Here is a 72,089-nt window from a genome sequence, read left to right as displayed (position 1 = left end):
TCTGAAGAGCAACAAAAGTGGGTCACAAAGATGTTGGGTTATGACTTTGAAATCATCTACAAAAAAGGGAAGCAAAATGTGGTGGCAGATGCACTCTCAAGAAAGGATGAGGATGTGGAAGCATTGTTGTGTGCCATTTCTATTATCCAACCAGATTGGATAAATGAAGCAAAGGAGGAATGGAAGAATGACGAAGAAGTGTGGGCACTTATTCGAAAGCTACAACAAGATTCCAGTACTTCTGATACATTTAGCTGGCAAAATGATTCGTTATGGTACAAAGATCGCTTATACCTCTGTAAGAATTCCCAGCTAAAACAAAAGATTCTTATGGAATTGCACACTTCTCCCTTAGGAGGGCACTCAGGATTTTTAAAAACTTACCACAGGGTTAAGAAGGAATTTTTTTGGGATGGCCTTAAATCAGATATTCAAAAGTTTGTGGCAGAATGTTTGGTTTGCCAACAAAATAAAGTTGAAACAATTAAGACACCAGGTCTATTACAACCTTTATCCATTCCAAGCCAACGTTGGGAGGAGGTTTCAATGGATTTTATCACAGGTTTACCCAAGTCTGAGGGAAAGAGTGTCATCATGGTGGTAGTTGACAGACTTACCAAGTATGCACACTTTTGTGCATTATCACATCCATTTAAAGCCAGTACAGTTTCTACTGCATTTATGGAAACAGTTCAAAAGCTACATGGAAACCCAAAGATTATTGTAAGTGACAGAGATCCCATTTTCACTGGAAATTTTTTGACAGAATTATTTTCTTGTCTTGGTACTCAGTTAGCTCATAGCTCATCTTATCATCCTCAATCTGATGGGCAAACTGAGATAGTAAACAAATGTTTGGAAGGATATCTTCGTTGCTTTGTATCTGATAAACAGACACAATGGGTCAAATGGTTGCCTCTGGCTGAATGGTGGTATAACACTTCCTTCCATACAGCAACAAAAATGACCCCATTTATGGCACTTTATGGGTATCAACCACCATCAATCACATCATATTTAAGAGAAAATTCTAAGGTTCAGGCAGTGGAACATCACATCGAACATCAACAACAAGTCCTCCAACTCTTAAAGGATAACCTCGTGTTGGCACAAAATAGAATGAAACAACAGGCAGATCAACATCGCAGTGAAAGAAGTTTTGATGTAGGTGATTGGGTATTCCTACGGCTACAACCATATAAGCAAATGTCCCTAAAGCAAGCTAAGAAGGATAATAAATTATCACCAAAGTATTATGGTCCGTACAAGGTGTTGGAAAAGATTGGTACTATGGCATACAAATTGGAGCTTCCTGCAGCTTCTCGATTGCACCCAGTTTTCCATGTTTCATGTTTAAAGAAGGTTATAGGCGACAAGCTCCCAGTTCAAACAATATTGCCAGAACTTGACGAGGAAGGAAAAATTATATTGGAACCGGAAGCAGTCACAGAAACAAGAACTCGACAGCTACGAAATCGATCAATTTCAGAGTATCTTATCAAGTGGAAGAACTTATCCGCTGAAGATTCCACATGGGAGGATGAGAATTTTATGCAAAAGTATCCAGAACTGCTCAAGCGTTGAGGACAACACTTTTTTGAAGGAGAGGGGCATGTTGGGTCCCTATAATACTAGTGATTACCCCATTACTATTGTAGTTATACCCCTTATTTATATTTTTGTGCCCCTATTACCCCCATATTGTTATTTTTGTGCCCCATAGAATCCCTCTATTGTTATTTTTGTGGCTTTATATTATTATTTTTAGGTCGGCTGGATTATATTGTGACTCCTTAGATTCCTATATATAGAAAGGAGGTTTTGTCATTTGTATCATCCAAGAATTGTTCATTTATGTAATGTAAAGGAGGTTGCCCCCTCGAAGAGGCTGAATTCTAAGGCATTGATCTTTCTTTTCTATCTTTTATTGAGCTGGTTTCATAACATTGTGTCCCAATATGGACAATTGTGGTCTAAAACCTTCTAATTTGAGATATCAGACAAAGTTTTATGGGATCCAAAAAATATTAATTATTCTTAACCCCTTGGAGCTAGTATAAACTCAAATTCCTTTCCAAAAATTTAAAAAATACTTGAAATTGATTCTATATACATATATTATGACACTGATAAAGTGACTTTCCACCTAATTTGAGATGACACTTCTTCAACCTCATTACTAATGGAAAATGGACTAGCCATATGGCGAATATACATAAGACTCCCGAAGGTTCAAATTGGTAGATCTAATTAAGAGTTGGAGTCAAACATAACCCCTAGTTTGTTATGAATTTATGTTATAACTAGGCCAATAGGAGAAGAAGGGATTTCGTTCTACTTAAGCACATTTTGTTCTATAATAGAGAAAAGTAACTAGGATTCGATAGAAAGAGAGAAGAAGAGAGGAGGGTTTTTATTATGTATCATGTCATGGGACATATGTCTCATGTAACTCCATATAGAGTTCCTTCTCCTTTGTATTTTCATTATTTCCATTCTAAACAAAAGAGAGCATAGAAACCCCACCTTCCAGCTAGCTCTTCTCCTAGAAGGGTTTCCCAAAGAACGTATTGGTGTTCAGTTTGATTTGTAGGTGCTTATATTTAACTATTATCTATTTTACGTGTTTTATCTATTACATGCATAAACAACCAAATCATAAATAGAAAATTTATCATCTTAATGAATTAACCCTTCATAGTATAGGGTTCCCTTTATTTTAATAGATTTCTTAAGACAAATTGTCTAGTGAAATATCCATGGTAGTTTACATATCATACTGGTATCATATCATGTTTCCTTGGGTATTTATGGCAAGTTGCTGGGGATACAAGAAATGATTGTGCAAGAACCTGTAAAATACCAAACATGGCCAATGAATATGTTTATAATAACCCTATGTTATGCAACCAGCTCACACAAGATAGAAAAGATAGATCAACGACTTCAAAATCAGCCTCTTCGAGGAGGCAACCTCCTTTACATTACACAAACCAACAATTCTTCAATGATACAAATGCCAATACCTCCTTTCTATATGTAGGAGTCTTAGTGGTCCCAATATAATCAGAGCCTACATAACAATAATATTGTAGGGGCACAACAATAACAATAGCGGGCTTCTATGGGTTACAATAATAACAACATGGGGACTACATTGGCACAAAAATACCATAAGGGGGTTGCACTAATAACAATAAGGGGATACACTAGTAGTATAGGGACCTAACATGCCCCTCTCCTTCAAAAAATGTTGTCCTCAACGCTTGAGAAGTTCTCGATGCTTTTGTATAATTAAATTAGATCAAAGCTTCCACCTTTATAGCTAGATGGAGTTCTTAAAACATCATTTTCTTTTCTATTATTTGAACCTGCATTAACTTATGGATAAATCACCCTAAAGCTATGTAAAGAAGAATATGACCTCAGTTTGTTGGATTATATATGTGTCGATCTTTTAAATAAGTAGTAGTGTATTTAACTCTCTTATGTTATCATCAATTTAGAGAAAATCATGAAAGGCTCTTAAAAGATAAATGATGCATTATTTTCATTGAACTAAATGAAAACAATCCAAATTCTCATAAGACAAGGGAATTCAATAATTCCTTCCTTTAAATATATATAAAACAAGAGACCTAACTAATTAATAAGTCACTTGCATACATTATCTCTTATTTCGCATAAAATATCCTTTCAATTTAAGAAAAGAAATAAAATTACCTATAAGTACGACCAATTTCTTTACGAATTTTAACTTCAAAGTCTTTATAACAACTTCAAAGTCTAGGGGAATCATACCCGTTGAATTTTATTCCATTTCTTTCCATTTCCCCATTTGGATTCGAACACATTGGAGGCCTTGTTTCACTCATTTGGCCTCTTTAAATAAATAAGTTATTCCAAGTATTTTGACTTCTTTCATTCAAATATCAAGCTCGAAAAAATTAGATAAGATTCTCCTACTAATTTCAAGGGAGTTTATAGATGATTATGACAAAAGATATGGAATGGTCATGTGTGGAAAACTAGAATTTTCTGACACTAATGGTTGATATTAGGTTTTTTATCCTTCACCTCACTCTATTGCACTTCGACACACATTGTCTTGAGTTGTGTTCCTCCACTTACTCAATACGAAATATATGAATAATATTCATTAGGTGAAGTTTGGTTAGTGAGGCAAGCCTACGAAAAATCCCTCATGTTTAATCTCACATTGGATTGAGCTTGTCCTAAACATATCCAATTTAGCTTCATCGCTGCAATAATTAATTATTAATAGGTATAGTAAACTCCTAGATCCACATAGGACTAGCATGTTGGGAATCTTCGAGGCAGACTAGGCTCATGGGGGCTTGTAAACCTATAACTAATGAAATCCACTTGTTTTGATGCATAAAACAGAAATTTCATTCATATCAATCAAAGAAATATTTTTTAGTCAACCATCGGAGGGGCACATGTTTGTTAGTTTTATGGTAGGGTTTCATTGTTCACCATGGAAGGAGTATGAGAAGTATATGAATGATCCATATTATATATTTATATTATTTTCCATCCATCTTGATGACTTTAGGGTGAACTGTTTTTAGGAAGTAGCTTATAATGCAATTTTTACGATTGTGTCCCAATATGGAGAATTGTGGGCTAAAACCTTCTAATTTGAGATATCAGACAAAGTTTTATGGGATCCAAAAAATATTAATTATTCTGAACCCCTTGGAGCTAGTATAAACTCAAATTCCTTTCCAAAAATTTAAAAAATACTTGAAATTGATTCTATATGCATATATTATGACACTAATAAAGTGACTTTCCACCTAATTTGAGATGACACTTCTTCAAACTCATTACTAATGGAAAATGGACTAGCCATATGGCGAATATACATAAGACTCCCGAAGGTTCAAATTGGTAGATCTAATTAAGAGTTGAAGTCAAACATAACCCCTAGTTTGTTATGAATTTATGTTATAACTAGGCCAATAGGAGAAGAAGGGATTTCATTCTACTTAAGCACATTTTGTTCTATAATAGAGAAAAGTAACTACGATTCGATAGAAAGAGAGAAGAAGAGAGGAGGGTTTGTATTATGTATCATGTCATGGGACATATGTCTCATGTAACTCCATATAGAGTTCCTTCTCCTTTGTATTTTCATTATTTCCATTCTAAACAAAAGAGAGCATAGAAACCCCACCTTCCAGCTAGCTCTTCTCCTAGAAGGGTTTCCCAAAGAACGTATTGGTGTTCAGTTTGATAGGTAGGTGCTTATATTTCACTATTATCTATTTTACGTGTTTTATCTATTACATGCATAAACAACCAAATCATTAATAGAAAATTTATCATCTTAATGAATTAACCCTTAATAGTATAGGGTTCCCTTTATTTTAATAGATTTCTTATGAAAAATTGTCTAGTGAAATATCCATGGTAGTTTACATATCATACTAGTATCATATCATGTTTCCTTGGGTATTTATGGCAAGTTGCAGGGGATACAAGAAATGATTGTGTAAGAACCCGTAAAACACCAAACATGGCCAATGAATATGTTTATAATAACCCTATGTTATGCAACCAGCTCACACAATATAGAAAAGATAGATCAACAACTTCAAAATCAGCCTCTTCGAGGAGGAAACCTCCTTTACATTACACAAACCAAAAATTCTTCAATGATACAAATGCCAATACCTCCTTTCTATATATAGGAGTCTTAGTGGTCCCAATATAATCAGAGCCTACATAAAATTGATATTGTAAGGGCACAACAATAACAATAGTGGGCTTCTATGGGTTACAATAATAACAACATGGGGACTACATTGGCACAAAAATACCATAAGGGGGTTGCACTAATAACAATAAGGGGATACACTAGTAGTATAGGGACCTAACATGCCCCTCTCCTTCAAAAAATGTTGTCCTCGATGCTTGAGATGTTTTGGATGCTTTTGTATAATTAAATTAGATCAAAGCTTCCACCTTTATAGCTAGATGGAGTTCTTAAAACATCATTTTCTTTTCTGTTATTTGAACCTGCATTAACTTATGGAGAAATCACCCTAAAGCTATGAAAACAAGCAGATGACCTTAGTTTGTAGGATTAGATATGTGTAGATCTTTTAAATAAGTAGTAGAGTATTAAACTCTCTTGTTTTATCATCAATTTAGAGAAAATCATAAAGGGCTCTTAAAAGGTAAATGATGCATTATTTTCTTTGAACTAAATGAAAACAATGCAAATTCTCATAAGACAAGTGAATACAATAATTCCTTCCTTTAAATTTAGAGAAAACAAGAGACCTAACTAATTAATAAGCCACTTCCATACATTATCTCTTATTTGACATAGAATATCCTTTCAATTTAAGAAAAGCAATAAAATTACCTATAAGTACAACCAATTTCTTTATGAATTTTAACTTCAAAGTCTTGATAACAACTTCAAAGTCTAGGGGAATCATATCCCTTGAATTTTATTCCATTTCTTTCCATTTCCCCATTTGGATTCGAACACATTGGAGGCCTCGTTTCACTCATTTGGCCTCTTTAAATAAATAATTTATTCCAAGTATTTTTACTTCTTTCATTCAAATATCAAGCTTTAAAAAATTAGATAAGATTCTCCTACTAATTTCAAGGGAGTGTATAGATGATTATGACAAAAGATATGGAATGGTCATGTGTGGAAAACTAGAATTTTCTGACTTTAATGGTTGATATTAGGTTTTTTATCCTTCACCTCACTCTATTGCACTTCGACACACATTGTCTTGAGTTGTTTTCCTCCACTTACTCAATACGAACTATATGAAAAATATTCATTAGGTGAAGTTTGGTTAGTGAGGCAAGCCTACGAAAAAATCCCTCATGTTTGATCTCATATTGGATTGAGCTTGTCCCAAACATATCTAATTTAGCTTCATCGCTGCAATAATTAATTATTAATAGGTATAGTCAACTCCTAGATCCACATAGGAATAGCATGTTGGGAATCTTCGAGGCAGACTAGGCTCATGGGGGCTTGTAAACCTATAACTAATGAAATCCACTTTTTTTTATGCATAAAACGAAAATTTCATTCGTATCAATCATAGAAATATTTTTTATTCAACCATCGAAGGGGCACATCTTTGTTAGCTTTATGGTAGGGTTTCATTGTTCACCATGGGAGGAGTATGAGAAGTATATGAATGATCCATATTATATATTTATATTATTTTCCATCCATCTTGATGACTTTAGGGTGAACTGTTTTTAGGAAGTAGCTTATAATGCAATTTTTACCATTGTGTCCCAATATGGAGAATTGTGGTCCAAAACCTTCTAATTTAAGATATCAGACAAAGTTTTATGGGATCCAAAAAATATTAATTATTCTGAACCCCTTGGAGCTAGTATAAACTCAAATTCCTTTCCAAAAATTTAAAAAATACTTGAAATTGATTCTATATACATATATTATGACACTAATAAAGTGACTTTCCACCTACTTTGAGATGACACCACTTCAACCTCATTACTAATGGAAAATGGACTAGCCATATGGCGAATATACATAAGACTCCCGAAGGTTCAAATTGGTAGCTATAATTAAGAGTTGGAGTCAAACATAACCCCTAGTTTGTTATCAAGTTGTGTTATAACTAGGCCAGTAGGAGAAGAAGGGATTCCATTCTACTTGAGTACATTTTGTTCTATAATAGAGAAAAGTAACTAAGATTCGATAGAAAGAGAGAAGAAGAGAGGAGGGTTTGTATTATGTAGCATGTCATGAGACATATGTCTCATGTAACTCCATATAGAGTTCCTTCTCCTTTGTATTTTCATTATTTCCATTCTAAACAAAAGAGAGCATAGCAACCCCACCTTCCAGCTAGCTCTTCTCCTAGAAGGGTTTCCAAAAGAATGTATTGGTGTTCATTTTGATTGGTAGGTGCTTATATTTCACTATTATCTATTTTACTTGTTTTACCTATTACATGCATAAACAACAAAATCATTAATAGAAAATTTACATCTTAATGAATTAACCCTTCATAGTATAGGGTTTTTCTTTATTTTAATAGATTTCTTATGACAAATTGTCTAGTGAAATATCCATGGTAGTTTACATATCATACTGGTATCATATCATGTTTCCTTGGGTATTTATGGCAAGTTGCAGGGGATACAAGAAATGATTGTGCAAGAACCCGTAAAACACCAAACGTGGCCAATGAATATGTTTATAATAACCCTATGTTATGAAACCAGCTCACACAATATAGAAAAGATAGATCAACGACTTCAAAATCAGCCTCTTTGAGGAGGCAACCTCCTTTACATTACACAAACCAACAATTCTTCAATGATACAAATGCCAATACCTCCTTTCTATATATAGGAGTCTTAGTGGTCCCAATATAATCAGAGCCTACATAACAATAATATTGTAGGTGCACAACAATAACAATAGTGGGCTCCTATGGGTTACAATAATAACAACATGGGGACTACATTGGCACAAAAATACCATAAGGGGTTTGCACTAATAACAATAAGGTGATACACTAGTAGTATAAGGACCTAACATGCCCCTCTCCTTAAAAAAGTGTTGTCCTCAACGCGTGAGTAGTTCTGGATGCTTTTGTATAAAATTCTCGTCCTCCCATGTTGAATCTTCAGCGGGTAAGTTCTTCCACTTGATGAGATACTCTGAAATTGATCAATTTGGTAGCTGTGTCAGTTTCTTGTTTCTGTGACTCCTTCAGGTTTAAATATGATTTTTCCTTCCTCATCAAGTCCTGACAATATTGTTTGAACTAGGACCTTAACACTTATAAACTTCTTTAAGCATGAAACGTGGAAAATTGGGGGCACTTGGGATAATGCAGGAAGCTCTAATTTGTATGCCATAGTAACAATATTTTGCAAGACTTTATAAGGACCATGGTACTTTGGTGATAATTTGTTATCCTTCTTAGCTTGCTTGAGGGACATTTGTTTGTATGGTTGTAGTCGTAAAAATAACCAGTCACCTATGTCAAAAGTTCTTTTACTGCGATGTTGATCGTCGTGTTGTTTGATTCGTTTCTGCGCGAAAGTGAGGTTATCCTTTTTCTCCTTGATATGTCCTTCTATTTTGACAGTTTGAGGAGTGGTAATTCCTCACAATGAATTACAAGATATCGTCGGATATGCCTTCGACTAACCGTGACACCAAGTGACCACTAGCATGGCGGTTAGACCAACCCACTACTCCAGCTATCATGCCAGTGGTCACTTGGCGACACAAATGGGTGAAGACATCAACCTTGTGCACACAAAGCTATCTTTGTGGGCTGTATCATTGCACTTGCATGGTCCCAAGGCCAATGGGCCATGCCACTGCTCCAATCACCATGCAAGTGACCACTTGGCGCCATTAGTAAGTAGGGGCATCAACACCTTGTGTGTGGGCGGAGTCGATGCCACGACTTAGCTACAATGATAAGGGGCAATCGACATGGTGGCTTGAGCAACCCACCACTCGAGCCATTATGCTAGAGACCCCTTAGCGTCGTGGCTAGGTCGGGGGTCAATTTTGGAATCAATTCCCACCTCCATTGTGTGGGCAGGCTTGATTTATGAAATCAACCCCCTACCCCAATTTTCATTTTTAGGATTTTTTTTTCTTTTCAAGTTTTTTTCTTAAATCTTTTTTTTAATGTTCTTTAATTTTAATATTAACTTTTTTATTTAATTTTTTATAAGTTTATTTTTATTATTATTTTTTTTAAAATTTATATTTTAATGTATTTTATAATTATTTCTCTTATTTTAGTTTTTAAATATATATTTTGTTTATTATGTACATCTAATGAATTAAATTTTCTCTCATAAGAAAAGATTGATGGGTTTTCCCCATTTGGGGTTTTGCCCTCGTCATTTGCCAAAAACATTGGTGTCCCGTGTCTAGTTATTTATTGTGTTCTCTATTGATCTATTGAATAAGTTAATGGTTGAAAATTTTCATTTATAAATACTTAATGATTGGAATGCTTTAAATTGTGTCAATAGAAGTAGTTATGAGTTTGAAAAATTGAACTAGTCTTGATTGCACTATAAAATCAACACTATTGAGTGTGACAACCTTATGAAGGTAGCCTTTAATAGAGATATAGGATCCATTAAACCGTGTTTCTTGGTTGAAGGTACAAAGGGTGGTATGAGGTATTGATGCTTCTAAATGATGCTTTTGAAAATAGTGCATCCTTTGCATTATCTTGATTTTTTAGGGGTATCCATAAAATAATTTATAAAAATTATTGAGATAAATCTCGTGGAATTGTGAGTAAAATATGCATAAAGAAGGTGGGGAACCACTTCTCTTCCTCTTGAAAGTAGGTTTTCATATCCTTGTAAATACCATTATTAACAAACTCTATCAATTGACAAATATACCTCATATCAAAATAAATGAAATCATCCACTACGAAAATACATACTTTTGGAACATAAGGAATATCTCCAGATGTGCAGTGGAAAAAATGAATTAGAACTAAAACCTGGTGAAAAACCCAAGGAAATATTTATCTAAATAAACGTTTTGAACTCTACAAAATAGATGGCCTAAAAATTTCGCATCATGGTCACAAAAAGTGTGTGGTTGCACTAGCAAATATTCATAGGTATGTTGATAAATGTAGAGAAAAATTCGGTTTTTGTGATGCCACTAGCAAATATTTTTTAAGTATGTTGACAATTCTAGAGAAAATGTCAAGAAAGAAAATGATGAGCCAAAAAATAAATTTGCCAATAAATTCTCTGTATGAAATACTTGAAGTGGGGTCTCCAATCGAACCCTAAAAAATGTGAAGAATGTGAAACCCTAGATTTGCAAAGATTAGGGAAGTGTATCTAGTCAATAATCCTTAGATCCTTTGTAAATAAAGGAGATAAAAGTCATGGATCCACAATTACAACAATGATGCCATTAGCCAAAACTCTTGTATTTGTTGTTTAAAAAATCACAAAATAATTCAATGGGAAAATAAAATGTAGGGCACTTCGGTATCATATAGAAGAACCCTTTTTTTATTTGTTCTATCATGGCAAATTGATTTCTAGTTTCTTTTAATGGACACAAATAATTTTTGAATGTGTGATAGGTAAGAAAATTTAAACATGGAAAAGAGAAAATTGCATTTCTACAACAAACCCTAGGGAAAAATTACCTTAGGCTGGTACTAAAATTACCCTATTACACTACATTATATGAGTAGAGGAATAGATTTTTAGGAGGGCTATAATAGATAGAAAATATGGAGGCTAATGCACCACCAAAGCATATCACACCATCAAGTAGATGGAGCAATCACTCAGAAAAGTATTCAAACAGAATATTATTAATTTTAGGCGCTGTTAGTGGTTCGCTTGTCATGGTTTTCTCATGTTTGTTTGCAACTACGATAAGATTGAAGTCTTCCATATTTAGAAGGTGATACGAAGGTGTTCAAGAAAAGGAATGTAGACTTACCATTGCATTGGCTTGCGAGCACATTTTGGACCCTATTATTTCAAACCCTTAAACCCGCGTTCCAGTTTCCTTAGGGAGCCATCTACACTCACATAAGAGAATTTGAATCTTTAATAAGAGAATACCTCTAGCTTCACTTCTAGTTATCCCTTTGTTTTCATTTCCCTCGTACGATGATTCATGTTGAACCCTTACTAATGGATTTGGGTGTAACTTGTGTCACTCCCACTCATCGACCTTGGGTTGCTCATTGGATTTGGAATGTTGTATCAGCTTTGGGGTTCTTGGCTCTGGAATGCTATATCGTCTTTGGGTTGCTCACAAGCTTTGCAATGCTATATCATATTTGGGCTTCTATGCTCTAGAATGTTATATCAGCTCTAGGTTGCTTGCATGCTCTAGAATGTTATATTGACTTTGGAATTAAATATTGGCTCTGGACTTCTCGCATGATCTGGAATGCTATATTGGATTTGGGTTGCTTAACTCTCGAATGTTATATCGGATCTGGGCTGCTCAGCTCTGGAATGTTATATCAGGCATGGGTTCTTCCATATACTATATATATATATATATATATATATATATATATATATATATATATATATATATATATATATATATGGGACTTGTTGATGGTGTTAGAACTCTGCTAACATAAGGGGGTCTCTGTAATGATGTCTCAATTATACCTGACACCATGTCTGATAGGAGCCCCATCTGGGCGATAGGCCCGACTGCCATTGTAATGATCTTAAAGAATTGCCTTGGTCGAAATAAATCAACATAAGAGAACATCCACATAACTTTCAAGAGAAGCAAGTAAGTTAGCTTTGTGAAACATACAATTGCAATGTGTATGAAGTAATTTCATATACGGGAAGAAAAAGAGTGAGCCTTTAGAATAAAAGTAATAGTGCCATCCCAATAAATACACAAATAAATATAGAAAGAATTGTTAGTTAATCTACAAAATATCTTGCCAAGTAACAACGATCATAAAAAAAACAAGACACACGTTTTAATTAAGATATATACCAAATCCTACGAAATAGTTCATTTTCTTTAGTACATATGAACGCAAACATACATAAAAAAACATGAAATAATAGTCTCACAATATTCATATATATATATATATATATATATATATATATATATATAGGGACCTGTTGATGGTGTTAGAACTCTGCTAACATAAGGGGGTCTCTGTAATGATGTCTCAATTATACTTGACACCATGTCTGATAGGAGCCCCATTCGGGAGATAGGCCCGACTGCCATTGTAATGATCTTAAAGAATTTCCTTGGTTGAAATAAATCAACATAAGAGAACATACACATAACTTTCAAGAGAAGCAAGTAAGTTAGCTTTGTGAAACATACAATTGCAATGTGTATGAAGTAATTACATATACGGGAAGAGAAAGAGTGAGCCTTTAGAATAAAAGTAATAGTGCCATCCTAATAAATACACACATACATATAGAAAGAATTGTTAGTTAATATGCAAAATATCCTGCCAAGTAACAACGATCATAAAAAGAAACAAGACACACGTTTTAATTAAGATATATACCAAATCCTACGAAATAGTTCATTTTCTTTAGTACATATGAACACAAACATACATAACAAAAGATGAAATAATAGTCTCACAATATTCACATTACATGCATGAAATTACATTAGGCTCTGATAGCTTGAAAATATTATGTGAAAGTGCCAAGATACATAATTAAAATGATACATCACTAGCCCCAATAGTGGAACATGAAGCCACCACTTGCTCCTCCGAAGAATGATCTTCTCTCTTATGCCAATATTGAGAAGCCAAGGCTAAAATTCCCTTTTCATCTTGAGCTTCCTATATGACTTTTGAGCTCCTCTACGACCTTTGGACTTCCTAGTGACTATTCATATTCCATGTGTGACCCTTGGGCTTCCACATATTTTACATTTTCTATTTTTTGAAATTAAAATATTACATTCCACCTAAATTGTGGCAAAACAAGTGTTTATGTTCATTCTTTAGAAAATCACAATTTGACGATTGTGACAGGAGGTTCCATTGTAATGTATCAACAACAAGCTCCATCCTCTATTGTTATGTCTTCAAATATTTATGATAATTCTAGAATGTACTTCATATTCACCCTCCAAAAGGTTTTAATATAGTATTGGAACCTTCTATGTCATCATGGTTTGTGATCTATTTTTTATAGTTCATAATTCCTTTATCTCCTGCACGATGGTATCTTTATGTCTCACCTACACAAGAGTCTTCTTGAAACCTCTTATTGATGAACTCATTAACTATCATATTCCATGATAAGATGCTATGATAATAGGCTCTAGTTCAATAATACCTGAAAATGGAATTCACTCATGGCAAGACAAACGCAGTCCCAAAATCACCTATTCTATCTTGATTTCTCATGCAAGATGCCCACTTTGATGGCACAATGTGATAGTATTGGGTGATGATCTTTCTTGGGCACATGGCATAGGTTCAGGAGACAAGAGGTGAGGGTATGGTAATTTGAATTGCACAGTGCACTAGGTAAAGAGAGAAGAATAAGCTTGTTGATCTGGATTTAAACAGGAATGCAACAAATTACAGATTTAACCATAAATACAAAGATGTATTAGAAATAACAATTCATTTTATTAATATCAAATACTGAAAAATGCTTACAAACAAAATGGAAATAAGACTAGCTCGAGCGATGGTAGCTTATCTTTGAGAAGAGATGTGGAAACTACATGCCTCTGAACTGTGTGACAATGAGGCTCCAAGGCCTATTTATCATTGAGAAATAATGGAAAACCCTAAAATTCAAAAACCCTAACCCTAGGAGATGAAGCGCCAAACTATGGGCCCCGTTTGGGTAAATTGGTACATCAACTTCCAGGGGTCATAAATTTGGTAGACGATCTTTGTTTGACACGCACAATACCTCGTTAGAAAGATCTATCCGAGAACTATAAATTTTGAGCGAGCAACATCGGTCCATGGCACATGTTTCTCTTGGTTTTCCCAAAAAAAGGTTGTTTAGGGCCTCAAAACGGCTCCGGAAGTTCACGACCCGAAAAACTACCAAAAATAGTAAATTGTGCTACAAATAAGGAAACTAAAAAATTGTAAGAAACAATGGTGGGGGTCCATGTGGAATAGGCAGGTGGCCATTAATATCAACCTAGATCATTCCTCCCCCCTTAGGAAGCAATGGTCCCCATTGCGTTGAGTTCCTTCATGATATAAGGAAACTTCTACTTAACTTGGTCCCTGGTGAGCCACTTGCCCTAGTGAAGGAGTTGGCCTGCTTTGACAACTCGATATTGTTTGATCCTTTGTTTTCGGGTTTTCTTGATCTGTGTATCCATGATCCTATTATTTGTGGCTTGTTCCATGCAATCTTGATTTAACTCTGTAGGTGTGAGTTGTTCTACATTGTCTGATGTGTCTAGCAATGGTGGGAAGTATGGTCGAAGGCGGTCCACATTGAACACTAGGTGCAGGCGAAGGAATGGGGGAATGCTGAGCTCAAATGCATTTTCTTCCACAACCTTGGTAATGGTGTAAGGACCATATCGAATTGGTCTAAGTTTCTGATAGACTCTGGTAAGGTGTTCCTTTTGAAAATGCAACCAGACTTTGTCGCCCACCTAAAACTTATGTGGCACCCAATGTTGATCATGTCGTTGCTTGTACTTGGCATTTGATTTCTCCAGAATGTCGTGGACCTGCTGGTGGATATGTTGGATGTTGTCAATGAAGTTGTTTGCCTTATCTGTTTCGGACTAGACATGAGCCAAATCTGTCGAAGTAGCTGTAAATGGCATGGCCACATCAATGGGACATAGTGGCTAGAATCCCAAGCCCACCTGAAAAGTGTTATGGCCAGTCGAGTTGTGGAGAGCCTAGTTATAATTGTGATGTACATAGGGTAGGCTCTCATCTCATGTGCGTGGATACTTTGAGTTGTACATGGGAAGAATGTGTACGATCATCCAGTTGAGGACCTCTCTCTGGCCATCAGTTTGGGGATGTAAAGTTATGGACATAGTGAGCTTAGAGTCCAGCATTGACCAAAGACTGGACCAAAATGTGCTGAGGAACCTATTGTCTTGATCTGAGATGATAGATTGTGGGATCCCGAAGTGTACACACACTCGTTCGAGGAAGAGTTTAGCAGTGGCTTCCATTGTGATATTCTTCTTGCAGGCCACCATAATGGCCATCTTCGATAATTTGTCGACAACCATAAAACACAGTCGTTTCCATGCTTAGTAGAAGGAAGTCACGACATGTAATCCATGGAAATGGATTCCCAAAGTCGACTAGTGGTAGGAAATGGAGTATAGAGGCCTTGATTCTTGATTGTCGGTTTGGCAGTGGTGCAGGTAATGTAGGATCTGATGTACTTCCCGACATCCTGTCGAAGATTCGGCCAATAGAAATACTTCTGTTGTACTGCCACCATTTTCTCGACCTCAAAATGCCCGGGGGCCCAACTGCAGTGTGCTTTCCAAATCATCTTGGCATGCTCACTTGAAGGAACACAAAGGTGTCCCATGTGGCATAATAGGTCATCTTGGAGGTGAAAATCTGGAACTTACTAACCCTCCAAGAGTGTCTCATATGTGTGGCTAAATTCTCGACCGCTTTTGTAGAGAAGTAACCAATCAGAAGTCTTGTGCACAAAAGAGTTGAGCACGGTGGTTAATGCCATGATCGTTGGTCGGTTGAGGCCATCTGAAACATTAATTGTGCTGCCCTACTTATACTTGATATTCAAATCGAATTGTTGCAGGTATGTGGACCACTTCTGATGGCCATCATTCTACAATTCCCTTGCATCTATATGATCGTTTCCTTCCCCAAAATGCAATGCCTCCATTGTCGGCAGACCTGCACAATGGAATACATCTCTTCGTCATAAGTGGGATACTTCTGGACTATGTCTGAAAGTGTCTCACTGTGATATTCCACTGGATGCCCCTGTTGAGTAAGGACTGCCCCAATAGCATAATCAGAGGCATCTGTCTTGATCTCAATTGGATGTTGCAAGTCTGGTAATGTGAACACTGGTGCAGAGCAGAGGCGATGTTTCAACTCTTTAAATCCCTTTTGTTGAGATTCAGACCAAAATAATTTTTCTTTCGCTCCTCCCTTGGTGACTTGACTCAAGGGCCAAGTGATATGAGAGAATCCCAACACGAACTTGCGGTAGAAATTAGCAAGACCCATAAAGCTGCAGAGCTCTGTTAGAGTAGTTGGAGCTAGCCAATCCTAAATGACTTGGATATTGGCTGGATCCACATGCACGCCCCATTCATCAATAATGTATCCTAGATACTGAACCTGGGTCATGCCAAAAGTGCATTTCTCAAAATTGGCACATAGCTTGTGTTGCCGCAGTGTTTGGAGAACCTGTCGAATGTGCTGGAGGTGCTCTTCCCAACTCTGGCTAAAGATCAGGATGTCATCCAAGTATACTACTACAAATGAGTTGGTTAATGGCCGCAAGATGTCATCCATCAGCCTCATGAAGGTTGCAGGAGCATTCTTCAAACCGAAAGGCATAACCGACCATTCGAAAAAGACCTCCTTGGCTTTGAAGGTAGTCTTCCACACATCGGAGGGCTCAATTGGTACTTGGTGATATCCTGATTTCAAGTCGATCTTGCTGAAATATTTTCCCCCCTTCAGTTGGCCCAGAAGGTCATCAATTCGTGGGATCTGGTACCTATTCTAGACAGTGATCTTGTTTAGTGCCCGATAGTCAATACAGAGTCTCCAAGTCCCATCCTTCTTCTGTACCAACACGATCGGGCTCCCACAGGGTGATGAAATTGGTCGCACGTCACCTTTCTGTAGCAGCTCCTGAATCTGCCTCTTAATTTCGTTGTTCTCCATAACGAATCACTGATAGATTGGTCCATTCGACAGCGGCGCACCTGTGGTCAGATCAATGGAATGCTTGACCTGATAGTGCAGAGGCACCCCTGCAAGGGAGGTGAAGATGTCCTCATACTCCTTGACGACCTTGTCCATTTGTTGTTGTCGTGCGGAGGGGTTCTGTCTGGAGGTCGTGGCCACTATCTTTTGCTTTCCCTCAGGGCATATCATCAAGAAAACAAATTTCCCGATTTTGGAAATGAGCTTACTACATTGTTTTGCAGTAACCAAAGAGATGGCAGTAGGTGGTGCAACCTCCGGTATCCTATACAACATATTTCTAGAAGTAACAATAACAACACGAGCCTTGACTCATACAGAGCATGCCGCTTCCATAAGTATGGTTGGCCTAATAATACATCACAAACATCGAGGGGAGCAACGTCACATAATACCTCATCCGTGAAGGGATTGATGCTATATGGAAGGTGACACTACTCGCTCACGCGAAGATCCTGTCCTTGGTGAAGCCACCTGATGGTGTACGGTTATGGATGTGTTGTGGTCGGTAAGTCCAGCAACTTCAAGACCTCTGTCGAGATGAGGTTCTTTTGGCTCCCACTATCGACAATGAACTGTAGTGGGGAACTCTTTACCCACATCTAGGAGTGGAAGAGGCCCTCCTTATCCTTTGGATCTTCGAGTTCCTCCTTCTGGTTCTTTGTGGTGGCAATGGTGGCGTTGGGCTCTACATCAATAATCTTCTTCCCTTTTTCATTCACCTTGTTAGGTTCTGACTCAGAGTCAGAACATCCATTTCATTCTAAAGCCTTTAGCTCGACCACCAATGATTGCTTGACCCGACACTTACTTTTGTTGTGAGTGGAGCTCTTATGGAACTCACACCACTTTCCCATGCCCTTCTTCGGCTTCATGATGTTGTTCTTTGCTTGAGTAGTTCTGGATGATTTTGTATAAAATTCTCGTCCTCCCATGTGGAATCTTCAGCGGGTAAGTTCTTCCACTTGATGAGATACTCTGAAATTGATCGATTTAGTAGCTGTCAGTTTCTTATTTCTGTGATTGCTTCAGGTTTAAATATGATTTTTCCTTCCTCGTCAAGTTCTAATAATATTGTTTGAACTAGGACCTTAACACCTATAAATATTTAAGCATGAAACATGGAAAATTGGGGGCACTCGGGAGGATGCAAGAAGCTCCAATTTGTATGCCATAGTAACAATATTTTGCAACACTTTATAAGGACCATAGTACTTTGGTGATAATTTATTATCCTTCTTAGCTTGCTTGAGGGACATTTGTTTGTATGGTTGTAGTCGTAAAAATAACCAGTCGCCTATGTCAAAACTTCTTTTGCTTTGAAATGATGCTTTTGAAAATAGTGCAACCTTTGCATTATCTTGATTTTTTAGGGTCATCCATAAAATAATTTATAAAAATTATTGAGATAAATCTCATGGAATTGTGAGTAAAATATGCATAAAGAAGGTGGGGAACCACTTGTCTTCCTCTTGAAAGTAGGTTTCAATATCCTTGTAAATACCATTATTAACAAACTCTATCAATTGACAAATATACCTCATATCAAAATAAATGAAATCATCCACTGCAAAAATAAATACTTCTGGAACATAAGGATATGAACATTTCGTTGCACTTGCATGGTCACAAGGCCAATGGGCCATGCCACTGCTCCAATCACCATGCAAGTGACCACTTGGCACCATTGGTAAGCGGGGGAATTAACCCCTAGTGTGTGGGCGGAGTCGATTGCATGACTCAGCTACAATGTTAAGGGGCCACCGACATGGTGGCTCGAGCAACACACCACTCGAGATATTATGCTAGTGACCCCTTAGCATCATGGCTAGGTTGGGGGTCAATTTTGGAATCGACTACAACCTCCATTATGTGGGTGGGCTTGATTTATGAAATCAACCCCCTACCCCAATTTTTATTTCTAGGATTGTTTTTCTTATTTTAATTTTTAAATATATATTTTGTTTCTTTTGTACATGTAATGAATTAAATTTTCTCTCATCAGAAAAGATTGATGGGTTTTCCCCATTTGGGGTTTTTCCCTCGTCATTTGCCTAAAACTTTGGTGTCCCATGTCTCATTGTTTGTTGTGTTCCCTATTGCTCTATTCAATAAGTTAATGGTTGAAAATTTTGATTTATAAATACTTAATGATTGGAATGCTTTAAATTGTGTCAATGGAAGTAGTTATGAGTTTGAAAAATTGAACTAGTCTTGATTGCACTAGAAAATCAACACTATTGAGTGTGACAACCTTATGAAGGTAGCCTTTAATAGAGGTATAGGATCCACTAAACCATGTTTCTTGGTTGAAGGTACAAAGGGTGGTATGAGGTATTGATGCTTTGAAATGATGCTTTTGAAAATAGTCCATCCTTTGCATTATCTTGATTTTTTACGGTCATCCATAAAATAATTTATAAAAATTATTGAGATAAATCTTGTGGAATTGTGAGTAAAATATGCATAAAGAAGGTGGGGAACCACTTGTCCTCCTCTCGAAAGTAGGTTTTCGTATCCTTGTAAATACCATTATTAACAAACCCTATTAGTTGAAAAATATACCTCATATCACAATAAATGAAATCATCCATTACAAAAATGCATACTTTTGGAACATAAGGAATATCTCCAAATGTGCATTGTCAAAAATGAATTAGAACTAAGACTTGGTGAAATATTTGTCTAAATAAACGTTTTGAACTCTAGAAAATAGATGGCCTAAAAATTTGGCTTCATGGTCGCAAAAAGTGGGTGGTTGCACTAGAAAATATTCATAGGTATGTTGATAAATGTAGAGAAAAATTCAGTTTTGTGATGCCACTAGCAAATATTCTTTAAGTATGTTGAGAATTCCAGAGAAAATGTGAGGAAAGAAAATGATGAGCCAAAAATTATAGTTGCCAATAAATTCTCTGTATGGAATGCTTGAAGTGGGATCTCCAATCAAAACCTAAAAAATGTGAAGAATGTGAAACCATAGATTTGCAACGATTAGGGAAGTGTATCTAGTCAATAATCCTTAGATCCTTTGTAAATAAAGGAGATCAAAGCCATGGATCCACAATTACAACAATGATGCCATTAACCAAAATTCTCGTATTTGTTGTTGAGAAAATCACAAAATAATTCAATGCGAAAATAAAATGTAGGGCACTTCAGTATCATATAGAAGATCCCTTTTTCTATTGGTTCTATGATGGCATTTTGATTTCTAGTTTCTTTTAATGGACACAAATAATTGTTGAATGTGTGATAGGTAAGAACATTTAAACAAGGAAAAGAGAAAATTACATTTCTACAACAAACCCTAGGGGAGAATTACCCTAGGTTGGTATTGAAATTACCCTATTACACTACATTATATGAGTAGAGGAATATAATTTTAGGAGGGATATAATAATTAGATAATATGGAGGCTAATGCACCACCAAATCATATCACACCATCAAGTAGATGGAGCAATCACTCAGAAAAGTATTCAAACAAAATATTTTTAATTTTAGGCGTTGTTAGTGGTTCACTTTTCATTGTTTTCTTATGTTTGTTTGAAACTATGATAAGATTGAAATCTTCCATATTTAGAAGGTGATACGGAGGTGTTCAAGAAAAGGAATGTAGACTTACCATTGCATTGGCTTGCGAGCACATTTTGGACCGTGTTATTTCAAACCCTTAAACCCGCGTTCCAGTTTCCATAGGGAGCCATCTACACTCACATAAGAGAATTTGAATCTTTAATAAGAGAATACCTCTAGATTCACTTCTAGTTCTCCCTTTGTTTTCATTTCCCTCGTTCGACAATTCATGTTGAACCCTTACTAATGGATTTGGGTTTAACTTGTGTCACTCCCACTCCTCGACTTTGGGTTGCTCATGGGCTTTGGAATGTTATATCAGCTTTGGGGTTCTTGGCTCTAGAATGTTATATCATCTTCGGGTTGCTCACAAGCTTTGAAATGCTATATCATATTTGGGTTTCTATTCTCTAGAATGTTATATCAGCTCTAGGTTGTTTCCGTGCTCTAGCATGTTATATTAACTTTCGAATTATATATCGGCTCTGGACTGCTCGCATGATCTAGAATGCTATATTGGATTTGGGTTGCTTAACTCTCGAATGTTATATTAGATATGGGTTTCTCAACTCTAGAATGTTATATCAGGCCTGGGTCTTTCATATACTAAAAATATTTATATATGTATATATATATATATATATATATATATATATATATATATATATATATATATATATATATATATATATATATATATATATATATATATATATATGTATGTATGTATATATATACATATATATATATATATATATATATATATATATATATATATATATATATATAGATATGTATATGTATGTATATATATAGATATATATATATATATATATATATATAGATATATATATATATATATATATCTATATATATATAGATATATATATATATATGTATGTATACATATATACATACATATATACATACATATATATATATATATATCTATATATATATATATATATATATATATATATCTATATATATATATATATATATATATATATATATACCTATTGATGGTGTTAGAACTCTGCTAACACAAGGGGGTTTCTGTAATGATGTCTCAGTTATACCTCACACCATGTCTGAGAGGAGCCCCATATGGGAGATAGGCCCGACTACCATTGTAATGATCTTAAATAATTGCCTTGGTCGAAATCAATCAATATAAGAGAACATACACATAACTTTCGAGAGAAGAAAGTAAGTTAGCTTTGTGAAACATACAATTGCAATGTTTATGAAGTAATTTCACATACGGGAAGAGAAAGAGTGAGCCTTTAGAATTAAAGTAATAGTACCATCCTAATAAATACACACATACATATAGAAAGAATTGTTAGTTAATCTGCAAAATATATTTCCAAGTAACAACGATCATAAAAAGAAGCAAGACACACATTTCAATTAAGATATATACCAAATCCAACGAAATAGTTCATTTTCTTTAGTACATATGAACACAAACATACATAAAAAAAACATGAAATAATAGTCTCACAATATTCACGTTACATGCATGAAATTACATTAGGCTTCGATAGCTTCAAAATATTATGTGAAAGTGCCAAGATACATAATTACAATGATACATCACTAGCCCCAATAGTGGAACATGAAGCCACCACTTGCTCCTCCGAAGAATGATCTTCTCTCTTATGCCAATATTGAGAAGCCAAGGCTAAAATTCCCATTTCTTGATTTATGAGGGTTTATTTATATCAAAGAAGATGACCTTTCACCTCCCATGTGACCTTTGAGCTTCGTCATGACTCTTGATCTTCCTATATGACTTTTGAGCTCCTTTATGACCTTTGGACTTCCTAGTGACTATTCATATTCCATGTGTAACCCTTGGGCTTCCACATATTTTACATTTTCTATTTTTTGAAATTAAAATATTACATTCCACCTAAATTGTGGCAAAACACCTATTTATGTTCATTCTTTTGAAAATCACAATTTGACGATTGTGACAGGAGGTTCCATTATAATGTATCAACAACAGGCTCCATCCTCTATTGTCATGTCTTCAAATATTTATGATAATTCTAGAATGTACTTCATCTTCACCCTCCAAAAGGTTTTAATATAGTATTGGAACCTTCTATGTCATCATGGTTTGTGATCTATCTTTCGTAGTTCATAATTCCTTTATCTCCTACATGATCGTATCTTTATGTCTCACCTTCACAAGAGTCTTCTTGAAACCTCTTATTAATGAACTCATTGACTATCATCTTCCATGATAAGATGCTATGATAATATGCTCTAGTTCAATAATACCTGAAAATGAAATTCACTCATCGCAAGACAAACGCAGTCCCAAAATCACCTATTCTATCTTGATTTCTCATGCAAGATGCCCACTTTGATTGGACAATGTGCTAGTATTGAGTGATGATATTTCTTGGGCACATGGCATAGGTACATGATACAAGAGGTGAGCGTATGGGAATTTGAATTGCACAGTGCACTAGGGAAAGAGAGAAGAATAAGCTTGTTGATCCAGATTTAAACAGGAACGTAACAAATTACATATATAACCATAAATACAAAGATGTAGTAGAAATAACAATTCATTTTATTAATATCAAATACTAAAATATGCTTACAAACAAAATGAAAATAAGACTAGCTCGGGCGATGGTAGCTTATCTATGAGAAAAGATGTGGCAGATACATACCTCTTAATTGTATTACAATGAGGCTCCAAGGCCTATTTATCATTGAGAAATAATGGAAAACCCTAAACATCCAAAAACCTAACCCTAGGAGATGAAGTCCCAAACTATGGGCCCCGTTTGGGTAAATTAGTACATCAACTTCGAGGGGTCATAACTTTGGCATACGATCTTCATTTGACATGCACAATACCTCGTTCGAAAGATCTATCTGAGGACTACAACTTTTGAGTGAGAGACATCGGTCGATAATCCATGATGCTCCTGGTTTTCCCAAAAAATGTCGTTTAGGGCCTCAAAACGCCTCTGGAAGTTCACGACCCGAAAAACTGCCAAAAATAGTAAATTGTGCTACAAATAAGGAAACTGAAAACTTGAAAGAAACAATGGTGGGGGTCCAAGTGGAATAGGTAGGTGGCCATCAATATCAACCTGGATCATTCCATCCCCCTTACGAAGCAATGGTCCCCATTGCGTTGAGTTCCTCCATGAGATGAGGAAACTTCTATTGAACTTGGTCCCTAGTAAGCCACTTGCCCTGGTGAAGGAGTTGGCCTGCTTTGACAACTTGATATAGTCTGATCCTTTGTTTTCAGGTGTTCTTGATCTGTGTGTCCATGATCCTATCAGTTGTGGCTTGTTCCATGCAATATTGAATTAACTTGTAGGGGTGATTTGTTCTAAAATGTTTGATGTGTCTAGTAATGGTGGGAAGTATAGTTGAAGGCGGTCCACATCGAACACTGGGTGCAGTCCAAGGAATGGGGGAATGCTGAGCTCAAGTGCATTGTCTTCCACAACCTTGGTAATGGTGTAAGGACCATATCGGATTGGTCTGGGTTTCCGATAGACTTCGGTAAGGTGTTCCTTTTGAAAATGCAACCAGACATTGTCACCCAACTAAAACTTGTGTGGTACCCAATGTTGATCATGTCGCTGCTTGTACTTGGCATTTGATTTCTCCAAAATGTCATGGACTTGCTGGTAGATATCTTGGATGTTTTCAATGAAGTTCTTTGCCTTATCGGTTTCGTACTGGACAGGAGCCAAATTTGTCGGATTAGCTACAAATGGCATGGCCACATCAATGGGACATAGTGGCTGGAATCCCAAGCCCACCTGAAAAGTGTTGTGGCCAGTCGAGCTGTGGAGAGCCCGGTTATAGTTGTGATGTACACAGGGTAGGCTCTCATCTCATGTGCGTGGATGCTTTGAGTTGTACATGCGCAGAATGTGTACAATCATCCTGTTGAGGACCTCTGTCTGGCCATCAGTTTGGGGATGGAAAGTTGTGGATTTAGTGAGCTTGGAGTCTAGCATCGGCCAGAGACTAGACTAAAATGTACTGAGGAACCTATTGTCCTGATCTGAGATGATAGATTGTGGGATCCTGAAGTGTACCCACATTCATTCAAAGAAGAGTTTAGCAGTGGCTTCCATTGTGATATTCTTCTTGCAGGCCGCCATAATGGCCATCTTCGAGAATTTGTCGACAACCACAAAAACACAGTCGTTTCCATGCTTAGTAGAAGGAAGGCCCGACATGTAATCCATGGATATGGATTCGCAAGGTTGACTAGGGGTAGGCAGGGGAGTATAGAGGCATTGCTTCTTGATTGTCGTTTGGGAGTGGCGCAAGCAATGCAGGATCTAACATACTTCCCGACATCCTGTCGAAGATTCGGCCAATAGAAATACTTCTGCGGTACTGCCACCATTTTCTCGAACCGGAAATGCCTAGTGGCCCAACTGTAGTGTGCTTCCCAAATCATATTGGCATGCTCGCTTGAAGGAACACAAAGGTGTCCCAGGTGGAATAATAGGGCATCTTGGAGGTGAAAATCTGGAACTTGCTAACCCTCCAAGAGCGTCTCGTATGTGTGGCCAAATTTTGGGTCACTTTTGTAGAGAAGTGACCAATAAAAAGTCTCGTGCACAAAAGAGTTGAGAATGGTGGTTAATGCCAAAATCGTTGGTCGGTTGAGGCAATTTACAACATTATTGTTGTTTCCCTCCTTATACTCGATATTCAATTCTGCAAATATTCACTGCAAATCCAACCGTTTGTCCATGTATCGCGAGTCTTCCCTCCAAAAGGACCAAAAATTCCCTCCTTCCCTTTATTTGTATAAGGAGAAAAAATTCCCTCCCTCCCTCTATCAAATGTTAACATTACATTTATTATTTCTATTGTTCGCCACACAGCATCAAACATTTCTACTCTTTTGCTCACCACACAAAATGTCGGCACATCAAATTACATTTCGCATCTTGGCACATCAAACATTTCGCCACCTAGCACCAGCATTCGTTGGTGGGTACAATTAACAATTGCTTAAACCATCCCAGAAATTGGTACCCTGTGGACACATGGCATAGATTCCATAAAAAATCGCTATATAACGATGAACTCCACACCATCTCCATCTCCATCTCCTCATAGTTTTTGTGTAGTATTATCCTATTTGCCTTCACCTTCACCTTCAAGCATAAGAATGACTTTAGTTGTGCAATGTGCCACCCTGAGTAGCCGCTGCGAGCTTGAGAACATGTTCCACAAGTTCGACACCAACGGTGACAGAAAAATATCCAAGTCAAAATTGAGTGCCTTGATTACGAAGGTGGAGATTGAAGGGGTGATGAAGGAGGTGGACTACAACAAAGATGACTTCATCAACTTGGATGAGTTCGTGGAGGCCAATTCCAATAACCTCAATGCCGCCCGTCTCATGCGAGACTCTGCTTCAGCTAAAGGACGTGTTCCGCAAGACGACGACGGCAAAATATCGAAATCCGAACTAAGCGCCATCCTCAAGTGCGACGCAATGGAGGAGGAGATTGATGGGGTGATGAAGGACGTGGACTCTAACAAAGACTACTTCATTAGCTTCGACGAGTTCATGGCCGCCAATGCCAACGACCTCAATGTCACCCATCTCATGCGAGACCTAGCTTCAGCTAATTGATGCCCACGATGCCACCTCTAATTAATAAATAAATAATCACTATCACCTCACCTCTCAGCGCTTAACTCTATCATTATATGAGGGATTAATGCATGTACTCTTTCTTTCTCCTATCCTACTTAGTTTTAAATATTTGAAATAACTACATACTCTTGTTGTCTTCATGGGATTCACTATCCCTAATCTCTTTTTACATACTTACCATGTTTTTGTTATTGTTTGAGAAAAAATTATTTAAAATAACTACACACTGATTTATCTTTTTCTTTTTACTTAAGTTGTTGTTGTTTGAGAAAAAATCATTTAAAATAACTACACACTAATCTATTTTCCAAAAAATCATTTAAAATAGTTACACACTCATCTATCTTACTTACTTACTTACATTGTTGTTTGACAAAAGAAAAAATTAAAACTTCATATTCTTTTGTGTTACTCAAACCAACATGATTAGCTGATGAGGAATCACCCTAAAACAATGAAAACAAGCAAGTTGACCTTAGCTCGTATGATTATATATTTGTAGATTTTTAAAGAAGTAGTACCTTATTAAACTCTCTTGTTTTATCACCAATTTAGCTAAAATCATGCTAAAAGGTAAGTCATGCATTATTTTCTTCTAAAATTTAATTAGTGTATAATTAAAAGTGAATATATCAAAAGAAAACTACATATCTTCATTTTCATTTAGTTTTACTATATTTTATCGAAAATATATATATATATATATATATATATATATATATATATATATATATATATATATATATATATATACAAACAAACAAGCAGGGTTCATTTATTCTTGGAAATAAAATCAGCAACATAAATGTTGTTGATTGATTATCTTTACCTAAGCCAAAAGTAAGACAACATTTGTATTGTTGGTTTCATCTTCTACCATTTAATAATGGATAATTTTTAATTTGCCTTGGATTGGAAAAAAAAGATATAGCATCTTTGCGTACAAATACATGGTTGGAAAAAAGCCATTATAACGAATTTGGTTTATTGATAAAATTTTAACAAAAATATTTAAAATTTGATTGCATTACTTTTGAAATTTATTTTAAATATACTAATATCTTGCATTTATGTGTAGGGCTCATCCAAGTTAATAAATGAGTGCCTAAGTCAAGAGCTAGATTAAGCATCTATTGAATCTAATACAAACCCTTGTTACAAAACTCATATAGTCACTTGATGAAAGACTTAAAGACTTAATTAAGCACATGAAAATTACCTTCATCAAGGGTTTGTGCAAATCATTTTCACCCACCTCCCTTACCAAAAAGTGCATCATGGATTGATGGATTCACCAATCTAAATTCATCTACTATAATAAGTATTGCTATTTTTTTCCATGCCTATATAGTAACATTTAAGACTAAATTTTCTTGATTCAAATAAGAGATATGTTCCCAAAAATCAAGTACTAGATCGAAATAAAAGAGGTGATGGGAGTGATGCAACCGACGTGAAGTTTTGGACAAAGGAAATACCATCTATTATTACCCATATCCATATCAACTAAACTAGGCCAATATATGTTTATCACTCTACATGATTATAAGATGATTGGATTGAAGGTGAATCATGGTTGAATCCAATAGAGGCTCTGTCATCCATTTCATAAAGAGGAGATTCCCTTTTAATATAAGCCATTATCCTTATGAAAATATGAGAAATTTTTATTGGAACAAAGATCACACTAACAGGGGGTGAATCAATGTGAGAGAAATTTAACCATTTCACAACTTTTCATCATTGAACAATTAAGTATATTTTATTGGTATTTGACATGAGGGTTGGAAATGCACTCTAAAAGAAAGTTGTAAATTTGACTTCAAGTGGGCTTAGATTTTATTTTTCAAGTTTGGAAAAGAGGCTTAAATTTGCATGCCCACACCAATCCCAATAAGATGAAATTGAATTCCCAATATTGCATGTGAGTTGGGCAATTGATTGGAAAGAACAATAAATTACTCTTCAATAAATATGAAATTTCATCCATGAATATATAGAAAAGGGTTAAAAATGTTGGCCCAATACCATAGATTATCAATACCACATGCCCAAAAAACCATAATTCACTTCATATGGCACTTGTTCCTATGCCATATCTTTTAATTATTCGGTTTAATTCAAAGGGAAAAAAGTTGCATAACTTCCTTGGAGATAAATTCCAACCTTTGATTTTTGTATACTAATATGAATATTCTATAATATTCTGGGTAGGTTAAATCTCTACCATCCTCCTAATAATTATTGATAATTAAAATAAAATCCTAAAAACCCTATTCCAAAATAGACAAGTCTATCCACTTAATTATTGCATAAAAAACAAAATGGGTTCCCATTAACCATTTATGTGCAAGGAAGGAAGTGTCAGTTTTATTGAGTTTACAAAGAGATAACTTACCACAAGATTTTAATGTGATCATTCATGACAATTCAAAATAAAGTTTCTTTTTAAAATAACATAAAATAAATACAACCTTAAATGGAATATGGTGTTTAATTTCGCTAATGAAATGTAAGACCAATAATACTTCAAACTATCATACTATGAAATCTTCAAACTATGTTAAAAAAAACAAAAACAAAAAGGGCTTAATGTAGTAACTCAATATCTATGGCTTAATAATGGTTTCTTTTTATATAGGGCTTATCATGCCCCTCCCCTTCCAAAAAGTGTTTCTTCAATATTTGACTATATGTGGTTGTTTCTGCATGAATAACCCATCTTCCCATGTCACTTCCTCCATTGGTAGGTTCTTCCATTTGATGAGGTAGTTAATAATTACTCGATTTCTCATCTAATTAGAACTTGTTTCAAATATTGTTTATGGTTCTAATGTTACTTTCCCTTCTTCACTAATCTCTGGTACAATATTTTTCACTGGGTGCTTATCATTTTTTTCCTTCTTTAAGCACGAAACATGGAAGACTAGATGTACATGTGAAGATGGAGGAACCTCTTTTTGATAAGCCATACTTCTAATCCTTTGTAAAACCTTATAGGACCCATAATACCTTGGAGATAATTTATTTTCTTTCTTTTATTTCTTGAGGGATATCTTTTTATATGGTTGTAGTCTCACAAATACCCAATCCTCCACTTCAAATTCCCTTTGACTTCAATGTTGATATGCTTGTTGTTTAATCCTACTTTTTGCCATAAATGAGTTATCCGTAAATAGTTTGAGAACCTCTTGTTGGTGTTATATGTGGTCCTTTATTTCTTGAGCCTTTATATCCCTTTCAATGGTGATGTGATGGATGGAGGATGATGAAGTATGGAAGGATGTGTTGTACCACCATTTTTCCAAGGGAAGCCATTTGACCCATTGTCTCTATGTATCATATGCTAAGTGACATAGATATCCTTCTAAATATTTTTTCACTACCTCAATTTTCTCATCATATTGAGGATGGTAAGATGAGTTGTGGGCCAATTGAGTACCCAATCAAGAAAATAATTAAGTCCAAAATTTCCTAGTGAAAATTGTATGTGTGTCACTTACAAAAGAAATTAGTATATCATGTAGCTTTTGTTCTATTTCCATGAATTATTTTGCCACAATACTTTCCTCAAAAGGATTACAAAGACATCAAAAGTGGCCATACTTTTTAATTCAATATATTGTTACCATAATGACATTCTTTCATTTAGATTTGGGTAAATCTATAATAAAATGCATTGAAACTTCTTTGCAACACTAGCTTGGTATGGATAATGGTTGAAGGAGCCTTTGGGTATTGATAGTATCTCCTGGCATACCACACATTCTTCCACAAACTTTTTCACATCTAATTTAAGACCTTACCAAAAAAATATTTCTTGATCCAATGGTATGTCTTCAAAATCCCTCAATGTCCTCCTATAGGATAAGTGTGTAATTTCAAAAGGACCTTTTGTTTGAGTTGAGAATTCTCGCATAAGTATAAGAAATATTGATACCATAGCAAATCAATTTTCCATGTAAATTTTTCTACTACATCGGGGTCCTCCTATAGCTATTGAATGATCTTGCATATCTTTTCATCTTGCTTCCATTCTATCCTTACTTCTTCCACCTAGTAATATTGTGGAATGGAGATAGCACATAGTAAACCATTTGTGTCATCCTCTTTCCTTGAGATTACATATGCCACAATATTTTGTTTTCCATTTCTCTAAATAATTTCAAAGTCATAACCCAACATCTTTGTGACCCCTTTTTGTTTCTCTTTTGAAGATAATCATTGCTTCAAAAAGTACTTCAAACTATCATGGTCTGTTTTTTTTGAAGTGTCTTCCTATTAGGTATGGATGACATTTATTAATTGCATGTAGTATTACCAACATTTATTTTCCATAGATGGGCCTGAGTAATATTTTTCCTTTAAGTTTTATACTTTCAAAGTAAGGGGGCATTCCTTTTTGCATAAAAAATGCACCAATTTTGGGGGAGGTCGGAGTGGAAGGGATTCTAATTAGTCTCGATCGAAATATTGTGTCTCAATATGCTTGGGGGCTCGACCTAGCAACCAATAATCAAGCAGAGTTTCTCACCTTATGGAAAGGGTTGAAATTAGCTAGTGCAAATAAAATGACTAAGCTAATGATCTTCGTTGACAAACTATTTAAAGACGACATGTTGTGATCCTTCTCCTTTGCTCCAAATAATTAGTGTAAATTCCTCTTAGTTTGAGCAATTATTTTTCTTCCACATGCATAGGCATTTGAATTTGATGGTAGATGCCCAAGCCAAAAAAGGATCATATATGGACCAAGGCAACTTGGAAATATATATTTTGTCTCACTAATATCTTTATTCCCTAAGTCATGGTTGGTTCCCTAAGGTGTAATTATGCCCTCATTTTCATTGATATCATAGGAAAAATCTCTCGAAAAGAATGGTGCATTATAATCTCTTATCTAGATCTTTCCATGGCTCTCCTCCGAAGAAGGAAGGCACTCGAGATCTAACACCCTTCCCTTTTCTAGCCATGGATCCTTGAGGTTTCATCCCAGTGTCATGTTTTCATAAACAAGTGGCAAGTCACATTATTCCTTTCTTATGTTGAGAGTCTAGTCTACTTAATACACCCCTAGTAGGATTTTCTCTGGAATTCCTTGGTCTTGGAGTTTTTATCATTAAGCAATGGGATGGCCTTAACTATGTTCCCATGGAATTCATATCCCATTCAGTCTTGGTACTATTAATGATCTTTAAATGGATTTGAAATCCTTGTTGTAGTTTGGCTCATGGCAAGGTCTCAGCCCTATGTATAAAATGAATTACCTAGCCTCTCATTCTATCCAAGTGTCACTAATTCATTTTTGGCTAGAATTGTGGAGAATATTGGTGAGTGCTTCATCTAGTTGGGTGAAAATATTTTGTTCAATGATGGCTAATCCCTTGGCTATTAAGGACAACGTAAATGCTAGTATAATGTCTAAGAGGATGTTGGAGGCTACCTAAGTGCTACAACTATCCATCCATCAGTTGGAAGATATGGTTGAAATGAAAAGGCAATAATTTCAACTATTCCTAGAGGCTAAGTTACTTGGGCTTCAAGCTGATATGGAACAAGCATTGACTGGCCTTAATGAGAAGATCAATTCCCTGAATGTTCATGTTTTTTCTTGGGAGTTCTCTAAAACTAGTGGAGCACAGCTTGATATGGGAGGATATGATCCCAGTAATGCTTCCAAAATGAAAACACCTCATTGTGTGTGGAGGTTTCATGCTATGCGACATGGTCATTGCTGATTATCAATATTTTGGTTGGTTTTTGTTACAGTATCAAACTTTATTTATCCATGTTGCGATGTAAATTTCTTTTGATACTTGGGTACTTTTGTCAAGTATATATTCATTATGTTTTCAGTATAGGGAGGATTGTAGCCTTAGAGGTTACAATTTTGTTTTTTGGACTGTTGATTTCATCTTATGTCAAAATATTGAAGCATTGTGTAAGGGTTTGGCCCATAATATAACTTTATTAATATAAAATCCCTTACCGATTCCTTAAAAAAATGCACTAATTCTGTCAGGCCAGGGTAACTCCAGCAATTAATGAGCGCAAGACAGAACTGGTGATTTTATTCATTTAGACAATTGTTATTTATACATATACAAAACAGATCAGTTCATCTTCTAGATGACTGTCCAGCTTCACCTCATCCGTTTCGGATTAGGTGTCAACATTCCCCCCCTTAATCTGAAGGGATGTTGGTGAGTCCAAGCATTGTTCTGAATCTTTCAAGCTTTTCTCTTCCAAGCGCTTTGGTGAAGATGTCTGCAATTTGCTCGTTTGTGGAACAATGACGGAGATGGATTGTTTTGGCCTCAACATGATGTCGGATCAGATGATATTTAGTATTGATGTGCTTAGTACGATCATGGAACTTTGGGTTTTTGGCCAACTTTATTGCAGAGGTGTTATCAATCATGAGTGGCGTTGATTGTATTTGTTTTACCTGCAAATCTTCAAGAATTTTCCTGAGCCACACAATTTCTTTCGTTGCTTCAGCTGCTGCCACATATTCTGCTTCTGTTGTGGAATCTTCTGGTACTGATTGTTTGCGTGATCTCCAGGAGACAGCTCCCGATCCAAGACTCATAGCATATCCTGAAGTAGATACCCCAGTTTCTTTGTCTCCATCGAAGTCTGAATCAGAGTATCCAATCAAGTTGAAATCGTCCACCTGTGTATACTTGATTCCAAGGTCTTGAGTTCCCTTCAAGTACCTTAGAACTCTTTTTGCAGCAGACCAATGTCCCTCACAAGGCTTTTACATAAACCTGGAGAGGATTCCAACAGCAAATGAAATGTCTGGTCTGGTAGTAGTGAGGTAGATGAGACTTCCTACAAGCTGTCTATACTTTGTTGCATCCTCAAATTCCTTTCCTTCAATAGATGTGAGCTTCAAGTTTTGTTCCATTGGAGTAGAAAGGGGATTGCACTCTGTCATGCCAAATCTGTTTAACAAATCTCCAATGTATTTCTTTTGAGAAAGAAATATGGACTTTGGATGTTGGGTTACTTCAATGCCAAGATAATAATGAACATAGCCCAAATCAGTCATTTCAAAAAAAATTCCTAATTCTTTCTTTATGGATGCAATATAGCTTGCATTGTTCCCTGTCATTAAAAGATCATCTACATATACCACAAGATATACAACTGTTTTGCCAACTTTCTTGACAAATAAAGTTGCATCATCAAGATCAAAATGTTTGAAGTTGAGTTTCAGAAGATGCTCAGTTAGTTTTTCATACCAGGCTCGTGGTGCTTGTTTGAGGCCATACAAGGACTTCACAAGTTTGCATACTTTGTGTTCATGTCCTTTCACAGCAAATCCTTCAGGCTGGGACATAAAAACATTCTCTTTTAGATCTCCATTCAAGAATGCAGTTTTTACATCCATTTGATGGACTTTCCAACCGTTCTGAGCATCTAGTGCAAAGAGTGTCCGGATGGTGGCCCATTTTGCTGTGGGAGCAAAAGTTTCCTCATAATCGACCCCTTCCTTCTGTGCAAAACCTTTTGCCACAAGCCTAGCTTTGTGCTTGTCAAGTGAGCCATCAGCTTTGTACTTGTTCTTGTAGACCCACTTGCAGCCAATTGGTTTTGTTCCAAATGGAGGATCAACCAGCTTCCAAGTGCCATTCTTAATGAGGGCATCATACTCCTTTTGCATCGCTTCTTTCCATTCATCATGAGAAGAAGCTTCTTTGAAGGAAGTTGGTTCAAAATCTGTAGACAAGTTCAATTCACAATCATAAGTAATATCCATATCAACAGGTGAATTAGAGTTATCTACATCACCTCCATCTTGTCGGTTTGTATTTCTGGTTCCTGTTTTTCCAATTTCATCAGGATGAACACTTTCAAGTGTCTTTGTCAGCCACTTTGGGGGACCTTTCTGATATGGTCCAGGCTATTCTGTTGATTGAGTTGGGACTGAATCAAGATTAAGTCTCCCAATTCTATCAATTACATCACTTAAAGCATCATCCGTTGTTGGAGTGTCATGCAGGGGAGATTGTTCTTCAGAAGGAGATTCCACATGTTGATCTAGTATAGGAATCCCCCCTTCAAGATGTGGAATCTGATTATCAAACTCTTGGAATGATTTCGGTTTTGTGAATCTATCCAAGCGATCAAGTTGTCGCTCAACAACACTGTCAGATTTGGATGATTCAAGAAAAATGACATCTCTAGATAAAACAAACTTTTTATTTACTTCATCATAAAGGCGGTATGCTTTAGATGTGTTTGAATACCCCAGGAAGATACACTTACGACTTCTAGCACCAAGTTTGTTTCTATGTACCTTTGGTATTAAAGCATAACAGGTGGAACCAAATATCCTGAGATGTTTTACTGAAGGAACATGTCCATACCACAATTCATAAGGAGTCTTGTTTCTTATAGCACTAGATGGACATCTATTCTTTATATATGCAGCACATAGAACAGCATCAGCCCAAAACATTGTCTTTACATTTTTTAAGAAAAGCATGGATCGTACCATATTCAAAATTGTTCTGTTCATTCTTTCAGCTACACCATTCTGTTGAGGATTATAAGGCACAGTTGTTTGATGTTTAATCCCATGTTGGCGAAGATAGTGTTCAAATTCATTTGATGTATATTCTTTTCCATTATCAATGCGAATAGACCCAATATGAGATTGTGCATCATTTTCAATCCATTTATGAAAATTTTTGAATGTTTGAAAAGCATCAGATTTGTTCTTCAAAATATAAACCCAACACATTCTGGTGTAATCATCAATAAATGTCATGATATATTTATTTCCATTTGCAGAAGGAACAGGCATTGGACCACATAAATCTGAATGAATAAGTTCAAGCTTCCTATGTGCTCTTGAATGTGAATCATGAAAAGACTGTTTGCTATGCTTTCCTAGAATGCAAGCATCACATTGTTTATGTTTTCTAGGAATTGTAGGCAAACCAGCAACACCATTTTTCTTCAACAAGCGGAGACTATCATAGTTTAAATGTCCAAATCTAGCATGCCATAATAAACTTGATGGAAGTGCACCTTCTTCATGATGAGAAATATATGAGAAATGTTGTGCATGAGCAGAGGTTCCTTGCAGTTTAAGGAGTCTTTCTTCTTCTATACCCCTCATGACAAGTGAGTGGTCAGATGCCTTTCTTACCTCAAGCTTGCCATCAAACATGTGAATGGAGTGACCTTGCTGGCGGATGTGGACCAGGGACAGCAAGTTTCTCTTCAGCTGTGGGAGATATAGAACATGATCCAGAAGAAAATCTGGAAGACTAGGCAGTTTAAGCCTGATTGTGCCAAGCCCTGATGGCTTGATTTTTGACTGATCTGCAAAGTATACTGCTCCATCAACATTGTCAGTGAAATCTTCAAATAAATCTTTCCTATGAGTCATATGACAGGTTGCTCCTGAATCAAGCAACCAGTCATTTTTGGAAGAAGCAAGTGAAGCATTAAACAAATCTTCATTTACTCCAATGTTACATTGTGCCTCAATATAGTGAGCGGATTCAGGTGCTTTACCTTTGTCTGTGTCATCAGTTTTACCTTTCTGTTGATTTCTTCTCTGCTCAACTTTGTCCCATGGTAGCTTGCATGTAGAAGCATCATGTGATCCATTTCGTTTGCAGCGAATGCAATGCAGATCTGCCTTTTCTGCTTGAGGATCTCTGCCCCCCTGCCTCTGAAGTATCTTCCTCTTCCTCTTCGTCCACCTCTTCCTCTTGTAGAATCTTGAGCAGGATGCTTTTCTTTATGAGCAAGGCAAACAGTCTCTTCAGAAGATTCAGGGACTGTTTTCTTTCCAAAGGCTTTCTCTCTTTCAGCAAACTTTTTCACAAGAGTGTCAAAGGTTATATCTTTAAGATTTACATTTGCTTGTAAAGACTCAAGATAGTTAGAGTAGGTAGGATAGAGTACTTTGAGAAAGGCAATAAGAGAGATATCCAGCTCAACCTTAGTGGATTTAATATCATGCACTATAGACTTTATTTCAGATGCAAGAGTAAGAGGATCATTATTTTTTAGTTCAAGGGTGAAGAGTTTAATCATGAGCTGAACAACTTCAAGTGCAGAATGTGTATCATAGAGTTCTTTCAGCTTTTGTAAAGCTTCAAAGGCAGTGGAATAGGATGAAATATGACGACTTACTTCCTCATTTACAGATGCTGCGATCAATGCAAAGGCTTTGTTGTTCTTGTTTTCCCAAATGGCGAGTTCTTTGTCTGATGTGGGTTGCACAGGGTCTTTGTCTTCTTCTCCGACACACACTCCTTTCCACAGCTCATTGTAGATAAGGGTGTGTTTTACCATCCGGGACCATTCAGAATAGTTCTCCTTGCCAGTGAGAACTATTCCGACCATAGAAATGATTGAATGCATTCTGTAAAAAAAATATCTCTGCCAAAAACTTCTGTTGAGAGAAAAAAATTCCTTATATGATAACCTTATGCATTTTATTTTTCTTCTAACATTTCATCAGCATATCATGAGCATCACCATTTCTTTATATCACTTCCATAATATTATGTTTTAAGAAAAAAAACGAGGGCGCTCAACATATACCACTGTTTTGAAAAAGAGGGCGCTCATATATATCACTGTTTTGAAAAAGAGGGCGCTCAACATATACCACTGTTTTGAAAAAGAGGGCGCTCATATATATCACTGTTTTGAAAAAGAGGGCGCTCATATGACTTCACTATATCAGTTTTCAATTCCCGCAATCTCAAAAGCGATGCACAGATTACAAAAATTAAGAAATGATATAAAGAACTAATGAAAAAATTCTAGTTCCACTTTCACATCCATTATATCATCGCTGTACCATGAAAACGCTGCGGTGAGGCCGGATTACATTGATGTGCAGGAGCGGAACCATGAAAACGCTGTCAACCGATGCCGAGAGTCTTCAATAAAAAAACGCAGTCACCATTACAAGCTTTAGTCTCCTTTATCTACTGATCCACCCATCTTGTATTCGAAAACCAGGAACACACAGACAACGCCAGTCAAAATGACGGATGCTCTCCTTCAAAACTACCAATTGCAAGACGAAGTGATCGGCAGAGGTAGGTTCGGGGTGATCAGGAGATGCTTGAACAAGCAAAGTGGGCAACAGGCCGCTTGCAAGACCATAACAAAGTCAGATGTCCTTCAAGATTCATTCGACAGAGAATGCCTCGACAACGAAAGCAAGATCATGCAGTATGTTGCGGGTCACCCCGCTGTGGTTGCCCTTCACCATGCTTATGAGGACGATGAGTTTGTTCATTTGGTAATGGAGTTATGCTCAGGCGGAGATCTGTTCGACAGAATCGTTAGCAGGACACCCTTCTCCGAGGACGACGAAGTCAAAGAGGGGAAGGAGTGATACGAAGCCAAAGGTGGTTGATCTGTGTGAAAAAGGGAACAAGCGCGGCCGCACGCAGCGGAGGCACTTCAGGCAAGGGCGAGAACGTATGAAGAAGCCGAGAGCACTCCCGTCAGCCTCAGAGGCAGCCCAGACTCAATGGGAACCCTTGGTCACACAAAATCGAATTTGGTTTTCGAGCAGTATTACAAGGAACGGAGAAACGCATAAACGCATCAACGCATCAAGGTAATGGAGCAGAAACGCAGCGTTCCAGGGAATACATGAACGCATCAACGCTCAGGTAAAGAAAACGCACATCAATTACTCATGGTCTGAGGGCGCAGTCTCCAGAGGCGCTCAGGATAGAGGTTTCATGAGGCAGCAGAAACCTGGCAGAGGCAGGAGTTATTTCTGGGACATGTGCTCTGATACCATGTCAGGCCAGGGTAACTCTAGCAATTAATGAGCGCAAGACAGAACTGGTGATTTTATTCATTTAGACAATTGTTATTTATACATATACGAAACAGATCAGTTCATCTTCTAGATGACTGTCCAGCTTCACCTCATCCGTTTCGGATTAGGTGTCAACAAATTCCATGCCCTAAGGCATCCCACTCCACAATGAATATTGTCGCTAAGATGGGAGTTGTACACACAACCTCTTTAAGTTCTTAAAAAAAATTGGTTGGTTCTTTATTCCAAGAAAATTCTTCCTTCTTCAATAATTTTGTTAGAGATGTTGTTATTTGACCATAATTCTTGAAAATCTTGCAATAATATCCTTGAAATCCTAAAAATCCTCTAAGCTTCCTCAAGGTATCGAGAATTTGGCATTCCCTCATAGCTTTTATTTTGTTAGGGTCCACCTTGGCACCATAATGTGATACATTATGACCCAAATATTTCACTTCTTGAACCCCAAAGGCACACTTCGAAGGATTTGCATATAGTTGTTTATCTTCCAAAAGTGTGTAGATCCTGTCAACATGTTGTACATTCTCTTTCCAAGTTTTGTTGTAGATTGGTATGTTATCAAAAAATAATAGCACAAATTTTCTAAGGGTTTGAAAGTAAAACTTATCAAGCTTTCACACATTGAAGGTGCATTTGTAAATCCAAATGGCATAACCAAAAGCTCATAATGACCTTCATGTGTTATAAAGGTCATTTTGGGAATGTTTTCTTGCCTCATTCTAATTTGTTGATATCTAGAATAAAGATCCAAATTAGTAAAGAAAAATTATCCATGCAATTCATCTAATAACTCATCAATGACTGGTCCAAGAGGTGTTGGATAGACGGTGATTGGGTGCACTATTAAGGAACTCATATATGTTAAGTCACCAGTTTGGATGTTATTCTTGGGCATGACCATGATGTTGCCTCATGAATGCAAAACTTACAACAAAATAATTCGTTAATGACTGAAATAGGAAACTTATCTTTGATTTTTATTTTATTGAGTTGTTTATAATCTAGACACATATTCCATGAACCATCCTTTCTTATAACCATCACTATTGGTGAAGAGAAAGTGCATTGGCTAGGTTTAATTATGCATTCCTATGATATTTATTGAACCATGCGCTCAATATTAGTCCTTTTTTCATGTGGATATTTATAAGGCCGAATGTTAAGTGGCACACTTCCAGGTTGTAAATGAATAGCATGGTCATGACCTCAAATAGTTAGACAACCCTTAGGCATTTCTCCAAATACCTTAGCATTATTGTTGATAAATTTTGGAGATCCACTAGAGCAGAGGATATATATATTTGAACATCTAATGAACACAATTATCCAACTAAAACTTGGTGTCCCTTTTTTAGCATTTTTTTCATACTATTAGATCCTCTCACATTATGTCGGTGAATGCATGACAATATTTTTTTGGAGTAATCTCTTCTAGCTCTAGAGCTTGTGAAGTTTTTACCTATTGATTTTCTTCATCTTCACAGTATATGTAGAATAATTTCTAGGCTCACTACATTTATGCCATTTACTATACTTGTTTTCATCATTCAAACATAGTCCCTTTGCTCTTATTTCGTTAATTTTCTTAGGATTCAAAATTGTCAGTTTAGGAAAGGGAGCATGATTTTCTCTCTAGTTATATGTGACCAATATTCTAGTGACCATATTTTTACCATCAAATTTCCTTTACAAATTGGAAGCATGCTATAGAGATTTAGTTTCAAAGAGGCACACCTATGCTCAATTATTTCATTCAAACTTCCCATAAACATGTCTAACAATTTATCCTATGAAATATTCTTTACTCTGAGACTCAACTTTTGGAATTGTTGAATGTGTTCTATAAATAAACATTTTTGTTGAATATTTACCAATTGACTAAAAAATGTGTTTCTCTTAATATCCCCATAATGTATTATTAATTTCTTTGTAAGCATGGATCAAGATATAACCAAATCATTTTTTCTTTCACAAATCCATTAATACAATACATGTTGGTCTTGTTCTAAAAACATGGATGCAATATTTACCATTTGTAAGGATTCCACTTGGTGTAGATCAAAGTATTGATCCATCTGAAACATCCATGTTATAGTATCATTACCATCAATTTAGCTCATATTGATCTTCAGAATGTAGTACTTACTTGGTGCTAACTTGAAGCCCTTATGATATGGATGTTGCATTGAAAATTCATGATTATGGTTCTTCGATTCAAAATTTAAGCTCTCCAACAATGATAACATATTCCCCATATGAGATTGATTCTCAATGACATGACTTTCATTATGTTCATGATTTATTTGGAATTCCACATCCATTTTAGGAAGCCTCTCCAAGAGAATATTTTCCATGGAAATCATGGATTTTTATAACTTCTTCCTTATTTTCATTCATCTTACTTTCCATTTCTCATTTAAGATTTTCTTAAGAACCAGAGAAAACCACCATTAAGAGAGTGTATATTTCCATAGTTATTCATATGGGGAGAATTTTTTGAACGAAATTGTGTAGAGGACGTTATATCATTTCCAACATTTCAGTTGGACTCTCCACCCATCGTCAAGGACCTAATAATTGAGTGATCACAAACAAGCACTGAGAAGTATTTCGTAGAAGAAATTTTCAAAATTATCTGTTAAATAATAATATTAAAATAATAAACTAGTTGTTAAATAATAATACTAAAGTAATAAAATAACCATTAAAATAATAAAATAAATTAGAAGATCAAGGGGGGAAGAGACCTAAAAGGAAATTGAGGACAATATTAGGATTAAATAATTAGTTGTTAAGAGTCAAGTCAAGATATTTAAATAATTGATAAACTAATTAAATGGGTTGTTAATTATTAATAGTTGAATACATAAAATAATTAGTTGTTAAAAGAAAGGGGTCAAGCTACGAGATTCAAATAAATAGTTAATTAATTAATGGGAATGAGAATTAGAAGAAAATTGAGGACTATAATAGGATTAAATTAGTTGTTAAGAGTCAATTCAAGAGATTTAAATAATTGATAAATTGATTAAAGAGGATGTGAATTAAAAGGAAATTGAGGTTAATATTAATAATTAAGAGGAAATGGGAATTTAGATAGAAATAATTAATTAACAAGAGAGGAAAAATAATTAATGAGGGGAAACGTAAATAATCAATTCATCAATGCTTGAAAATGAGGGAAGTTAAGCGTAGAAAGAGAAACAATTATAAAATTTTATTGGGTTAGAAATAAATTGAATATATGATTGAATAATTTTAATTAAAGATGATTAAATAAAGGAAAGGGAAGTAGGTGGGGTAGGGGAGGGAGGGGGGCGAGAGGAGGAGAAGATAAATGTAAAGAGATAAGGAGGTGGGCGAGGGGAGATGGGAGCGTGGTAACTAATGAATAATATGGTGGATAACTGGTTACCAAGAATGGATTAATTTAGAGCCATTTTCTCAATTAAATTTTGCAAGGTGCTTCTTTATTTCAAGGGCCTCCCTAATGATTCTTGAGTTGTAAAAAATAATAGAGGTGAGAATGTTGCTTTGATTAAAGCAAACCAGATGCTTTGAATTAAAAGAGTCTTCATCTATGGAAGATTTAGATATTCAGAGATTATTGGTGTCAAAAATGTGTTCTTTAAATTCAGCTTTGAAGGGATGCCTAATTTGGCCAATGAATGATTTTCCACATGAACAGGGGATCGGGTAAACCGTTGAATTTAACATGGGGTCAGACTTATGTTTAGTTGATTGGAACATCTACTTAAAAGTCTTATGGGGTTTAAAATTTATTTTTTCTATAACATAAGTAGTCCCTTTCATGGAAAATTTTAAGGATGGAAGTTTATCCTATATTTTAGAAACCTTGGCAAATATTAATAGTCCCTAATATGCAAATTGTAAACTGTTTGGTGATATTTTTGTAAAAATATTCATATTTCTAATGAATTTATATTAGTATATATAAAATTTTGGTGATTTTTAAGGTAAAATAATTTTATAATATAAAAGTGGGGCGAATCATTTTTAGAGAAAATGAAATTTGGAAAATATTTCTTTTGGCAAAAGCATGGAAAATCAGCCCACCTGCGAATATTAGCCCCTAAAATTTCCCCTGGTCCCTTTTATGTAAGGGAGAGAAACTTGACCTTGAGGAGGAGAGGAAGGAGGGTTAATGGATTTGAAAATAGATATGGAATTAAATGCTTTATTGAACTGAGAATAGTAATATCCATTAGCAATGAAGGCTTGGAATAGGTGGGATTTCTTCAAGGCAAGGAATTGGGGAGAAAAAGTTTTAAGGGCGCGAGAGATATGGGTTTTCAAAACACCATATTTTTCAGATGGGTGGTGTTGAGAATGGGCATGAACATAACGATCAGTGTGCATATTTTTTTTGTAAACCTTATGGGTTAGTGAACCATTAGGAAAATAAGTGATAAGGACATCTAAAAAGGGTAGATATTTATTAGATTCAATTTTCATGGTGAATTGGATATGAGGAGAAATTTTGTTGAGATGGGAAAGAAAGGAATATGAGTAGGATTTATTGAGTTTTGGTAAATTATTAATAAAATAAGGTAAGGAATTAGAAATATTCAAACTATAATGATCATGAGAAGGAGATTCAATTGAATTAAACTGAGAAGGAAACAAATGAGGACTCCCATGTACGCTAGGGTTATAAATAGAAAAACGTGAAGTCAAATTTGGATGATGTTGACCATCGTGGTAGCTAGGGTTAAAGGAAGCATTGACGCTGGAGCTTGAGAGTTCAAGGGACATATGTGCATAATGGATGGCATTAGAGATAACAGAGGGAGAGGGTATAACACTCGTGATGTCTATAGGGGAAGGATGAGTGTGAGTGTTGAGGGAGGTGCTATCCTCAAAGCTCAAGTGTTCAAGGGATGTATGTGAAGAGTGGAGAGGACATGAGGAAATAAAATTTGTCATGGAAACAATGTGATTAAAGAAGGATTTTTTAGGACGCGAGAAAATACGAAAGGAAGGGGAGCTAGGGCTAAAGCGATGAGGTCGATTGTTGGGAATTACTAACATCCATTTCATTAACTTTATTCTCTGATTGAGATAAACTAAATTCTAAGTCTTCACTTTCTTCATGAGTCAAGGATAAACCTTCAGTAGATTTAATCGTTGTAGTGGCTTTCTTTGGAGGCGTCATGGAAAATAATAATAACACTCCTCTTTATTACAACTTTCAATAACAAAAAAGGGATCTTTTAATTAACAGTTTGTTCACTAGAAAGTTACATACCTTATAACAAATTTACCAACTTAACAAGAACTTTAACCTAAAAATGAAAACTCTAACCCCAAACCCCCTATTTTTGCACAAAAAACAATAAAAAACACCCCAAAGATGAAAAGTGTTGATGTTACATCAACTTTTCTTGTTAAAATTCCAACATTTTTTAGCAATGGAATCAAATATAAAATATCATGACTACGAAAAACCTTAAAATTCCAATAGTTTTCGACAATAGTGTTAAAGATAAAATTTTATGACTTCAAATGACCTAAAAATTCAAACAAATTTCAACCGCGGCATTTAAGATAAATATCATGAATCTAAAAAACCTTAAAATTTTGATATTTGTCAACCATGGAATTGATTATAAAATATTACAACTCTAGAAAGCCTTAAAATTTTGACATTTTTAACCTGACTACAAAAAAAACCTTAAATTTTCAACATATTTCAATACCAGATTTCACAACTAAAAAAAAACTTTAAAAATGAATACATAAATTAAAGACTCATTATAGCAAGAATTTTTTTAATGCTAAAATTATAACTCTTTTAAAACCTTAGCTTGAGACAACTTGACACATTGCAAGCAAAATCTAAAAACCGAACATCGAATTGACATGCAGTGGGGACGAACTTGACCCATGGCAATAAAAAAATAAAAAAAACCATCAAATTAACACGTAGTGGGGGGGAATTTGATTAATTGTAATGAAAACTTAAAACTCGACTATCAAATTAACACATAATGGGGTTGAGTTACTAATACAGACAACAAAAAGAAAAGGTAAAATAAATAAATAAATAAAAATGAAAAACAAAACAAAACAAAGCTAGAAAATTAAGAAATTTTAAATTGAAACATTTATTAAAAAAAATTAAAATAAAAAAAATAAAAAAAAATCATAAAAGAAATTAAAAAACTAAAAAAACCAAATATTTAAAATAATGAAAAAAAAAATAATAAGCTTAAGAAAAATATTTAAAAAAATGAAAAACAAAAATTATGGCATCAACCCCTAGTGTGTGGGTGGAGTCAATGCCATGACTCAGCTACAGTGTTAAGGGGCCACCGACATTGTGGCTTGAGCAACCCAACACTCAAGCCATTATGCTAGTGACCCCTTAGCAATGTAGCTAGGTTGGGGGTCAATTTCGGAATCGACTCCCACCTCCATTGTGTGGGCGGGCTTGACTGCTAGAATCAACCCCCTACCCCAATTTTTATTTTTAGGATTTTTTCCTTTTCAAGTTTTTTCTCTTAAAACATTTTTTTAATGTTTTTTAATTTTAATATTAACTTTTTTATTTAATTTTTTATAAGTCTAATTTTTATTATTATTTTTTTTAATATATTTTTTAATTATTATTCTTATTTTAATTTTTTAATATATATTTTGTTTATTTTGTACATGTTAATGAATTGAACTTTCTCTCATAAGGAAAGATTGATGGGTTTTCCCCATTTGGGGTTTTGACCTTGTCATTTGCCAAAAACTTTAGTGTCTTGTGTCTCGCTATTTATTGTGTTCTCTAATGCTCTATTGAATAAGTTAATGGTTGAAAATTCCATTTATAAATACTTAATGATTGGAATGCTTTAAATTGTGTCAATGGAAGTAGTTATGAGTTTGAAAAATTGAACTAGTCTTGATTGCACTAGAAAATCAACACTATTGTAGTGTGACAACCTTATGAAGGTAGCCTTTAATAGAGGTATAGGATCCATTAAACCATGTTGTTGGGTTGAAGGTACAAAGGGTGGTATGAGGTATTGATGCTTTGAAATGATGCTGCTGAAAATAGTGCATCCTTTGCATTATCTTGATTTTTTAGGGTCATCCATAAAATAATTTATAAAAATTATTGAGATAAATCTTGTGGAATTGTGAGTAAAATATGCATAAAGAAGGTGGAGAACCACGTGTCTTCCTCTTGAAAGTAGGTTTTCATATCCTTGTAAATACCATTATTAACAAACTCCATCAGTTGACAAATATACCTCATATCACAATAAATGAAAGAATCCACTGTAAAAATACATACTTTTGGAACATAAGGAATATCTCTAGATGTGCATTGGAAAAAAATGAATTAGATCTAAGACCTGGTGAAAAACCCAAGGAAAAAGTTATCAAAAGAAAGGTTTTGAACTCTAGAAAATAGATGGCCTAAAACTTTGGCTTCATGGTCACAAAAATTTTGTGATTGCACTAGCAAATATTCATAGGTATGTTGATAAATCTAGAGAAAATTTCAGTTTTGTGATGACACTAGCAAATATTCTTTAAGTATGTTGATAATTCTAGAGAAAATGTGAGGAAAGAAAATGAAAAATATAGTTTCCAATAAATTCTCTATATGAAATGCTTGAAGTGGGAACTCCAACGGAACCCTAAAAAATGTGAAGAATGTGAAACCCTAGATTTGCAACCATTAGGGAAGTGTATCTAGTCAATAATCATTAGATCCCTTGTAAATAAAAGAGATCAAAACCATGGATCCACAATTACAACAATGATTCCATTAACCAAAAGTATTGAATTTGTTGTTGAGAAAATAACAAAATAATTCAACGGGAAAAAAATGTAGGGCACTTTAGTATCATATAGGAGATCCCTTTTTTTATTTTTTCTATGATGGCATATTGATTTCTAGTTTCTTGTAATGGACACGAATAATTGTTGAATATGTGATGGGTAAGAACATTTAAACAAGGAAAAGAGAAAATTACATTTCTAAAGCAAACCTATGGCAGAATTACCCTAGGTTGGTACTGAAATTACCCTATTACACTACATTATATGAGTAGAGGAATATTGTTTTAGGAATGCTATAATAACTAGATAATATGGAGGCTATTGCACCACCAAAGCAGATCACACCATCAAGTAGATGGAGCAATCACTCAAAAAAGTATTCAAACAAAATAATGTTAATTTTAGGCGTTGTTAGTGGTTCTCTTGTCATGGTTTTCTTATGTTTGTTGCAACTCCGATAAGATTGAAATCTTCCATATTTAGAAGGTGATACAGAGGTGTTCAAGGCAAGGAATGTAGACTTACCATTGCATTGACTTGCGAGCACATTTTGGACCCTATTATTTCAAACCCTTAAAGTCGCCTTCAAGTTTCCTCAGGGAACCCTCTGCACTCACATAAGAGGATTCGAATCCTTAATAAGAGAATACCTCTAGCTTTGCTTCTAGTTCTTCCTTTGTTTTCATTTCCCTCGTTCAACAATTCATGTTGAACCCTTAATAATGGATTTAGGTGTAACGTGTGTCACTCTCGCTCCTCGGCTTTGGGTTTCTCATGGGATTTGGAATTTTATATCAGCTTTTGGGGTGCTTTGCTCTAGAATTCTATATCAGCTTTGGGCTACTCACGAGCTTTTCAATGCTATATCATCCTTGGAATTCTAGGCCCTAGAATGTTATATCAGCTCTAGGTTGCTTGCATGCTCTAGAATTTTATATTGACTTTGGAATGATATATTGTCTCTGGACTACTGGCATGATCTAGAATGTTGTATTGGATTTGGGTTTCTTGACTCTTGAATGTTATATTGGATCTGGGATGCTCAGCTCTGGAATGTTATATCAGGCTTGGGTGCTTTCATATACTAGAAAACAATATATATATATATATATATATATATATATATATATATATATATATATATATATATATATATATATGTGTGTGTGTGTGTGTGTGTGTGTATATACACACACAAACATATATATATACACACACACACACATATATATACACACACAGATACACACACACACACACACACACACACACACACACACACACATATATAGGACCTATTGATGGTGTTAGAACTCTGCTAACATAAGGGGGTCTCTGTAATGATGTCCCAATTATACCTGACACTGTGTCTAATAGGATCCCCCTTCAAGTAATAGGCCTGACTATCATTGTAATGATCTTAAAGAATTGCCTTGGTCAAAACCAATCAACATAAGAGAACATACACATAACTTTCAAGAGAAGAAACTAAGTTAGCTTTGTGAAACATACAATTGCAATGTGTATGAAGTACTTTCATATGCGGGAAGAGAAAGATTGAGCCTTTAGAATAAAAGTAATAGTACCATCCCAATAAATACACACATACATATATAGAAAGAATCATTATTTAATCTGCAAAATAGCTTTCAAAGTAACAATGATCATAAAAACAAACAAGACACACATTTCAATTAAGATATATACCAAAGCCAACGAAATAGTTCATTTTCTTTAGTACATATGAACACAAACATACATAAAAAACATGAAAGAATAGTCTGACAACATTCATGATACATGCATGAAAGTACATTGGGCTCTGAGAGCTTCAAAATATTATGTGAAAGTTCCAAGATACACAATTACAATGATGCATCACTAGCCCCAATAGTGGAACATGAAGCCACCACTTTCTCCTCCAAATAATGATCTTCTCTCCTATGCCAAGCTTGAGAAGCCAAGGCTAAAATTCCCTTTGATTGAGTTATGAGGGTTTATTTATATCAAACAAGGTGACCTTTCACCTCCCATGTGACCTTTGAGCTCCGTCATGACTCTTGAGCTTCCTATATGACTTTTGATCTCCTCTACGACCTTTGGACTTCCTAGTGACTATTCATATTCCATGTGTGACCCTTGGGCTTCCACATATTTTACATTTTCTATTTTTTGAAATTAAAATATTACATTCCACCAAAATTGTGGCAAAACACATGTTTATGTTCATGCTTTGGAAAATCACAATTTGATGAATGTGACATGAGGCTCCATTGTAATGTATCAACAACAAGCTCCATCCTATATTGTTATATCTTCAACTATGTATGATAAGTATAGAATGTACTTCATCTTCACCCTCCAAAGGGTTTCAATATAGTATTGGAACCTTCTATGTCATCATGGTTTGCCATCTATCTTTCGTAGTTCAAAATTCCTTTATCTCCTGCATGATGGTATCTTTATGTATCACCTCCACAAGAGTATTCTTGAAACCTCTTATTTATGAACTCGTTGAATATCATCTGCCATGATAAGATGATGGGATAATAGGCTCTGGTTCAATAATACCTGCAAATGAAATTCACTCATGGCAAGACAAAATCAGTCCCAAAATCACCTATTCTATCTTGATTTCTCATGCAAGATGCCCACTTTGATTGGACAATGTGCTAGTATTGGGTGATGATCTTTCTTGGGCACCGGGCATAGGTTCAGGAGATAAGAGGTGAGGGTATGGGAATCTGAATTCTATAGTGCACTAGGGAAAGAGAGAAGAATAAGCTTGGGCATAGAGCACTAATCTTGGAGATAGTGGCTACAGGATTTAAGACTAAGAATGTGAAGTGCACTATAATTGAGAAGAATTCTCTTATTTGAGCATTGGTGTAACTAAAAGGGGCTAGATGTGACCTTAATTTCCATTGGAAGTGAGAAATGTGCTCCAAAAGGAAAGGCTTACGAAAGCTTGGTGCAGAGCACAACTGTAAGTAGCAAGAGGTTCGATGGTTATAGATGCACTATGCACTTGTGAGTGGAGATTTTCTTAGAATGGGTGCATCGAAAAAGTCTAGGAGAAAAAGGTCTCACAAATAATGGTTGGGAGTGAAAAATCCAATCATCACTTGGCTGAAATTTGAATGTGTTCATAGCTTGCGCAAGATTTGAGGACAGGAAGAACCCCAAAATTGACTAAGTGTGAGATCAATGGAATGAGAGAGAGAGAGAAAGAGCATACAAACAAGTCCCAAACATGATCACACACACATACACAATCATACTTATGATAATAATATGCACAATTCCAAAAAACAACATGCATACACTGAAACGACAAAAAATGACACTAATATCCAAGTGTGACAATTAAGGCGCAAGTCTATGCGACACAAGTGTCGGCTACAATTAGAAAGTGCCTAGGTCTAAGAATATGAAGAGACACTAAAAATGACAAAAGGAAGAGTGAAGTGACACATGAAAGAGGAAAAATAAGAAAAAGTGACACATGCAAAAGAAAAAAAGACACATGCGAAAGCAAAAGCAACAATTGAGAAACTTACCCAGAAGATGGCACACTTGCAACCAAGAATAAGAGCATGCTCCTTGTGCTCCAAAAATGTGCAGAGCTCCAAAGTGAAATATGAATGTGAAATGAGCACTAGGCTAGACTCTTTATATAGGGAGAGCACACATGCAATTAGGGTTAGGGTTTGTAAGTGTTCTAAGCGCATGTTGGAAAACTAAGAGATGAAAGTGTGATGACTTCCACTAACAAGTGTGAAAATGTTGACTTGGGAAAGTGTGCTCCCTATATCTACAAGAAGTGTGCATTGATTTTCAACAAGGAGTGTGTTGGAACTATCTCCAGGAGATGTTCTTTCACTTCCTTCAAGGAGTGTGCTTATCCACAAGAAGTGCACTCATTCTACCAACAAAAAGTGTGCTCTACTTGTTGCCAAGAAGTGTGCTTCATTGTCTCCAAGAAGTGCGTTAGGCATATCTTGGGGGAATGTGCTATGAAGGAAAAATGAGCTAAGCATGTGAAAGAAAGTAGCTTCGACACTTAGGTTTTTTAGAAGAAGACTTGAACACTTAGAGAAATGTGACCACACATGACTTTGGTGACTCAAAATGATAGTTCATATGACATTACGGGGGGCTCCAAAATTTAAATGAAAGAAACATTTTGGAGGGGGTTATGGCATCTACAACACTTGGAAATTCACTAGAAGAACCCCAAATTCTCTGTTTAGGTCTAAATTTATGCACAAGATCTAGCCTTTAGGAAGTATTGTCTCATCTCAAAGATAACCCTAGCCTCGGTACTTAGCCAAATTATAGATGAAGTCTCTCCTATTCCCTCCTCGGCTTAACACACTTAACAAAAGTAGTCAAGCTTCAATTGTTTCATTAGAGAAATTTTGAGGTATAAAATGGGCTTCCTAAGCAATATTATAAAATAATAGTGGAAATAATAAAATAAGATTAGATTACATCATCAAATTTTAGAGGGAAAAAAAGAAAAAAATGTTTTTTCAACTCGTATTTTCAACTTATCTCTCTATGGTTTTACTCAAATACTGAACAAAAGCACTCACTGGATGAAAGATTTAATTCCTCATCCAAGCATTACCCATGTTGCATACTTTTGATGGACCCTACTACACGAAAAATGAGAAATACATGAAAAAATGTGATTGTAATCATGTTTTTAATGTATTTCTCATTTTTCATGTAGCAAGGTCCATCGAAAGTATGCAACATGGGTACTCCTTGGATGAGGAAAGCCTATGAAAAAAAGATACAAAAAATTACAACTACTCTAATAAACAAAAGAACAACTAAACCTAAATGCTAATCTATAGAAGGTCATGATTATGTAAAATCAAATTTCTAGTGTAGCCACAAGAGTTGTTCTTGAGCTACAAGTATAAATATATCAGTGATCAAAATCAAGAAAAACAATTTGCAAAAGGAATTTACCTATGTTTCCCGCACAAGAATTTGAAGGTCTTGGCTACTAGAAAAAAGTGTGCCATAAATGCTTCCTTTAATGAGCTTGCAATTTTACCTCGTTGATATATCCATTCATCTGTGTTTTCATTCTTAGAAAACATCAAGTAAGATTGAAACTTATTATTAACAATATAACTTTCTAATTAATATTCTTCTAGCCAATCAATGATTCGATAAATGGCATTCAAAATAACTAGATTGAAAACCTTGAAATTCTTGTGAAGATGAGCTTTCAATTAGTGCAATCAAATTATAGAGAGAATATTGCAAGGAAAACATAGCCTGATCTTGTTCAGAAACCTTGTCAAGGTCGTGAGGGATTGACATAACCATCAACAACAGCTGAAGTGCCTTAATTTCCCGACAAGTATATGAACATTTAGATGATGAATCGTAAGAATTTATTAGCTTGATGAATTCAACAGGTGTAAAACAACTATCATCACATGTGCTAGTGGGAAAATGATTAACGAGATGGCAGCTATTAGATCCAGTATGTCGATCAAATTGGTCAATTAACACATAAGGTTCTCCATTTTCCAAAGATAGAAATGAATCTATTTGAGATATTTCATGAATGATTCAAATCACGAGATCTTCCTCTCGCAGACTGATGATTGGAAATCATGCGTTCCTCTTCTCAAATGCAAGAAATAATTACCTTTGTTGAATGGTGTTGTCATTGATGCCAATGTTTGTTAATGAACACTCTTAATATTTTTCTAATTTTTCATCAATTGGAAGCTCCAATAGAAGGATGGTTAGAAACCCTAGTGGCCTTGCATTTGTTGATGTGTTTGTGGATGAAGCTCAGTGAACTTGATATGAATATCATCCTTATTGGATTCTCCTCATCAAGGTGATTCCATTGGTATGTGGCATGCACTGAGAGCCCTCATAGTTTGGGAGTTACACTTGTTTGAAGATGAAGCCCCAATTTGTGGGTGAAAACCCCAAAGGTGGATAATGTGGCATGGTATCATTGGTTGACCTAAGCCTCACAAAATATTTAAAATAATCAAAGCTTCATGGTTAAAATAAATATAAAAAAGAAGCTTTAGGCCCCTAATCATTTAATGGTCCAAAGTATCTATTAAAGGGTTAAAATTATTTGATGTAATGGCACCACTACCAAGTCAACTTTGATTTGGTTTTGAAATTTAAAATTTTAATAAAATATTTTCCTCCAAAGGTGAAAGATAGCTTCCCTAATTCGACTTCTCCTAGTCTATATAAAATTATTTGATTAGCTCACAATGTTATGAATTGAACATCAACAAAAAGGATCTAATCCTCTGTAATTCTCACCCCTATGGTGTATTGCAAAATCAGAAGAAGGGTTTTGGGGTTTTGGTTTGTTGAGGGATTTGTTGATTTTCATTACAAGAGGAAGGGTCTTGTTTACCTCTGGAATTTACCTTGGTAAATATTCTAAACAGAGCTCAGATATTCATGACTTGGACCTAGACTTGAAGTCTTCTCCTTGACTGTGGAACCACGGATTAATTTCTTGACTATGGAAGCTCATTGAAGGAACCAAATTATAAGGCACTCATTGGATTAGGTCCAAGGCCAAAATGTATTTTGCAACTTTTGTGAAGGATTTGATTCAACTTTTGCAGTAAGGGAAGTCTGAACTAGACCATAGACCATTTGAACCCTCTTCTTGAGGTTTTTTGGATGAATTAATTCGTCCTACTCATGGAATTTTTTTCGTATTATTTGGTGGATTATAATAGTATTTTTATTATGGTTTTGTTGGAGTATTATAAGTACTATTATGATTATTCTGAGCATATCTAAGTGGCAAGCGTTGTAATTCCAAATATTTTTCAAACTAGTTCCAACCCTTTCATTGGTAATTCTAGTGCATTGTTTTGAAGGAGACACAAACCTGCATATTTCTTAAACATTTCAGTATTTATTTGGTATAACATTGGTATCAAAATGTTTAATTAATACCCTACCATTTGCATAATAAATTCAACAATATTTGTGTCCCTTTTGGAGCAGAAGTCAATCTAGTCCATACTGCACTCAGATTTGTAATTTCGTGAACCTCTGTAAACAAGTTAGAAAAAACATACTCCTATAAGACCTCATCATAGTAGGATTGAAACCATCACAGTGATATATCCTTTCGATTTGAGTTGAAACTTGTTAAGAACCCCATAGAGATGCATCTTTTATAGTGTTGAATCTCAAGCAACTTGACTTGGATTCTACTAGTAGTTGTTTGAAGAATATATAAAATGTGTTCAGAAGTATGTGATCTGATTTAAGGCAAGCTTGACTTACCACTGCGACCCTTTCTAGATCATATTTGCAGCTTAAATACTTAGAAATTTATCTAGCCTAGCACATATCTGAGACCTGTGGATTAACCTATCAAGAATTACGATTCAATGATACCTGTGTGTGGATCGACATGTGTGTGTGAAGTTTTGATGCACAAACATGCATAAATAGATCAACACTATAATAATAATCATGTTGGAAACAATAGGTATTGGAATAAGCACGACTGTAGTCACACTCTCATCCATGGGTCTCTTAAAGCATGTTATCGCTTTTTTGTATCAGCTACAACCACCCTCCAAAATTTTGGCTCGCATGCGAATTTCGGATCCTAGCATGGATCTTGAGATCGATCATCCTTGGTCACTTGTTCGTAAGATGATAATTTCAATCTCCCCTCCTTGATCTTAAGAGTTTTCCATGTCCTCATCTTTATGCAGCATGTGTCATCTTTGGGCATAAAGGCTCTTGTTGTTCATGCAAAGGGAATGTTGTCTTACTTCATGGGAATTATGTGCGTATGAATGGTTGTCATCACATAGATGTGTTTTGCACTCACTTCACACACTCTTGTCACGAAGTTTGTTGCATCAAGAAAAGTATGTCTTATGCATTCTAGATGGTCGTTGTTGTGACACTAAGTGTCCATGTGCAGTCATAGCTGAGTCCTATCACTGTTTAAATATGTTTCACTGATCTCACACTTAGCCATTTTCTCGAGCAACTTAGCCTCATCCAGCTTCCCTGAACTATGTGCTTTGCTTCTGCAACCATCAAGCTTCCTCCCTTGCCTGCTGAAACCCCGTAGTGCACAGAGACACCAACCTCCCTTGCCTCTTGAAACCCCACAGCCCGCATGGAAACCAACCTCCCTTGCTTACTGAAAATCTACAGCCCGTAGAGACCCCAGCCAGGACTGCTCTCGAGAAATATGCAGAGCAGTCCAACTGCACTACACTCAGAAATTGCGCAAAGGTGTCCTCCCAAGACCCCCATCCTGTAGCAGTGTCATGTGCCTCAAAATTGCGCAGTGTTGTCCAACTTTCCCTATCTGTCTTGCATGGATAAATTGCGCAGACGGGCCTCCAATGGCCTCATTCCAGCAGCAGTCACTATTCGTTGAAAATGCGCAGATCTACCTCTCAGTGACTAAAGAAAAGGTGACATGCTAAGATCACTCCCAAGGATTTGAGGAGAAGCACCAAGGAACCAAGTAAAGCAAAGTATCAAGACCGCATGCAAACCTTCTTGGATGCATGATCATCTTGAGGGTAAGTATGGTAAGTAAAGAACACCTTTCGAAGTACACCTCTTTGTTGAGTTTGCAAGACTTATTTTCATTGTCATATCATCCTGTCCTCAGTAAAATGCATGTGTGAAAACACGAAAAGTCATTTTATGTGTTTCTTCCACATGTCTTACTTTCTTTTCACTTGTTCAACCAACTGTCATCTTCAGCATGTTGATTGTTATGTCACGCTTTCGACCTCGTTCTAGTGATGTTCAAGGTTTTGTTTGGTACTATGGTACTCACACACAATGTTGTGAGTGTCGTCACGGTCGTCCGAATGTCTATCTGAAGTGTCGCACTTGTCACTTTCACCATTTGACAGTCCTGTAGTCAGTCACACTAAGCATGTTGTCTTGTTGGTTTGAGGTGTCTTGTCATCGAGTCATGTCGAGTGTGTGTTCGCAAGGTCGTTTATCCACAAGTTCACTTGATCACACACTTAGTCATTTTGCTGAAACTTTGTTGATCATACCAACCCTCAACAGCTAGACCTCCATTGAGCTGCACTACACAACCTCAGCCCTTAGTGATCATTAACTATTGCCCAAAATTGCATAGAGATTGAGGCTGCCTCCCAGGCAGTCTGCACTCTGCAATCCTGGAGTCAACTCGACTAACTATCACCCAGAACAGTGTAGAAGTTTCTCAACAAGCTATCTCAATCTATGCTTCCCGCAAGAAAATCTATCGAGCCTCCAGCTGGTTAACCAGAGAGTTTGACTGGGCAGTGACCCCAGGCCTAACTCCCCTAAAAAATTGTGCAGAAGCTGCCAATCATGCCCGCCTCTACTGAATGAAGAAATTGAGCAGACATGCCGGACAGACACCCGTTTCTTGTCACTACACTATCCTCGAAATTTGTGCAGTTATGTCGGCCATTCACCAAGTCATCTGGCCTACTGCTCCTCCTGAAAACTGTGTAGTTTTCATGGTTTATCCTCCAGCTACCCGACACCCAGCTCAACACAGAAACTGCACAGAGATGTCTTGCATGTTAGCCTCCCAGTTCTATGCAGTTTTGGCCAGCAAGCTCCCGCAGCCCCCTGCCATCCTCCCTGGAGAATCTGTGCAGTTTTCACTACCAGTATCCTCCCTATTGCCTACACTACCTCCCTCGAAAATTTGCCCAGATCTTCCCTTCAGTCGAGCTAGATCCCGCAGACAGTCGCTGTTGATCCGGACTACCCATCTCAGCCTCCCAGTGACTTGTACGTAATTTTCCTTGACATTGCCTGGAGCCCACATCTCGGCCTGAAATGTGCTCTGCGCAGTTTCAGAGCCTTGTCCTCTCTCCTAATCACCTACACCCAAAAACGAAATATGATGCATCATGGTAGACTAGGATATTTCTGAATTTGATGGCGTCTCGTCATGAGTGATTGCAGATACAAGTACATGGATGAGACATGGCACGACGACGAATGGGATGAAAAAGGAGTGCATACTAGGAGACTTGTTCACCAATGGATGAACACACGAAGCATACCAAGTAGCAATGAAGGAGATGCATGTGCATGCATGAACTATCAAGCAAACACCAAGCCCATCGAAAACTCTACACACCTTGCCATGTGGAGGTGAAACTATGATACACCAAGAGCACACTCATCACTCAACAGCACTACGACTCGACATGGGCACCACCATCAGCGTGAACGTACTAGCACTGTTGTGTTGAGTCATGTCATTAGTCATCTCGACCACATTGCTATTATGGGCCATACTATTGTAATAAATGTAATGTAATGTGGAAGTCCAAGAGACCCACATGTAAAGTTGAAGAGTCATGTAAGTCAAATAGTCATGAGGGAAGTTGAACAGTCAGAAGGGTCGGTTTCACCCTTGGCTATATGTACCCCTCATTTGTACATGCAAAAGACTTTTCACCTTGGCTCCTCCCACATAGGCTTGAGAGTCCATAATCTTTTCTTTGAGGAGTGACCAGTGGCTCCAATGCCCCACTATCGTGGTTAGTGATGTAATGGTGTACGGATGTGTCTTGGAACTTTCTCTTAATTCAAAAGTTTGTTAACAGGCCAGCATGTTTTCACACATGTATTGTATTCATTTGTAAGACTATTCTTTGGACGCTTGTAATGCATGTTGCTTTAACCTATATTAAGACAGTTGAACTATTTCAGTTGTTTTAGTACAAATGCTATTGGAAATGTTTTGTATCAGGTGTTAATTTTGTCTCACCCATGTGGGCTATCCCACCGAACACTCGATAGATTCATTCTTCTAAACTTTTTATAACACTCATCGCACTCATCTGGACTATTTCGCTAGGTTTTGTACGTGCTCTATGTTCACCTTGTGTTTGTGACTGCCGCATCTGTGTGGACTACTCCATTGGAAGTTGCGCATGTCTTTTTTTGTTATGTGTCTCTAACAGAGTTGGGACTATTCCCTTTCAACGTGAGACTCGCTTCCACCCTCTCCCTCTACAATGAAAGGACTTTGACACAAGCGACACTAATCACCCACCAGGCACGCGAACCTCGTTGTTCGAAGAGAAAGTAAACTAATCTCACGTGCTGATAAGCAAGAGCTAAGGCATATCCTTGAGATAATGGAAACTGGGCCATCTTACCGAATGGGACTCCTACACCAAATGGTGTGAGGTCTAGTTGGGACTTCATACCGGGGAGATCCCCTAAATGTTGGTGGGTCCAGCACCATCAACATTTCTGGCACAAGAAGGAGGGCCAGATGACAAGCTGAGTCCTCACATATTGTTTTTAATCTTCACACATCTATCACATATATCATTGTAGTTCACCCTCCAAGATGTCTGTCCAATGCACATTCCCTTGAAATCACGAAGGATTTTTTTGAGCACTTGTCTGAAATCACATATGATGGTGAAGGTGAAGTGGCCTGGCCTAAGCACTTACATGACTTCCTTGCATTCTTGGAGGATGCAGAAGAGTTTGATGAAGTAGAGGTCAGCATGTTGCTTGCAACCACACTTCGCGAATCCTCACAACGATGGTGCCACAATGTGCCTCACAATTGTGTGCACTCATTTAAGCACTTCGATGATCTATTCGAATTTGTTTTCCATCATTTGATCTTGAAGCTATTGACCAAAAAATGTTAAAACAACGGATTAAGGCCTCGCTTAAAAAGAAACAAAAAACAAAAAAAAAAATTAAATTAGTTGGAATAAATTATAAATTAATAAATTAATAACTATTGACTAAATTAATTTGTATCCCTTAACGCTCCTTGTTATTAATTATTCTTTTGAATGTTGGATACTGACTGTTGAATCTCTTAGATATATTTTTGCAGTTTGTTGATCTTGCTCCTCAGCTTGGTCTTGATGATGAACCTAGATTGAGGTTCGAAACACATCGACCAATAAGTATTTTTTCTTTAGCACCATGCTTGAAAATTGTTGGAATTTTAAGGTTTTTCAAAGACATGGTATTTTAAATTTAATGTCATGCCTAAAAATCTTGGAATTTAAGGTTTTTCAAAGATGTGATATTTTATATTTAATGTCATGCTTGAAAACCGTTGGAAATTTTAAGCTTTTTGGAGACATGATATTTTATTTTTAACATCATTATTAAAAAATGTTGAAAATATACCGTGAAAAAAAAGGACCTTATTCCAGCATCAACACTTTTCATTTTCAAGGTGTCTTTTGCATACAAAAAAATGGTTTCCACTGCCACTTTTTAAAAAAAGTTTGAAAATGTACCCAAAAAAAAATGTTATTCGAGCATCAACACTTTTCGTTTACAACCTATTTTTTCATGTAATTCTGGGGCTTTTGGGTTAGAGTACTCGTTTTGAGTTAATAACTCTCATTTGATCGGTAACTATGTTCCGCATAGTACTCTAAAGTGTTGATACTTTAGCGAGTATCACTTTCCTCTCTCCCTCATTACGGAAACTTCACTTTGCTCTCGAAGTTATTCTACTTCTTGCATGGGAACCTGCAAGTTCTTTTCCAATTATTCATTCTCAGCCAATAGGAACTTAACATTTGAGCTTATGGCTCCTACATAAGCCAAGCTGGCATTGGCAAGGGTAGTTGGATGTTTTCTTGTGTCTGACACTATCACTCTTTCTTTCATGAATGCAAGTGATGCGTGATCATTGGGAAAGTGCTTCCTCCGCGCATGTATAATCCTCTTCTGCAACTCATCAAATGATAAATTGTACACATCCATGACCGAATCATCATCAAGGAGAACAATCTCTCCTTGCTCGCTTGGGACTGGTTATGGCACTGGAGGTGGTGGAGACTAAGAGATGACCTCGAGTGCTCTCACCATAAGGTCATTGTCTTCATTATGTGGCTCTTGTTCCAACTTTGTGTATGTCACTCCAATTAGCTGCTCAATCTATTGAGCAAGCTCCAAATCCTTCAACTATTCACTGTCTTGCTCAATATTGGTTGTTCCGACTCGTCAACCTGTATGGGCATTGTTTGATCCGTCACTATGCCTTGCCTTTATTTTTCCTCTTATTTCTTCTTCTCTTCTCTTTCTCTCCTCCTCATCTCCTATTCTTCCTTCAGTTCTCATTCTTCTTTCTGCAATGTAAGTTCTACAACCTACAAGCTCTTATTGTCTCTCTTCCTCCACTCTAATGTATGTGTCCTCTGCTTCCCTTTGCTTCTGCTGCCAAAAATGCATGCATGAAGACTAAATCCTCTTTCACTCTACAACTTTGTTCTCCCTCTATTATGTCAGCAACTTCCTCTTTCACTGATCTTGTGCTGGATTATTTCCTTATGATATTTCTATTGGACTTGTTGTCATGTTAGTGTTGACCCATTTTCTATGAACAATTGAGTGTCTGCATATATTAGCAAGTTAACTGGCACTTGCTCAACTGCTTCCCAAGTACTTCTTTCAGTGGTCTCTCTTGAAGCAGCTCTCTTTGGTGCCATGGTACAATTTCTGTTGGAGAAAAGTGCTTCACAAGTGTGGTACATGTGGGATAGAAAGGACCCCCATGGCAAGCAAACATTATCTCTTGCAAATCTAACTTCACAACATGATCAAGCAGAAATCAGGGCATCTTATGAGAGGGATTGCACAATTTTTACTAATAGGGGTGACTGGCTGACTGTGGGAATTGGTCAGTCCCAGTAGTCAGTGTGGAAGCTTGATGTCTGGAACTACGTAATGCACAGTTCAGTCTAGGCCAAGGCCTGGGAGAGATTGTACATTGCGAAGTATCAGTGTCCAATCTAGAAGAATAGCTCCTAGAACTACATAGTGCACAGTTGGAGCTAGCCTAAGACAGGATCTGTGCAATTCTAGAAGCCAAGGTAGAGGCCTTCAGCTCCTAGATTGTGCAGTGCATGTAGTGAAGTGTGAGATTTGGGCAAGGGGACCCAGACTTGCCCATGGGGAGTGTGAAAGACAAGCAGATATTAAATATGATGTGAGGCTGAGTGTAGATCTGAATAAGTGTAGATGCATGCATGTGAAACATGTGTAGCAATTTATGAAACTAAAGGAAAATGAAGTATGTGAAGAGAGTCGCCACAATGGTGATCGTTGGTGAAAAAACAAGAAAACCAATGTGACACTTGGTAAAGGCAATCTATAACTTGAAACAACACTTCTACAAGCTAAAACATCAGAATTCGTGCAAAGAAACAAGTGAAACAACACTCACACAAGCTCAACAACAAAAAGTGACAGAAAAAGCTATAAAAGATGATAAATGAAAAACTCACCTAGAAAAGCGACGACAATGCTCTGAAGGCACCTTGATCTCATTAGGAATGTTATAGCTTGATGATTGAATGTACAAATGAGCTCTAGAGGCATCCATTGCATATAATTGAGAAAATTAGAATTTATGACGCACATGCCTGAGATTAAGGACAAAAGTGACACTTGGCATAAACTTCTAAGGATAACAATGTGCCACCTTTGGGAAACTAATAATAAATCCCTACTTCCTAGTGATGCTTCTTGCCCTTTATTTTTCTTTCTTTTCTAGGGGGAACCTACCATGCATTTCCCGAAAAGATTGCACAATTCTGGGAAGGACTAGGTAACTCTCTGGCTCATGCACTACGTAGTTTCTAAGAATAGTGGGTTATGCATAATTTCTAGGTTGAGTGGCTCTAGGATGCCTCTTATGTTTTGTAATTTCCCAGCTCAAGACTAGCTGCCATTCATTTATGTGCAATTCCTAGGCTCAATCCCCACTGTTAAGACTGCGCAATTCCCAAGAGCAAGGTTGGTTTCCCTCAAGGATTGCGCAGTTCTCTAAGGCAAGCTCGGAACTATCAAAATACCAAGTTAAGAGATCAGCTTATGCGTTAGAACATGAGAAAAGTAAGCAAACACAAGCCCAGATGAAAATAATAAAACTCAGTTGAAGCACAAGTACTTGGATCAATGCGAGATGAACTATTGTGGTTTATAAGGGAGGCTCCAAAACAAAGCATGGAAAAATTTTGGAGGGTGCTTTTAGCCACTACTATAGGTACTTAACCTGTGTTTTTCAATTCTAAATTGAGCAATTACATTCACATTGTCAACAATATTTCATTTGCAACACAATTCAATATATACGAAAAAAATGGTTATCACTACGCAATGTTATCCAACTTAATGTGTATTCTCAAAATTAATACAAAATTTAAGTCTTTGAAGATTTCACTATTATTTTGAAAGCATTAAAATATTAATATTAACATATAAACTATTACTAGTTGAGTTTATCGACAGAATGAGAAGGTTTATTCAAATGTGAAACTGCAACACATCTAATGTTCACTCTTATTAATAGTCTAATGCTCATATTTGTTTGCTAATAGTCTAATGTCAATACGATTCTAATGTGGGTTGTAGAAGTATAGTCTAAATTTTTATTGTACGAAGCATTCCTGTGGATTTTCTTATCTTTGCATAAGCACAAATGTGAGCGAAGACCTTTTGCAAAATGACTATAGTTTTCGCACTTCAGAAAAATCAATTTCATTTTCACAAAAAAACATTGTTAATCAACTAATTAAAGGTTGTGCTCTTTTCACATTCAAAGCCTTGTTTATAGTTATCTTTGTGTAAATAGGCATATGCGTGGAACTACAAATTAATTCCACTATGTGGAGGAAGCTTTGAAGCTTTCATCGTCCAGATCTTTGTACTGCACACAATAAAATCTACCTGTACAAGGAAAGTTGTTTTCATAAAGCTCTACCCCTAATTAATTCATTAAAGGTTACATAGTGTAGCACAAGGCCAATCAAAATCAGAAATGGATAAAATTGATATATCATTTTTATTTCAAAATACAACAACAAACTTCCATTATGTACAATAGATAGATATGGAGAAAATCTAATAAAATCCCTTCTTGGACTATCATGCTCCAGATAAATTTAGAAATATGTTGACACTACACATTATTTATGTTTCATAGAAAAGAAAAATATTTTCATGTTTCATGTTATTGGCATATATGTATCAATGGCATAATACACATGCTCAAAGCATAATTCTGTAACATTAAGCAATAAAATTATAGCTACAAGAACAAAATCAAGTTTCAAATTTCAATCATCATAATTACGATTGAAATAAGTACACATAATACAAATTCATAGAAGATCATATGCTAAGTATTAAGCACTCTGATTCTCAACATGAATTGCTTGTATCCATAATGAAAATGCTCAATGGATCAATTCACTAGCTCATTCAGTGTAATATTTTGTCACCTTCTCTTTAAGTACCTTCTTTTGCATCCACCAAAAGTAAATGTGTGAATCATAATATGCAAAAAGAAAATTGCAGAAAAAGCAAGGAACTAGTAAAAAAAAACAAATATGCAAAGATTTAAGGACAATTACAATTTGTGAAAGAATATAGGCTAATTGTTTGACTATCAGTTGCCTTTTGAATGCATAGCCTCTTGAACCAATGTCTTCAACTTATCCTTAATAAATTCTTTCATTAGTCCCATTGTAATGTCTAGTCTCGCATGTTGATCGAATAATTTCTTTTTATCTTCATCGCCTCCCCTTGTACTCGAGAAGTTAGCACATATTTACTGTCATTGATGCTGACAAATCCAACTAGCCATTTTTCAATTTCTTCTGGAGTAAAATCAGTTATATCATCAAATTATTTTTCCATTGACTGTTTCCTCTTGTCGAATTCAAATGTTAACGTATCTTTTGTAATCAATTCATGATTTTGTATAATGCATGGACCATCTAGATCTCGAACAATTTGCATGGAATTTAGAAACACATCACTTCTCCTATTGTTTATCCTCTTACATTCAAAAATAATTGTTATGAAACCAGCTCACAAAAAGATAGAAAAGAGAGATAAACATCTTAGAATCCAGCCTTTTCAAGGGGGCAACCTCCTTTACATTACACAAATGAACAATTCTTGGATGATTCAAATGATAAAACCTCCTTTCCATATATAGGAGTCTAAGGGGTCACAATATAACCTAGCCGACCTAACAATAATAATATAAAGGCACAAAAATAACAATAGAGGGATTCTATGGGGCACAGTAATAACAATATGGGGACAATAGGGGCACAACAATATTAATAAGGCATACAACTACAATAGTAATGGGGGCATCACTAGTATTATAGGGACCTAACATGCCCCTCTCCTTCAAAAAAGTGTTGTCCTCAACGCTTGAGTAGTTTTGGATGCTTCTGTATAAAATTCTCATCCTCCCATGTGGAATATTTAGTGGATAAGTTCTTCCACTTGATGAGATACTCCAAAATGGATTGATTTCGTAGCTATCGAGTTCTTGTTTCTGTGACTACTTCTAGTTCCAATATAATTTTTCCTTCCTCGTCAAGTTCTAGCAATATTGTTTGAACTAGGAGCTTGTTGCCTATAAGCTTCTTTAAACATGAAACATGGAAAACTGGGTGCACTCGAGAAGCTACATGAAGCTCCAATTTGTATGCCATAGTACCAATCTTTTGCAACACCTTGTACATACCATAATACTTTTGTGATAATTTATTATCCTTCTTAGCTTGCTTGAGGGACATTTGTTTATATGGTTGTAGACGTAGGAATACCCAGTCAACTACATCAAAACTTATTTCGTTGCGATGTTGATCTGCCTGTTGTTTCATTCTATTCTGCGCCAACACAAGGTTATCCTTTAAGAGTTGGAGAACTTGTTGTTGATGCTCGATGTGATGTTCCACTGCTTAAACCTTAGAATTTTCTCTTAAATATGATGTGATGGATGGTGGCTGATATCCATAAAGTGCCATAAATGGGGTCATTTTTGTTGCAGTATGGAAGGAAGTGTTATACCACCATTCAGCCAGAGGCAACCATTTGACCCATTGTGTCTATTTATTAGATACAAAGCAACGAAGATATCCTTACAAACATTTGTTTACTATCTCAGTTTTCCCATCAGATTGAGGATGATAAGATGAGCTATGAGCTAACTGAGTACCAAGACAAGAAATTAATTATGTCCAAAAATTTCCAGTAAAAATGGGATCTCTGTCACTGACAATAATCTTTGGGTTTCCATGTAGCTTTTGAATTGTTTCCATAAATGCAATAGAAACTGTACTGGCTTTAAATGGATGTGATAATGCACAAAAGTGTGCATACTTGGTAAGTCTGTCAACTACCACCATGATGACACTCTTTCCCTCAGACATGGGTATACCTGTGATAAAATCCATTGAAACTTCCTCCCAGCATTGGCTTGGAATGGATAAAGGTTGTAATAGACCTGGTGTCTTAATTGTTTCAACTTTATTTTGTTGGCAAACCAAACATTCCGCCACAAACTTTTGAATTTCCGATTTAAGGCCATCCCAAAAAAATTCCTTCTTAACCCTATGGTAAGTTTTTAAAAATCTTGAGTGCCCTCCTAACGGAGAAGCATGCAATTCCAAAAGAATCTTTTGTTTGATTTGTACAAAGGTATAAGCAATCTTTGTACCATAACGAATCACTTTTCCAGCTAAATGTATCAGATGTGCTAGAATCCTGTTGTAACTTTCAAATAAGTGCCCACAGTTCTTCGTCATTCTTCCATTCCTCCCTTGCTTCGTTTATCCAATCTGGTTGGATAATAGAAATGGTGCACAACAATGCTTCCACATCCTCATCCTTCCTTGAGAGTGCATATGCCACAGCATTTTGCTTCCCTTTTTTGTAGATGATTTCAAATTCATAACCCAACATCTTTGTGACCCATTTTTGTTGCTCTTCAGAGGATAATATTTGTTCTAAAAAGTATTTAAGGCTATCATGATCCGTTTTACCTTGAAGTGTCTTCCCATCAGGTAGGGTCGCCATTTCTTAAGTGCATGTAGTATTGCCAACATTTCCTTCTCATAAATATCTTTGTGTAAATACTTTCCCTTGATTGGATGACTTTCGAAAGCGATGGGTCTTTCATCTTGCATTAAAACAGCACCAAATCCATTTCTTGAAGCATCACATTCCATAATAAAGGTTTTTGTGAAGTCTGGTGTAGCTAAGACCAGTGCTTGGCCCATTGCATCTTTAAGATGTTCGAAGGCCTTTGTTGCTTCTGGAGTCCATGAAAATGCATCTTTCTTCAATAATGTTGTTAGAGGTGCTACTATTTTCCCATAATTCTGAACAAACTTGCGATAATACCCTGTCAACCCAAGAAATCCCCACAGATGCTTTATGGATGTGGGGATTTTCCATTCCTTAATGGCTTTAATTTTTCTAGGGTCTACCTTAACTCCATCATGAGATACAATATGACCCAGATATTTCACCTCTTGTACTCCAAAGAAACATTTGGATCTTTTTGCATATAATTGTTTCTCCTCCAATAGTTGTAGCACCCTGTCAACATGTTCAACATGATCCTTCCAAGACTTGTTGTAGATTAGTATATCATCAAAAAATACTAACACAAATTTTCTAAGGAAGGGTTTGAAAATGGAATTCATCAAACCTTGAAATGTAGAAGGTGCATTGGTAAGGCCAAAAGGCATGACCAGAAATTCATAGTGACCCTCATGAGTTCTAAAATGCAAAAGTTCTCGGCACACTTATGACCTTTAGTGTATTTGCTATCACAACTGTAAAAAATCCCTTTTGCTCTTTTTTGTTCCAATTTTTGTGGTTTCAACCTTATAGGTTGTGGAAGGCCAGGCGCAACAACACTTCCATATTTATAGTTGTGAGTGGTAGGCTTCCTGGTTGCCATAATTTTGCTTTCCATTTTTCTTGCTAACCTAAAGGCCTTCTCCAATGAATCAGGTTCCCAAATGCGAACCTCATGTTGGATATTATCTTTTAAAGTCCCTATGAACACATCAATCCTATGCTCCTCTAGAATATCTTTTACCCTTATGTTTGATTTTTGGAACTCCTCAATGTGCTCCATCATTGAACCCTTTTGTTTGAGACTTATCAATTGGCTAAAAAAAGTGTTGCTTTTTGTATCCTCATAATGTGTTGTCATTTCTTCCATAAAAATTGCTCAAGTGACAATTTGTTTACGAGAGAAAATCCATCGATACCATACAAACTGATTTGGTTCCAAATATAAAGTTACAATACGTACCTTTTGTGTGTTTTGCACATTATGGAGATCGAAAAATTGCTCCATTTGTAGTATCCATGTTGCGGGATCCTTGCCATCAAACTTCCTCATATAGATTTTTGGAATATGGTGGGTCTTCAATCCAACATTAGAGTCTGTGAAATCATGATTAACATTTCTTTTGTTCTCATCATGAGTTTCCTTTACTACCCTTTCACCATTAGTGACCATTTTTTGTAGCAACTTATTCAAATTTATCTTCAATTCTTCCATCTTATCGTCCATGCCATCCATCTTAGCATCCATGCCATTCATCTTAGCTTCCATGCCATTCATCTTAGCTTCTATGTCTTTCTTTAAACCATCCATCTTAGATTCTATTACTTTTTGTGCGAGTGACATTTGTTGCACTTGGTCTCATAATTTTGATATATCATGTTGCATCTCTTCCTCTTCCTCATGAGTCATGCTAGAGCTTTCAGGTTGCTTACTAGGTGTTTGCATTTTCTTTCCTCAGGGCATCAATTACCGATAATAATGCTTTACTATGCCCTTTGAATTCCTTGAAACTAATTTTTCAAACCAAGCTTATGCAAAATTTTAAAAAAAAAAAAACTACACACCTTTTTTTTCGCTTTGTAGGAGCTCGATATTGAATCTTATGTATCTCTATAAATTCAGATCATCCAGTTCTAAAATTGAAACCTGCAGTAGCCCTCTGTGTCCTCTTTCCAATGCCACCAGTTTGATCGAATTTAGGTTCTCCAAGGCAAAGTTATGCACAATCTCCCAAGATGACTTGATTATAGACCTTTCCAGAAGAGCGAACTTGTATGAAGTGCCATGTGTCACTGTTTTGATCTTCGGATCTAAAAAATATACACAGGAAACTACAGTCTGTCCTCTTTTTGTAACTTCTTACAAAATTTCAATCTGATGCTCAAAAAAAAAATTATGACAATTTTCCCTAGGTCACCTGTTTGGAATGAAATTCGGGAGTCTGCAAAAAGGACAACTTCCTCAGATCATATCTCCTCAAATATAGCACGAAAATCTCTGAAATTTGGAACCAAGGTTCATCGCGATTTCGGCCCAAATGGTTTCTTTTTAGCATCTGAAACGTCGTAGAAAAAAAGTTGTAACGCAAATTCCACGATGACCTGTTTGGAGCAGCGAAACCCTAGAATCCAAAGCTCTGATACCAAATGTTATGAAACTAGCTCACAAAAAGATAGAAAAGAGAGATAAGCGTCTTAGAATTCAGCCTCTTCGAGGGGGAAACCTCCTTTACATTACACAAATGAACGATTCTTGGATGATTCAAATGACAAAACCTCCTTTCTATATATAGGAGTCTAAGGGGTCACAATATAACCTATCCGACCTAACAATAATAATATAAAGGCACAAAAATAACAATAGAGGGATTCTATGGGGCACAGTAATAACAATATGGGGACAATATGGGCACAACAATATTAATAAGGGATAAAACTACAATAGTAATGGGGGCATCACTAGTATTATAGGGACCTAACAATAATGGTTTCTAGTATATTAATTCTTCTGGACCATCCATATTTGATTTTCCTCATTCAATTAGAATTTGTAAACTATTTGCTTTTCTTGTCCAGATCAGACAACAATTCAAGCCTTTGACTAAAACAAAATAAGTCATTGCTAACTAAATGCTTGTCTTCAGTAACATTACTTCTCAGAAAATCGACGAATGAGTTGATTTCTTGTGCGAACCATAGTAGAATAGAAACTTATTTCCATGCATGTTCAATTATTTCTAATCTCTGGCATATATTTCCAACTATATGACATTTGACTACATTAACCAGTTTTAAATCTCCAATAGATTTAGAGAAGTGCTAGAAGTGGGAATTACAGATTGTTGAGTCCATATTCCAATTAGAGTCATTAACAAAGGACCCATATTTAAAGCATTTTCCAACATCTCTATTGTTTCTTTCAGTACTAGGTTCTTTGTTTTTCGTTGCTCAATAGACACTGCAAGCACATTCCTGGTAGCTTCATGCAATGTCAAAACATTTGTGGCTGCAATTCTAGACATATGAATATTTATTTATGTTGTATCAATAACTCTTTTACCATGCATTCTTACTTTTTCAATTTTGAATATTTTACTCTTCCTGCTATAGTTTTCATCTGGAAAAGTGACAAAGTGATCATCGAAAATATAAAATCCTTTGGCAATTTTCTCTATTATTTTCTGGTTTTCATTCAAAGAACTACTGACCCAACTAGGTAACGAAGTTTCAATTTCCTTGTTGATATCTTCTTGAATGCTTCTTGTTTGTAGGGAACTTTTGCATTTTTCCAATTGAGGTTGGACTTTGTCATCTCTGGCAGTTGATAATTGACTGTGAATCAATTGTACAACTTCGATATCTTTTCATGTTTTTCACTTAAAGATAAAGCCAAAGAAATTTCAAATATGAAAACAGAAGATTGCGCAACTTTTTCGCTTATTTGTTTCATCTTATTTCACTGCTAATAATTGATTCTTCAACAATTTCTCTAATAGTCATTGTCTTTCTTCATTATTGGTTGCAACACTATCATTGCTTCAGGTTTCACTAGAAACTTTTGTCAACAAGCTCTCACATTTGATGGCACCTAGATGTCCAACAAATAGACCTTCTAGATCAACGTCTTGTGAGGCTTCAACTTATTTTAAATTAAAAAACTACAAAGACTTGGCAGACTCTACAATATGGCTTCCATTCTTCATGGTTACTCACCCAATAGTAAATGGCAAAGAAATAAATTGTTTCTTTTTTCTGTTCAAATTTAACCTACCAACCGTAGTATTATTTGTAAACTTTAGCAACAAAATACTTCTCCATAACAATTCTTGGAAGAAATATTGGTTTACCTGGAAACCCATAAACTCAAATAATTGTATTATTTCCTCTTTCTTCATGTCTCCCTTTTCGCTAGAGGAAAACTTGTGCCTCGTTGGATATTCGATGGGGCTCTTGTTTAGTTATCATGCAAATAACTTGTTTTACAAAAATACCTTGAATTAGACAAAATTTGAAATAGTGTCTTGCTTCCACAATATGGGATATCATAACTACATCGGTTCATTGTCAAGATTGAAATTAGGGTTATCGGGCAACTCATCAAAAGTATCACTAGAAATGAGGATTGTTATTAGATACGCCATAATGAAGAACCTATTTCTCTTGCACTAATGTACTAATTGAAAACACATTTCATTTGAAATAAGACCAGCCTAATCGAATACACAATTTTTTCTATATGAGTAATGAAGCACATAGAGAATGGAACTTGTAACAGTGGCTATATTTTCTTGGCCCATTAAATGTTCATACAACCAACAAATCTCTCTTAATGGTTTCCAAACAAAGTGATATCTAGAGAGGAAAGATAAGAAGGAACCTCAGAAACCAGTAAAGCAAAATCCTATAATATTTTCAGGCCACCTACCTATGATTCTAAAAAAATATTTGCATTTTACAAATCTAATCACATATCAAAATCGGCAGCTTCAATATCTGCCTAAATTTCTCTGAACTGAAAGAAATACCAATATCTTTGTTTGATAGCCTAATTTTTTTTGTTGCTAAACCAAACTTATTTACACATAAATAAATGATTTCTCTGAAATCAAATACCTTTGGAATGCATGCAGAATTTGCTAATCCGGTAGACCAAATCTTATCATTATTCTTCTCCTTCACAAACAGATTCACATATCATTGATATGTAGTCAACCACTGAAAGTTTTAATCGATAAGTGCTATTGAGTTAATAGTATCAATGAAAATAGCTTCCTTCCTTCCTCTCGAAGCCATTTCTACAGTGAACTTTCAAAATTTTATGTCAAACAACAATGCTTTCAATGTGTTATAGGTATAAATCAGCAATATGCTAAACAACTACGACGTGTTACTATTCTGCCTGTGAAATCCCTTCTACAATGCACTTCCAACATATAGCAATTCAGAATAGAAAAATATGCATTTAAGAAAAATAACATAAAAAATTCACATAATCTAAATGTGCCACAATTTTGGCCAGAAAACGGGAGAAATTCTGATATGGTTTTTAGAAAACCAGACACGATTTTATTGAAAATCGGATTACAGTTGTCAAATTACAGGATTTTTCAATATCAGAGTAATCACTAATAGTGCTAAATTTTATGCCTTTTTCTGTTTCTAGTACATGTTACGATTCACATGTGAAATGTGTTTTACGAAATAAATAACAAATTAAAAACAACAAAGAAGACATTTCCGAGAACTAACAACAAAAGTTTAAAAACAAATCTCAAAACTCAGAAACCAGTTACTCCATGTATGAAACAAATTAAATGTGATATTTTTTAATAATGAAAGTTATCCTATGGATTTCAACAATCGCATCCACTACCATATCGATGTCAGATTATAGGTAATAGAATTTACATTCTTGATTACATGTTGATCAGTCCATTTCACCAAAAGAGTATCGAACCGTTAATGACATTATGTTGTGTACGAAAATGAAAAAACGACACTCTGCATAATGCAATCATTTTGTTTTTTTATTTATTCTTCTTCTCCTTTCGTTTTCTTCTACATAATGCAATTTTGCAATTCCACCTATTTTCCATATGCAGTATACACCTCCCGCATTGATTACAATCACCAGCAAAACTCCAACTAAAATGTTATTATTATCAATTGTTTTTCTTCGCAATTGGTTAAATTTATTATTAAATAATGTCATTTAATTAATAAAGCTTGCAGTGTGTAGAAATATAATGTGTAGATTCAAAACTACTCATGAAATTTACTAGACCACAAGACTTGAATCTACTCTACTCATCTGTGGAAAGAAATCACGATCGAGAAAACAAATCAATAACATGCACTGAGATTCAACACACATACATAGATGTATATCTAAGGGAAAGAAACTTCTCAAAACCCCTTACTATATGTATTGCATTAATCAAAGAATAGAGAAGAAATACAATGCTTGTTCAAGCCTAAGAAACACCCGTACTAGTATAATCTATCTCATTGCCTCACAAACTCACTCAAGCCAATACTTAGAGAATTTCTCAGCCTTCCAAGCTCCTATTTCCTTACGTTATTTGATGAGGAATTATCCCCCTATTAATTAGGGAAATTACTCGTTGAGAATTGTGAAATTCCTTTAGGCCCTTCTTTGACTGCATGCACCACCTGTACAACTTGGAAAATTATACAACTGATAGTAAACTGCCCTTAAACTGCAATCTCAATTGGGTAACTCGAATTCTCTACATGCATGAGTTAATTTAGGTTGATTGATTAGTTTAACTGGATGATCACTCTCTGCGAAAAAAGTTACACGCCATTGATTGAACATCCATTATTTCTACTAAGGGTGAGAACTAGTTACATTGACAATAACTCAAATAAAATGAAATATATTGCTACAAATTAGCAATCAATCATGTAGAATTGAACTCAAGTGTCTCCAACTCGAATTTAATGAGTTAACTGAGTCACAAGATCTATGTCACCTCGGTTAA

The 72,089-nt window shown here is 35.8% G+C and overlaps 1 protein-coding gene and 1 pseudogene across 1 annotated transcript; both read left to right on the top strand.

Moving 5' to 3' along the window:
- The first annotated feature begins 26,240 nt into the window (after positions 1-26,240).
- LOC149250805 (putative calcium-binding protein CML25) lies at positions 26,241-26,711 on the top strand. The gene has a single exon (XM_089453755.1). The coding sequence runs from the start codon at positions 26,241-26,243 to the stop codon at positions 26,709-26,711; it is 471 nt and encodes a 156-aa protein (XP_089309881.1).
- Positions 26,712-37,764: 11,053 nt separating this feature from the next.
- On the top strand, positions 37,765-38,121 carry LOC149250804 (calcium-dependent protein kinase 7 pseudogene; annotated as a pseudogene).
- Positions 38,122-72,089: the final 33,968 nt, after the last annotated feature.

Source organism: Pinus tabuliformis, chromosome 7, assembly GCF_031772625.1.
Source record: "Pinus tabuliformis cultivar Carrire ecotype Pingquan chromosome 7, CPIR1, whole genome shotgun sequence".
NCBI classification, from domain to species: domain Eukaryota; kingdom Viridiplantae; phylum Streptophyta; class Pinopsida; order Pinales; family Pinaceae; genus Pinus; species Pinus tabuliformis.
Note: the sequence above shows the minus strand (reverse complement) of the source record. Positions and strands in the feature narration are given on the sequence as shown.

Coding starts and splice junctions, on each gene's coding strand:
- LOC149250805 (XM_089453755.1), top strand. CDS start 26,241: ATGACTTTAGTTGTGCAATGTGCCACCCTGAGTAGCCGCTGCGAGCTT.